Genomic DNA, 68,316 nt, shown 5'->3' on the forward strand with positions numbered 1-68,316 from the left:
ATTTTTTATGCAGTGTTGACTGACGTGCACATGCTTGCAAGCAATTTATCCTAATATCATTCATTTTCACACATTATTTTCACTAGTATATTCATTTTTATGAACATCCCCCCCTAATATATCCATTTTTGTACATGATGATTTGTCAGAGAACTGCAATACAAAATCCAGATAAGTGCTAATTTAGATGAATAGCTGTCCTCATAATGTTTCAGAAAGTGCAACAACAACAACAACAACAACAACAACAATTTATTATTTATACCCCGCCCATCTGGCTGGGTTTCCCCAGCCACTCTGGGCGGCTTCTAACAGAAAAATGAAATAAAAGAATCTATTAAACATTAAAAGCCTCCCTAAACAGGGCTGCCTTCAGATGTCTTCTAAAAATCTGGTAGCTGTTTTCCTCTTTGACATCTGATGGGAGGGCGTTCCACAGGGCGGGCACCACCACCGAGAAGGCCCTCTGCCTGGTTCCCTGCAACTTGGCCTCTCACAGCGAGGAAACCGCCAGAAGGTCCTCGGTACTGGACCTCAGTGTCCGGGCAGAACGATGGGGGTGGAGACGCTCCTTCAGGTATACTGAAGGATACTGATGGATTTGACTTTAAATGGGAATTAATCCCCAATTCCTAATACTGACCAAGTCTTCTGAGGTTTGACATCTACTGTGATTGCAAGCGTAACGTGGATTGTGCTTCTAGGGACGCATATTGGGCAGGACAAACCATTAGGAGTGCACCAAGCATTCATTTCTTTCAGTGGAGGCAGTATTGAGAAAGGCAGCATTTGGTCAAAAAAACTTTCCCATCCCACCTCACTTCCTGGGAGTACAGCTTGTCTGAAGCTTTGTGTCCCTTTTTTCCCCTCAGCGGTGCTTGTTCAGACAAGACTTTAGGGCAGAATCCCAGAGCCCCACTCGGAAGAATGAGCAGGAATCTCCCGCCCCCAGTCCTGGTATAAACAGTGTGATTCTTTGCTTGAACCAAAGATGCAAATATTTTCCCCGCACATGATGTTTGATACCATCAAAGTACAAATGAGTCACTTCAGCAATCTATTCCTCCAGATTTCTGCAGGGCATTGAAATTGTCTGCAGACCAAAAATGTAACCAAACCGCTTGGTGAAGTATGAAGAAGAAGAAGAAGAAGAAGAAGAAGAAGAAGAAGAAGAAGAAGAAGAAGAAGAAGAAGAAGAAGAAGAAGAACAACAACAACAACAACAACAACAACAACAACAACAACAACAACACAGATGGAGAGCCTGCGGTGAACTTGGAACGACCATTTCTTGACCATTAAGGGAGGGCTGTTCTCCACTAGTGAGTTGCTGGAAGAACCTTATGTATAGTTCACCAGGGTTATAGCAGGCGGCACCGGAAGCATTGTAGAATCAGAGAGTTGGAAGGTACCTCAAATATCATCTCATCCACCCTCTGCTGATGTAGGAAACCCATGGCTGCAACATGCCTGATAATCATAGCTGCCAAGTCTCCCATATTCCCCGGGAAACCCCCGTTTTTCCAGCTGTTCCCAGCTGAAAAAACGGATTCTTTTGTTTCCCCCCGGTTTATTCTGGGGTGGCGGCCATTTTGGAACTGGGCGGAGCATGCTCAGAAGCGACTTTTGATGCAGCTCTGCCCAGTTCCAAAATGGCTGCAGTGCGACTTCTGGCGCGGCGGCCATTTTGGAACTGGGCAAAGCAGCATCAAAAGTCGCTTCTGAGCATGCTCTGCCCAGTTCCAAAATGGCGGCAGCGCTACTTCCGGCCTGCTACTTCCGGTCCGGTCCCTTATTTCTCCCACAGGAACTTGGCAGGTATGCTGATAATTGGCTGCCCAATGGTCATGAGCGGAGATGGCTGAAGAGCTGTAATGAGCTTAGGAGAGATGTGACTTCCAGGTCAGCTGCTTCCCTTAGTAAAAACACACATTTATCATTTATTTATCAACAGAGACTTCATTTCCTTAGGGTCTTGCGAAAGAACAAGGTTGGACAGCAACTGATGATTTCCTTCTATCAGTCCACAATAGAAAGTGTTCTCTCATACTGCTTTACGGTGTGGTATGCTAGTTTGACAGCCATGGACAGAGAGTCCCTATGGAGGGTGGTGAAGAAAGCACACATTATCGTGGGCTGTCCCCTGAGTCCGCTAGATGTCATTGTGGGAGACCGTTGCCTCAGAAGAGCGAGGAACATTCTCAGGGATGACTCACACCCTGGCCAGCACCTTTTTAAACTCCTGCCCTCGGGCAGGAGATATAGAAGCATGGTAAGCCACACCAACAGGTTAAAGAACAGTTTCTACCCATGGACCGTGAGGCTGCTGAATGGAAGACAGCAACATTGCAGCTGATGTTCGGGGTTGGCGGTCGTACGACAGCACACAGAGTGTAACAAGGACTGAGAGATTGTGGGGAGAGGGGGGCTCGTTTAATCTCACTGTAAACATGTGGTACAGTGACAATAAAGTATTTCTATTTCTGCTATTTCTCTTTATAAAAACATTTATATCTCAATTTTCTCAAAGTGCCCCGAGAATCTCCCCTTCTTTAGATTAGAACTTAAAATAGCAATGAGTTGCCATGGTGTTTCCATACCTGCCAAGTCTCCCGCTAAAATGCAGGATCAGCAGCGACGCGGCACCGGAAGTTGCGTAGAAGTAACTTCTGGGGCCGCTCTTCCCATGTGTGGGCACCGGAAATCGGGCAGCGCAGCACTGGAAGTCGCTTCCATGCATACCTGGTGGCCATCTTGGTGGTGGCGGCATGGCGGCGGCCGCTGGGCATGCGTATAAGCGACTTATGGTGCCGCTCTGCCCGATTTCCAGTGCCCACAGATGGGAAGAGCAGCACCCGAAATGGAGGCCCCCTGGCAGGTAGGAAATCCGGGGGGTTTCCGGGAATTTCTCCATTCGGGAGAACAGAGGGAAACGGATTAAAATCCGGGGGTTTCCTGCGACAAACGGGATACTTGACAGCTAAGGGTGTTTCACTGGCTCTGCTGCTGCATCCGCACTGCACCAACCACCCTGTCCCATCCCCATGTTCCTCTTGGTTACTGGCAGCAGCCTCTGTGTTGGGAAGCCAGCTGAGTGATGCAATTCCACCCCACTCTGCTCCACTAGCTGCTGCTGGAGAGCAGAAGACTAAATCGGTCCGCTTGCACTAGTTTTCCATTTCGAATGGCTCTCGCCTGTTGTGTTTATTTTGGAGCCCTGCATGTGTCCTGATGAATGAGCCTGGTAATGGTGACTGGCGAGAAGCCGTCTGATGACTGGATCTTCCTTTTCATCGGGTGGTGATTGGAAGGTTTAAGATTCCCATGTGTGGTGAAAAGGGACTAGTGAACCCATTTAAGAGAAAGAGGATTAGAAAAGAACACCTTCCTGGATAGCATGTGCACAAAAGAAAACCATCACAAAGTATTGAAGTGTATTGCTTTTCCAACTGAAATTTCTACGTTTCTGTCATACAGTATACGATCCAATACACCATTATATTTTTCCTTTAATTTTTGTTGACTCCCCACCCCATTTTCCATGGAGTTGTTGTTTCTCCTCTTCTTCCGCACCCTGTAAAAGACTATCTGTTAAATCATAGCCACACTTCTACCATCTAGTTCAGTGTTTCTCAACCTTTTTTGGGCCACGGCACACTTGTTCCGTGAAAAAAATCACGAGGCACACCACCATTAAAAAAGTTAAAAAATTTAACTCTGTGCCGCCCTATATTATAATTATGACTGTAAGAAACACTTGCCAAATATTGCTTTCCGGCGGGTCAGTGTTGTGTATTGACGGCCGCCAGGCTCGTTTGCACTGAGCTTTGGGAAAGAGGAGGAGAAATATTGCTTTCCGGTGGGTTAGCGTTGTGCATTGGCGGCCGCCAGGCACGTGACAATGCAAATCGCCCTTCTCGTCGCCGCACGTCGCGGCACACCAGCCAGCGTCTCGCGGCACACTAGTGTGCTGCGGAACAGCGGTTGAGAAACGCTGATCTAGTTACTTCTGTTGCTCACAGTTCAAATCCTGCTCGCAAATTCATCATAACTATAGTATTTCTTAAAGTAGCAGTTTTGAAGTGTATGGCTGGCTGGGCATTGATGAGTATCTGACAAAAAGTCTGTCAATTAGCTACAAGGTGAAGTTTAAGGTGCTGGTATCAGTGTACAAAGCCCTTGAAAGCTCAAAGATCACCTCATCCACATCATCTTCTTTTTATATGCAAATGTTCAAACTGTTTTTAATATGTGGAAGTGTTTTATATATCTATCTGTGTTACTTAATTCACAAAATGTACACACCACTTGACTGTTAAATCCTCAAAGCAGTTTCCAAAAGATAAAACAGGAAAATAAGCAAAAATTCACAACCATCCTTTAAAATGTTACATAAGTTAAAATATTAAAAGAAAAGAAAATTCAACGTTCAAAGCATCTGGGGAGAATTGTTTTTAGCAGGCAGCAAAAATATATGTCATTATATTGTAAATCACTTCCAGGTGGCTTCATGAAATGAAATGAAATAAATAAAATTATTATTGTTGTTGTTAGCCAAGTGTAGGTACTTCGTAATGCATACTTTGTATGCACAATGGGGCAGAGAATACCATGTATTCCCAACAGCAAATATTTTAGCATGGGAAATGTCCATATGAAGCCTTAGAATCACATTCAGAAACGAAAAATCTGCTTTTTCCTGGTGATCCCATCTTGCTGATTCAGCTTAGGCACTTGAGTTAAGTCCTTGGTTATGTTTTGCAACTTGGTTATGTTATGCAACTTGTGAAAACAAGCAACTGATATTTAACAGAACGTAACAGAAGTTGTGGGTCGCTTGTTTAAAGCACTATAGAAAAAGTGCCCTGTAAAATAACTATAATTTGGTTTTGTTTATTTGGAACAAACTTTTGACTAAGTGCTAAAGTCCACTGTAACAACAAAGTTCATGAGGTGAAGGCCTACCTTCTGTGATCGTTGCTTACAGGAAAATGGCAGGAGCAGAGAGAATGAAAACATTTCCGTTGTCTCTCAGATATGGTACCCTTCAGTCAGCTCTTCAAAAGCCATGTGAATCCAAACAAAATCTATGCGACCATCAGCTTACTATTACAGAAATATGTGTTCTCAGTTGCCTGCATTTGCTTGGCAGCATAGATTTCAGAAGTGGAAAGGGGGAAAAACCAACAGCACCCCACCCCTAAGCCTTGGTGCAATATGTCTCTGTGAGGACTGAACATGCTCACTGAATACAGAATGCCGTTTCTTTATTGCCAGGGGGACATAAATGGAGGCAACACTCCACTCTGCACCAGTGTGGATAATTCAAGGAATACAGAGCAACAGCATTGACAAGGCAACAACAACAACAACAATTTATACCACGCCCATCCGGCTGGGTTTCCCCAGCCACTCTGGACAGCTCCCAACAGAATATTAAAACACAATAAAACATCAAACATTTAAAAAGTCCCTAAACAGGGCTGCCTTCAGATGTCTTCTAAAAGTCAGGTGGTGGTTTATTTCCTTGGGCATTTCACAGGACAGGTGCCACTACCAAGAAGGCCCTCTGCCTGGTTCCCTGTAACTTCACTTCTCGCAGTGAGGGAACCGCCAGAAGGCCCTCAGCACTGGACCTCAGTGTCCGGGCTGAATGATGAGGGTGGAGACACTCCTTCAGGTATACTGGGCCGAGGCCGTTTAGGGCTTTAAAGTTCAGCACCAACACTTTGAATTGTGCCCGGAAATGTACTGGGAGCCAATTTAGGTCTTTCAAGACCGGTGTTATATGGTCTTGGCTGCCACTCCCAGCCACCAATCTAGCTGCCACATTCTGGATTAGTTGTAGTTTCTGGGTCACCTTCAAAGGTAGCCCCACATAGAGTGCATTGCAGTAGTCCACGCAGGAGATAACTAGAGCACGCACCACTCTGGCGAGACAGTCCGCAGGCAGGTAGGGTCTCAGCCTGCGTACCAGATGGAGCTGATAGACAGCCACCCTGGACACAGAATTATAAGGATCAAACTACAGCAGGAGCTGGCAACATGGTGCACCCCAGCTGCTATTGGACTCCAACTCCCATCAGCCCCAGAGAGGATGGCCAGTGGGCAGGGAGGGTGGGAGCTGGAGTCCAACAGTGTCAGGCTAGCACTACGTTGGTTACCCCTCTACGTTGGTTACCCCTGAACTACACATGATTGCTTGCACATGCATATACACAAACAGTGCTTGCCAAATAGCATGAGTATCAGGAAGAATCGGTGGGAGGGCTGATCTGTTCCTTCCATGCCCCCCAACTGTATCCAGAGGTGTACCTAGGCACCTTTGCATGCTTCGCAAGGAGATGTATTGGTGCCCCACCCCCATTATCTTCCTTGGCAAGGAGCTGTATTGGTGCCTCCAAATCCGGAAGAGACCATGGGCCAGAAACTCAAAATAGTGCCGGCAGTAACTGGGGAGGGCCATCCACAGGGCTGTTGTAACAGCCCATGCCAGTGACCAGATTCCTGTTCGCCTCGCCCAGCTGCCCAGGGCAGCAGAGGAGCAGCCCAGGGAGCACACGGATAGGCTGTTAGACCCCCTGAGTCCAAGTGGAGAGGCATGATTTTGTGCATCCCTGAGCCTGCACCTGTCTATTTCCCCTTCCCTACCAGGACCCAGGTGGCACTGTGGGTTAAACCACAGAGTCTAGGGCTTGCTGATCAGAAGGTCAGCGGTTCGAATCCCTGCAACGGGGTGAGCTCCCGTTGCTCGGTCCCAGCTCCTGCCCACCTAGCAGTTCAAAAGCACATCAAGGTGCAAGTAGATAAATAGGGACCGCTCCGGCGGGAAGGTAAACGGTGTTTCTGTGTGCTGCTCTGGTTCGCCAGAAGCAGCTTTGTCATGCTGGCCACATGACCCGGAAGCTGTCTGTGGACAAACGCCGGCTCCCTCGGCCTATAGAGCGAGATGTGCGCCGCAAGCCCAGAGTCGGACACGACTGGACCTGATGGTCAGGGGCCCCTTTACCTTTACCTTTATCCGCCCTCCAGCACAGTCATGTTTTCCTTGCATCCAATTTCAGAGTTTGCCTGCAGGAAAATGGCAGGCCTTTCAGGGGGTGGTCAGCAGAGAGGGGAAGATTTAAGCACATCCCACCCAGCCAAGTAAAGGTGAGCTCCTTTACTTCAGCCCTCCACATCCTGGTGCGTTCCAAATGTTTTGGACTGCAACTCTCACCAGCCCCAGCCATCATGACCAACAGCCAGGGATGGTGGGATTTACATCCCAAAACATGTGGAGGACGCCAAAGTAATGAAAGGTGCCTTACAGGGGAAATACAGGATTGAGAAACTCTTGTTTGCATCATAAAATACTGTATATATAGTGCCACCCTGTATTAACTGGGGGATTTCTTTTTGAATAAATGACTGGTGATCGTCTCTGCCAAATCTAAACAAATGCACAGTGACAGGGTGTTGTGCTTTTAGTGAACTTCTGACGCATGAAGGAAGGCTGGAAATTCCATGACTAGACGCCAGGGCTTCCACTGTCAGGATTCTACCCTTTCCTTTAAAGCCCTCTAGTGCCTGGCATCTTGTGCCTTCCAGTCCCTTACCCTATTTCTTTCTAAGGTTGGGAGAGATACTTGATTCAGTTCATATTTCAACGTGAATCTGCCAAATCCTTACTTTCTGAAGCAATACTGTATGTGAATTGAAAAAGCCACCCTTTGAAATGTGTACTTCTCCGAATATATTGCACTGCTACAAAAGTTGCACTTTTCCGTGTGTATGTGTGTGTGTGTGTGTGTGTAAAAATAACATACAAAAATCCATTCTATTGGGGAACTTGCTTTGCAAAAATGTGTGTATTAGGAAACCCACATTAAAATGCTGACAAATTTTCACAAGATTGCAAAATAATAAATAAATTGCATACTAATATGGAAATGTGAAGAACTGAACTGATCCCTAATCGCTTTGGGGATGAGACCAATGCTTAATTATGCTCTCTAAAACCCCAATTAAACCTACAGTCAGGATGAGAAAGATGGAGAGCAGGAGGGTTATAGCACCGTGGTAAAGCATCTACCTTTTGCGCCGGTAGTCTTGGGTTCAATCCTGGCATCTGTATGTGGGGCTGGGAGAGACCCCCTGCCTGAAATCCCGGAGAGCCACTGCCAGTCAGTGTAGTCAATATTGATGTAAGTGGCCTGATTCAGTGTAAGAGAGCTTCCTTTATTCCCAATCCCACTCAAAAACAGCAACAGCCAGGAAGCATCCTAATTCATCAGAATTTCATTTCATGAAGCCTAAATCCAGGACAGCACTACATTCCATGTGGCTGTGGGAAGCACCAATGCTTTCTCGAGTTGACAGCTGCCGTTCTTTGTATTTAGGTGGTCAGTTGAATACAGGGGAGCTGGGATATACTGTACACCATCCTCTTTTCAAAAGGTTGTAACAGATTAGCCCTAGTATGGAAGATTTATTACACCCTGGATTGTTGTTTAGTCATTTAGTCATGTCCGACTCTTTGTGACCCCATGGACCAGAGCACGCCAGGCACTCCTGTCTTGCACTGCCTCCCGCAGTCTGGTCAAACTCATATTCGAAGCTTTGAGAACACCCTGGATTAGAAAGAGTTAATCCATCTCCAATTTAACGGACAGCGCATCTTTTGGAGACGGGACGGTTCCCGGTTCAAAAGAGGAGGGGATAGCCATTTGGAGAGGGAGAGGGGAGTGTGGGGACATAGGAGGGAAGGAGAAGCGTGTGAAGTGAGGTTAGTGGTGGTTTAGGCTAGGCTTAGGTTAACTTGGAGTTAAAGTTTGACAGTTAGTGTACAACTGTAACTAAGTTTGTAACCTAATGAATCGTTAAGAAAAGAAAGAAAATAAATTTCATCTTTGTTGTGCCAAGGAGAATCGTCTCAGTTGTTCCTGCAGTGTATCAAAACTCACAGAGGTGGAGACTCAGAAGAGGGCAAAACTTACCTCAGGGAAAAGGGGGATAGTTTGTGACCTAGAGTCACACAAAAGGGGCAATAGGGTGAAAACCTAGAGTGCCACAAATTTGCCAAGGTGAAAAGGCAAACTGATACAGTGGGGATCCTAGCTGAGTGGGGGGACCCTTTACTGTAAGCAAGAGGTTGTTAAGTAGCCCTGAGTTTTTATGAGATCAGGCCACGAAAGCTGGAATTAGACTCTCATTACTAAGAAGCCCAGAAGTAGTGAGGGGTTTATTTTAAGGTGAAAGGAGTTGAGTGGGGGATTGCTCCACCCCCTGGACCCCTTCGTCTCATAATTTATTGAGAGCATCGGAGTTTTGTTGCAAAGGTCATCTCAACTGCTGGGTGGGATCACCTAGAGTTCTGGAGTGTGTTGCCAGCGATATGCTGATGATTCACAGCTCTGCTTCTCCTTTACATCTGCAGGTGTGGCAGTGGATGTGCTAGACCAAAGTCCTGCCTCAGTTATGGACTGGATTACAGTCATTCAACTGAAGCTTATTCTAGATAAGACTGAGGTGCTTCCCTTGGCTGGCTGGCTGGCTGGCTGGTGCATAGCCTGCCTCGAACGGGGTACCCCTCCCTCTGAAGGAGCAGGTGCCAATGTACCTCTGAATCCATTCCTATCGCTGGATATCCAAGCTGCTTCAGTCGCAAAGTGCCTTCCATCAGCTTCAGCTGGTGGTGCAGCTACTTCCCTATCTGGCCAGGGATAGCCTAACTTCTGTTGTCTGCGCCCTGACAGGATAGATGACTGCAGTGCATAATACAGGGCAGTCTCGAGCAGGTCGGGCGCCCTGGCGCTGAGGGGCGGAGATCGCTCCGGCGCCCCCGCCCTCGCAGGGAGCAGCATGGTTTCAGCGCGGCTTTGCCACGCAGCGCCCTGCCTACCAGCCCGGTGCCCTGGCGCACCGCGCCACCGGGAGTCTACCTAGAGCCGGCCCTGGCATTATATATGGGATTGCCTTCAAAGATAGTTCAGAAACTGCAGTTGGTGCAAAATTTGACAGTCAGGCTCATGAACAGGGCAAAACAGTCCAAGCATAGAAAACCAATTCTGGCACAACGGCACCCAATTCAAAGTGCTGGTTTGGACTTCTTCTTCTTTAGTTCTTTTCATCTGTTTGTTTGTTTATAAATTTTATTTTCTGTTTTTTCATTTTACAATTTGCATAGTCATGACTGTTTTTGTCTTACACAATCTAATGAAAGGGAAAAGAAGAGAAAAAGAACCCCTCCCACCTCGACTTCCCCTCCATTCTCTGGTTCCATGTAATATACCGTGTTTCTCATATTATAAGACATGTCTTATATTTATTTTTTCCTCAAAAAAACACACTATGGCTTATTTTCAAGGGATGTCTTATTTTTTCCCTCCTCCTCCTGCCGCGGCCGGCATTGCTGCTGCGCCTATCACTATGTCTTATTTTCGGGGTATGGCTTATATTCCTCGAATGCTTAAAAATCCTGCTATGGCTTATTTTATGGGTATGTCTTAAAATATGAGAAACAGGGTATCTTATTCCTACTGAACCTCCAAGTTTCCCCTATTTATCATTTATTATTTTAATTTTATATAAAAAAATAATTCACTGCGAATGTTTGCGTCAGTCCTGCTAATGTTTTTAGTTGTGTACAATAGATTTTCAAATGTTCAATAAAGGATTTCCATTCCAAATCAAAATGTCTCTTTTCTTGATTTCTTAACCTTCTGGTAAGTTTTGCCATTTCTGAATATTCCAATAGTGCTGTTGCCAGTCTTCTTTTGTTGGGTCTGTTTCTTCTTTCCATTTCTGGGCAAACACCATTTGAGGAGCCGTGGCCGCGTACATAAATAAAAGCTTTATTTATTTATTTATTCATTTATTTATTTATTTATTTTGCCATCTCTGTTCCTATTATTCCTAAAAGGAAAGCTTCTGGCTTCTTTACAAAAGTTATTTTAAACATTTTTTCAATGTATTATACAGTGGAACCTCGGTTTATGAACACCTCGGTTTATGAATTTTCGGTTTATGAACGCCGCGGACCCATCTGGAACGGATTAATTCATTTTCCATTACTTTCAATGGGAAAGTTCGCTTCAGTTTATGAACACTTCAGTTTATGAACAGACTTCCGGAACCAATTACACCCATGCTTCAGTTTATGAACGCTTCAGTTTATGTACTCCGCAGACCCATCTGGAACGGATTAATCCACTTTCCATTAATTTCAATGGGAAAGTTCGCTTCAGTTTATGAACGCTTCAGTTTAAGTACCCCGCGGACCATCTGGAACGGATTAATCCACTTTCCATTACTTTCAATGGGAAATTTCGCTTCAGTTTATGAACGCTTCAGTTTATGAACAGACTTCCGGAACCAATTGTGTTCATAAACCGAGGTACCACTGTAAACCATTTCCCAGAATGCTTTCTCCCTCTTACATAAGAATAAAGGTATCTTCTTTCTCCTTAAATTCCCAAAAAGTATCTGATTGTGATTTATAGATTTTTGCTAGCTTACTAGATATCAGGTGCCATCTATACATCATCTTCATATAATTTTCCTTTATTCCATAACACACTGTAAATTTTAAGTCTACATTCCACAATCACTCCTTTGCTGACAATTCTATATTGTGTCCTATATCCATTGCCCATTGTATCATTGTTGACTTTTGTTTGCCATTCTAACAGCATTTTATACATTTTTGACATTACCTTCTTACCATTATCTAGTAGATCTTTCTCTCTCTGTGTGTTTTTTGACTTATAAAGCCTCCCCCCATTTTCCCCCCTTTTTTAACTGGTGGCACTGGTGTTATGGAATTCACTCCCAGCTGGAATATGAGATAACCCATCTGTACTGGCATTCTGCCAGCTTTTAAGGGCACACCTTAAATGCACAAGTATTCCCTCAACCACTCAAGTTGAGTCTCCTGTTTTAATTGTTCTGCTGTTTTAATGGGATTGTTTTATTGCATCTTTTACTTCTAGAGCTTTATATTTTAAGATTTTTATGGGACAGTTTTATTGTGCATTCTAATTATGGATGTTTATAATTTAATGCTTGTCTGATTGATTTTTTACACATTTAAGCTCTCTCTCTCTCTCTCTCTCTGTCAGGATGCTGTCAGCGGCTCCCAGCTGGTTGCCCAGGAAAGTATAAAGACAAGGAAAAGTTTCTTACTGTCCTTTTTAATCCAATAATTACAGAGAGAGGCTATAGAACCCAGCCTCTTGGACAATGGCGTTGTCCTGAGTGAATCTCCAGCCGCCCATCTCTCCCACTTCCTTATTCACCAATCTCAATCTCTCTCCTATGGGTGCTACTATGTGCCCTCTGCCTTTGAGCTCTTTGCTCTCCTACTTTTAAGGCTCGCCAGGTTCTGGGAGATGGACGGTCTGGAAAGCTTTCTAAAGACACTGTGTCAGTCAGCTGCCGTTCCGGTCCTGCCTCCTCTTCTACCATTATTTCCCAACTTCCCCCCTCATCTGCCTCTGAGCTGTGACCTCCCTCAAACCCCTGTTGTAAATCTATACTGTCTTCCTCCTCTCTGGAAGGGTCAGGATGGGGAGGGGGTCTCCACCATTCCTTCTCTGCCCAGTCCCTGACAATATATATAATTTATTATATGGGGTTCTGGTTTGAATGGAGTGCACCTCTTAACCCAGCTTAACCAGGAATTGAACAGTAGTTCCTTCTAGGCACAGTTGGAATTTCATTGTAAATCTCCCCACCCTGTTCTTCTTTCTCTTGACTGGCCTTATTAGCATCTTCGCTGTGCCAATACATTTCTTGTCACTAAACCCATCATAGTTACTTATTCAACTCTCTTGGAAAAAACAACACATCCTGTTTTTTCTTGTGAGAATCTCTCGTGATTTCGCACCGTGACACCCCCCTCCCCCAGAAAAAGTGATTTTTTTCGGGATTGCAATCTTGTGTAACACCCCAAAATGTGCATTTTAAGGCACTGTGGCACAAAACCTTGAGGGTGAGGGGAATCACGATGTGAAATTACATGATATTATGGCACCCCAAATGGCTGCTTTTACCTCGTGAAGAAAAAATGGGAAAACATTGTTCCAAAAGATGGCGTCCTGATTTTTCCCTTCGACATGTTAGAGGATATATTCTAAGTTTCACACCTGCCTCAGCCCCATCCTTTTGATTTTGCTGCCCTTTTCCTCTGGGGCTTACTGTTTCCCAGCATCCATACCTCTGTTTCCTGGCACTTGCCTAAACTGGCCAATACTTCTTCAATTTAATCTAATAACTACGCAGATGTTACCTGTTGATGCATGTAAATATGCTGATGATGGAGATGTTTCAAAGCTTTGGATATTTGGTTTAAATCATCTATTGTTATCTGCTAATCCACCTTGGGCACTGTGACCAAAACTTGAGCATGAGTTGAATTGAATGAATTAATTAATGGAACCAAACAAAACACACCACGGTACCTGAGACACATGGGTATTTCCAAGCACAGTGTTATTTTAATGAATGAATGTTCCTGGGCCTTTTCTGGCATTTCCCAAACCCAGCATCATAGATCAGATGTCTAGTATGGAAAGGATTTTGGCAGAAAAGACCTCGCCTGGCAACCATTCTGAAACTTAACATGTTACTCAAATTCTGATGACGGAGGCCGGTTCTCATTAATAACGGCTCACTGGATCTCTAAAATTCTGTTGATTACTAAGTTGTCTGGATTTTTTATTCTGCAGCAATGACACAAATCGTGTCTCCTTCACCTGGGTCCTAGGGAATATATTTTTCCTTTTCTCAGCTGGTAGAGCATGAGACTCTTAATCTCAGGGTTGTGGGTTCAAACCCCAAATTGGACAAAAAGATTCCTGCATCCATTGAAGGGGCAGTTGAACTACATGACTCTTGTGGTCTCTTCCAACTCTATGACTCTTTGAAATAGAGTCGCCATCCAACTCAGAGCCGGTGAAGCTGAATGCTGAAAGACCTAGGACTGGCAAGAGAAAGTACTTACTTGAACAGTGCATAAACAAGGGGTAGGGCTGATGGGCAACAGTTTGGAGGGCTTTAAAAGAAGATTAGAAAATTCATGGATGTGAAAGCTATCAATAGCCACGAGCCACAATGGCCTATATTCTATCTCCATTGCTTGAAGCAATATGATTCTAAATACCAGTCACTGGAAACTGCAGGAGGGGAGGCTGGTGTTGCATTCGGATCCTGTTGCGAGAAAGGTCCCCATTTCCCACAAACCTGGCAGGGCTGGTCGCCAACAGCTGTGGTATGGGCAGAGGCACCAACTCTCTGTCGGGTAGGGCAGAGTTTAGGCTGAAAGCAAGGGCTTCATGCCTGCTTCTTTGGAGCCCAGACCCTGAAGGGGGATAGAGTTGGTCTTAAAAAAGTGTCCCCACAAAGTTAAAAGTTATAGAATTACAGAATCATAGAATTGTAGAGTTGGAAGGTACCCCAAGGGTCATACAGTCCAAACCCCTGAAATGCAGGAGTCTCAGCTAAAGCTTCCATGACAGATGGCCATCCAACCTCTGTTAAAAACCTCAAAAGAAGGAGAGCCCACAACCTCCTGAGGGAGACCATTCCGCTGTCAAACGGTTCTTACTGTCAAATCATTATTCCTGATGTGGACCAGCAAAATATTTTCAGCAAAATATTATAAAGTGTTAAATGGGCAATTGATACCAGTTTTAGCTGAAGTGATGAATAACATACTTGCAGGAGGAAGGATCCCAAATACCTGGAAAGAAGCATACATAACATTGATTCTGAAACCAGGCTCAGATGGATTAGATGTGAAAAATTATAGACCAATCTCATTATTGAACAATGATTATAAGCTTTTTGCAGATATAATGGCAAGGAGATTGAAAGAGATTCTAAATGAAATAATACATAAGGATCAAGCAGGATTTCTCCCTGGTCGACAGCTAAAAGACAATGTTAGACATATTATAGATATAATAGAATATCTGGAGACCAGGATAGATAAACCTGCAGTATTAATGTTTATAGATGCAGAAAAAGCTTTTGATAATATTTCTTGGCAGTTTATGAAGAAGAACCTGGAATCGATGGGAGTGGGAGGATCCTTCCTGAATGGAATTGAAGTGATATATTCTGAGCAAAGAGTGAAATTGATAATAAATAATGTCTTAACAGAATATTTTGAAATCACGAAAGGTACTAGACAAGGATGCCCATTATCACCATTACTGTTCATCACGGTCCTGGAGGTATTATTGAACAGATTAAGAGAAGTCTCAACGATTAAAGGAGTTAAAGTAGGTGCAAAAGAGTTTAAATTGAAGGCCTTTGTGGACGATTTAGTTTTAACTTTGGAAAATCCCAATGAAAGTATTGCAGAAGCTATAGAAGAGATGGAGAAATTTGGACAGTTGGCGGGATTCAAGTTAAATAAACAAAAAACGAAAATGGTGGTTAAGAATATGAAGATGGAGGAACAGGAGGAATTACAACAGAAGCATGGAATCGTAGTGGCGAAAAAGTACAATATTTGGGAATATGGATGACAGCAAAAAACATCAATCTATTTAATGACAATTATGAACTAGTTTGGAAGGATTTAGAAATATGGAATAGAATGAAGTTGTCGTTCCTTGGAAGAATAGCAGCAATTAAGATGAATGTACTACCCAAGATGTTATTCCTATTTCAACCGATACCTATAATAAAGGGAACAGGACAATTCAGAGAATGGCAAAAAGTTTTGCTTAGATTTGTCTGGCAGGGGAAGAAACCAAGAATAAAATATTTGGTGGATAGAAAAGAAAGAGGTGGATTCTCCATACCAGACCTAAGGATATATTATGAGGCGTCCTGTCTCTGTTGGTTAAGAGAATGGATAACACTGGGAAATACAGATTTATTAGATCTGGAAGGCTACGACAACAGATTCGGATGGCATGCATATCTTTGGTATGATTTTAAAAAAGAGTTCATAAAGGTTTTACAAATCATGTGATAAGAAGGTCTTTATATGAGGTGTGGGAAAGAAACAAGTCGCTGTTAGAAACAAAGACCCCATGGTGGATTTCACCAGTGGAGGTGCTGACGGTCAAAAAAATAAATATGGAGGGGAGGAGGGCCACTTACGAGGAGATATTGATGAAATCAGAAAAGGGATGGAAGTTGAAACCTTACGACGAAATTAAAGAAGTTCTGACTGGATGGTTGCAATATCACCAAGTAAATGATGTGTTTATAAATGATTAAAAAATAGGTTTTGAAGATAAAAGGTCCAAATTTCAAATAGAATTGTTGGAAGGCAGAATAAAATTGTTGTCAAAAATGTATGATTTGTTGTTAGAATGGTATACGAAAGATGAATTGACAAAAGATGTGATGATAAAATGGGCAAAAGATTTTGGGTATAATATTGAATATGATGCGTGGTTGAAATTGTGGAACCAAACATTGAAGTTTACTGCATGTACTGCCCTGAAAGAGAATGTTTTGAAGATGATGTATAGATGGTATTTAACACCAGTAAAATTTGCTAAGATGTATAGAATGAGTAGTAAATCATGCTGGAAATGTAAAGAGAAGGATGGTGAATTTTATCATATGTGGTGGACATGCGAAAAAATTAAAAGATTTTGGGAAATGAAATATAATGAACTGAAAAAGATTTCTAAATACACCTTTCCCAAAAAAACGGAGGCTTTTTTATTAGGACTTATAGAAGAGGAGATTGTAAAAGGAGACAAAGTACTATTTATGTATGCGACAACCACGGCTAGGACTTTGTTAGCCCAAAAATGGAAAACTCAGGAGTTACTGACGATTGAAGAGTGGCAGACGAAAATGATGGACTATGGGGAACTAGCAAGGCTGACTAGCAGGATCCGAAACCAGGGAGAGGCAAGGTTCCAAAAGGACTGGAGTAAATTTGATAAATCCTACGAAATGATTTTAAGTAGATGGAGTAAAGGAACTGCGAGACAGGAGTGGATAAGAAAACCGAATGAGGGGAGGGAGGGAAGTCAAAGCTCGGCAGAGCACAGGGAATTTGAGATAGCTGAATAGATGTTAAAAGGAGAAAATTTTGTGTTTATTATGTGTTGTTGTTGAATGTTTTGTTACTGTTTAATGTGTTTATTTGAAAATTTAATAAATTGTCCTTTTTTTTAAAAAAAGAACATTATTCCTGATGTTAAGTCCGCATCTTCTTTCTTGTAACTTGAAGCCATTGGTTCGAGTCCTACCCTCCAGAGCAGGAGAAAACAAGCTTGCTTTCTCTTCCGTGTGACAGCCCTTGAGATATTTGAAGATGGCTATCGGGGTGCCAACTTGAATAAAATATTGGTGGGGGGGAAGGACAGGTAAGTCCCACCCCACATAATCAATCACATGATATACAGTGCATGCACACCATTTGAATGGCAATGCCCTGGCCTCCTCAATTTGTTTATTGGTGGGGCAAAGAAAGACCCCTTCGCCCCTAGGAATTGTCTCCTATGATGGCTATCAAAGTCTTCTCTTTTGCAGACTAAACATACCCAGCTCATTCCACTGTTCCTCAAGTCTTTAGGGGGGAGAAATAGACTTGAATTTCTTTAGTTACTTTAAGGATTTTCAGGGAGCAGCACCCATCTTCCAAGGCGCTGTTGAACGTGGTGAGATACTGTGCTTCAGTACTTATTCCCGTTGTCTTAGTAAGGTACCTCTCTCTGTACCTTTCTTTACATGACTACCGGCAGATTAAGATTGCCAGCTTCTGAAGGGGTGTGTGTGAGCAAGAGTCAAGGCTGTGTTTTCCAGTCCTCCACACCTTGCAAACTGCCTCACCTGCTCCTTCGCCGACTCCCTCCTTGACACCACAGGTGTGCCAGGAAGAGGCGTGAGGGGATTTTTGGCCCTATCCGAGCCTCCTGAGCAGTCAGAACGGGGTTCCTCTGAGTCAGTTCCTTACTGCATGAAGAGGCCTGTGTTTACACGCTACCATCTGTGAAATCCTGCAGACGGCCACAACTATGCTGACTGTAAACTGCGAGGCTCCCTGTGTGTATTTGTGTGTGCCTCTTAATGAGTATGTTGTCATCTTTAGGTGATCTTTTCATGTACGAAATGGATGTGTAGAGTGTGGCCACGCACTCCCGGTGTCCTGTTGGAGTGATGCTTGAAAGGCTTGCCAATTGTTCCTTTTCTGTTGGGGAGTAAATTACATTTGATAAGCTTCAGCTTGTACCCTTCCAGACAAAAACAAAGGGCGAGATCCAGGGCTTTTTTTTTCAGCCGGAACTCAGTTCTGGCACCTCTCAAGTGGGCACCATTGCTATCCTAAAAGAACAAGGTGAGTTCCAGCAACTCTTTTTCTAGGAAAATAGCACCGGCGAGATCCAATGTCAAGCGAGTGCCTAAATCAAGAGAGTTGGCATTGCTGTGCAAACTACTTTCATTGCGCCAGCAGTGGCACAAGAGGAAGTAGCGGAAGAGTACAAAACAGTACAGATGTTTTCACTGGTCCAAGCTGTCCAATGGATTTGGCTGTTGCGCCACACTAGGAGCAGGACTCCAGCTAGTATGATGGCTGTTGCATTAGTGGACTGTCCCAATTGGTTCTCAATTATTTCACAAGGTAAAAGCACACAGAGAGACACAGACACACCTCACAAGGGGGCCTAATTTGACCCAAGGCTCAGCTCTAGAATGCAGGAAGTATTTTTGTTTTTAAGTCTTCATCTGAACATGTGCAGAGCGCATGCCCTTCCCCATTTTCTCATCTTCATGAATTTGGCATTAAGGGGCTTCTAGCTGGATCCGAGTCCTTAAACTTTTCTTTTTACCGATTCATCTTTGCTACACAATCTTTCTACAGTGATGTGTGGAAGGACATGAGTAGGGAGACTAGCTGGGAATCACGGACTGCTGCTATGCTCGTGTCCTGCTTGTCGGCTTCCCACAGGCATCTGGTTAGCCACTGTGAGAACAAGATGCTGGACTAGAGGGAGGTTTGACCTGATTCAGCTCAGCTCTTTCATGGGTTCTTATCTCCTAGTCGGAAGTTTCTATACTGCCTGTGTCTGGAATTAGTCAGATCCTCTCCTGACACTCTTTACAAAGTGCAACCGTGGGTGTTGCCAAAGCCTTTTCAACCTTGGGATGGGCACATTCAGGTTACTGGATTGCTGGACATGAGGCTCTCCTTGAAAGTTCTCCAGAAACAGTCTGAGGGCAAAGTACACCATAACATATTCCACAGAATGAGTTCATGGAAAGCAGCCAAAATGATCAACGGGTTGGAGCAGCACTCTTATCAGGAAATATTTGTGGCTTTTTAGTTTAGAGAAAAAGTAAGTAATGGGGGACATGGTATGGGTGAATAAAATTATGCAAAAGATTAAAGTGTGTGTGTGCAGGACCGGCGCGTCCATTAAGGCGAACTAGGCAGTTGCCTAGGGTGCCAAAATGGAGGGGGTGCTGGCCAGCCTGCCGGGGGGGGGGGGAGGAAGCCTGCTCTTGCAAGAGGCGGTGGTGGGATGAGTGCCCCGAAAGGAGCGCTTTCGGGGCGCTGATCCTGTCGCGACCTCTCGCAGGGGCGGGCGAATGTGTCTCCCTTCTCCCTGGCTCACTGTGAGGCGGTGGGAGGGAAAGCGGCCCAGACGGAGCCCTCCCTTGCCGCTCGCCCCAAAGCAATATAATTATAATGGGATATAATTGTAACAACATCAATAAGTCAATTGGAATTCAGTCCCATTGAAACCCATGTGAAAAGTGAGTCATGATGTATGCTGAGGTCCATTAATTTCAATGGGAAAAAGATATTTACAGCTTCCACATAATGCAACTGATTTAGCCTGACCTCTCCCCACCAACCTACTCTGTTACTTACTGGTAAAAGGGGGGGGGGTTGAAGGAGGAATTGGCTCATTTACAAAGCATGCCTAAAGTTTTTTGCCTTCTTCAGGTCAACCAGGTGTCTTATAGTGGTAAACGGCAAATGCTGTTCTTTTACCGGAAAATGGTAAACAAAGCCACATATTTGGCCTTCAGATCCATGGGCCAGTGTCAAAATTACTCTAACCATCTCTGCTTGTTTCCTAAGAAGATTGTCTAAAATTTCCAAAACCTGCTGCAACGGAAAGGCCTGTGTTATTTATTTCAGCATATCTTATATTTACAAATTAATGTTTTATTCAATTATTCATACAATTGCTCTAATGATTTCTAATTTATATACAGTGGTACCTCAGGTTACAGACGCTTCAGGTTACAGACTATTCCCCTTCCTTTTGGTGAAAAAGTCCCACTTGACGAATCTCACCCACCTTCATAGTAATTGCCAAATCAGGGTTTTCACACTTGGCAGCTCCTGCTGTGTGTCACACTGCTAAAAGGAGCATTTTCTGTGTTTGGCTAGTCAACGGATGTTATAATGTTGTGAGTCATGCTTCTGTTGATTTTATAGAGCAAACACGAAGTATATATAGAGGTCAATTGGAAGCACACAGGCAGATCCATTGACAGAGAGACCGAAGTGTTCTAAGGCTGGGACTCCAAGTCTGGGACGCAGAAGCAAAAGAGACAATGAAGAGCTTCCTACTGGCGATTGCGCTCTATGGAGCACTTTCCTGTGCTTTGCCCTTAACCCAGGAAGCTGATCAAGTTGCAGAAGCGGACCTGAATTTTGCCAAGGTAACGGTAACAGATGAGAAACAGAATTCTGCTGGTAGATTGACTAGCAAAAAAGTAGACAGTTACTAAATGCCTTGTGCAAAGTGGTATTCAATGTGATGCTTATAGTCTGGGGAAATGTAGATTCAGTCCTCTCCTCCTTCTCAGGGCTGCTGGATGGGTTAATTCTTCATGCAGTCCTACATAAAAACACCTTGGAGCAACTCCCATTCTGCTGAGGATGCATGCAATAGGTGAATGACCTCCTTCGTTGCGAACGAAGGCAGAAAGTATGAATGGCTAATTTTAAAATGCGAATGAATATGTGTGAAAATAATTCTATAAGCCATCAAATATATCTTTTCTTCCAATCAGAAATACATAGAAAACTACTATCCTGATTCCACATCGACGCCTGTCATAAGAAGCAAAGGAAGTGACGATATTCCTGCTGACAAAATACGGCTAATGCAGGAACGCTTTGGGCTGAAAGTGACAGGCAGGTTGGATTCAAACACTTTGGCTTTAATGAGGAAGCCCAGGTGTGGGGTTCCTGATGTAGCAGAATACAGCACCTTTCCCGGAGATCCAACATGGAAGAAAAGAAAACTGACATATAGGTAAGGCTTCAGTACACTTAATTGATTTTAAGATGCCATTGGAAGATGCTAGGAATGTTGGCATTCCTCAGTAAGAACAGAAATGGTCTTTCCTTAAAGTTGTATAGTAATAATAATAATAATAATAATAATTTATTATTTATACCCCGCCCATCTGGCCGGGTTCCCCCAGCCACCATGATTGATCTTCCTGCATAATTAAGAGTTAAAGGTAAAGGGACCCATAGCTGCCAAGTTATCCCTTTTTTTAAGGGATTTTCCCTTATGCTGAATAGGCTTCCTCGCGAGAAAAGGGAAAACTTGGCAGCTATGAAGGGACCCCTGACCATTAGGTCCAGTCGTGACCGACTCTGGGGTTGCGGTACTCATCTCGCATTATTGGCCAAGGGAGCCAGCGTATAGCTTCCGGGTCATGTGGCCAGCATGACAAAGCCGCTTATGGTGAACCAGAGCAGCGCACGGAAATGCCGTTTACTTTCCCGCCGGAGCAGCACCTATTTATCTACTTGCACTTTGACGTGCTTTCGAACTGCTAGGTTGGCAGGAGCTGGGACTGAGCAACGGAAGCTCACCCTGTCGCGGGGATTCAAACTGCCGACCTTCTGATTGGCAAGCCCTAGGCTCTGTGGTTTAATTAAGAGTCAGGGCACAATTAATTACAGTTGTTCCTTGGTTCTCAAACACCTTGGTACTCAAATGCCTTGGTTCTCAAATGCCAAAAACCTGGAAGTAAGTGTTCCGGTTTTCAAACACTTTTCGGAAGTTGAATGTCCGATGCGGCTTTCGGCTATTTTTTCTGGGGCACCTGCTCCAATCAGAAGCTGTGCCTTGGTTTTCGAACATTTTGGAAGTCAAATGGACTTCCAGAATGGATTACATTTGGCGCTTTTGTTTTTGCTACTTACTTTGCATTTTTATTTTTGAGGCTTTTTCGGTTAATTTGTTTTTGTGGAACCTAGTTCAGCTACAGATTGATTGATTGTGTGACTGTGGAAATAGATAAAATCCCCCCATCCAAACAATGACTATCCTCAGTGCAGGTAAGAATTTTTTTTTTTTTATTTTAATCATCTACAATACTGTCTTGTTTATTTTATAGTACAGTACATTGATTATTGCTTTCATTTTATGGATCAATGGTCTCACTAGATAGTAAAATTCATGTTAAATTGCTGTTTTAGGGGTTGTTTTTAAAAGTCTGGAACGGATTAATCCGTTTTGCATTACTTTCCATGGGGAAGCGAGCCTTGGTTTTGGAACGCTGTGGTTTTGGAATGGACTTCCAGAACGGATTAAGTTTGAGAACCAAGGTACCACTGTAATTCATCGTTTGCAAGAAGCCTAAAAGCCTGCTCATCATTGCATCGCTTTGATGCACCTAGAAATACAAGGAGCATGGATTTTGTGTCAGATGTGCTGAGATGTAGAAAGATGTCTCTTTTTCACCAGGGACTTCGAAAGCTGTGTGGTGCCATTTCTTTCATAACGTACATTTTCTTTACAATGTTTCACAGTGTTCTGAATTACACGCCAGACATGGACCGCGCTGATGTGGATGTTGCAATCGAGAGAGCTTGGAAAGTGTGGAGCGATGTGACCCCCCTGACCTTCACCAGGGTTTATGGGGAACCTGCAGATATTGAGATCTCTTTTGCTGCTAGATGTAAGTAAATCACACACAAATAGATATAGGTAGTTTACCCAGGTTCCTGGCCAGGCGATTTATATACATCAGGCACGTCCAACAGGTAGATCGTGATCTACCGGTAGATCACTGGATGTCTGCAGTAGATCACTGGTAGATCATTGGCTCCCCCCAAAGAAGGTGAACAACTGCGGCTCCCCTAAAAAAGCTCAACATTTTACCTCCTCCCTGAAAAAACTCAACAACTTTGAGCCGAACCCCAAAAAAGGGGGTAGATCACTGCCAGTTTTTAACAGTGAGTAGATTGCAGTTTCTTGGGAGTTGGCCACCCCTGCTATAAAGCAGGCATGTCCAACAGGTAGATCATGATCTACTAATAGATCACTGGACGTCTGTGGTAGATCACTGGCTCCCCCCCAAAGAAGCTCAGCAACTTTGGCTCCCCTAAAAAAAGCTCTACATCTTTGCCCTGAAGCCCCCCAAACAGGGCTTTCCTTCCTTAAAAAAAAAAGCTCAACTTTGACCTGAACCCCCTAAATCATGGATGGCTTTCCTTCCTAAAAAAAGCTCAACAACCTCGACCAATTTTTACATGAACCCCCCCCCCCCCAAATACAGGGCTTTCTTTCCTAAAAAAAAAAAAGCTCAACAACTTTGACCTGAACCCCCCAAAAGGGGGTAGATCACTGCCAGTTTTTAACTCTGTGAGTAGATCGCAGTCTCTTCAGAGTTGGCCACCCCTGATATACATGTTCTTTGATTTATCTATTTTTAAAGCTCATGGTGACTATATCCCATTCGATGGACCAGGTGGGCAATTGGCTCATGCATTTTCACCTGCTTTCGGTGGAAATGCCCATTTCGATGAGGATGAATCCTGGGTGCGGGATTTAACAGGTGAGTTATTTACTTTTGTCTTAATATTTTCAGCTGTACACTTGCTTGCAATGTGTGACTCTTAGTTACATATGCTGCAAAGTAGTGAGACACGGATACCATTCTAATCCTGGGGTATAAAAATGCTTACCATTATTTTTCCGTGTATAAGATGCCCCCATGTATAAGACAACCCCTATTTTTTAAACCCAAAATTAAGAAATTAAGTTGCTTAGCTTTGGGGGGGGGGAGCTCACTTCCGCCAATCGCTCACCCGCCTGCCCCCCACTGCCGATCGCTTGCCACAGCCACTGCCAATCTCACACTTTGCCACAGCCACCAATTGTCTGCCTGCTCACCGCCACCAACAGCCCACCCACCCACTTGCCACAGTCGCCAATCGCCTGGTCACCTCGCCAGAGCAGCCAATCACCTGCCCAATTGCCGCAGCCAATCAGCTTGTTGCTGCCATTAATCGCATGTTCCCCCTCTGCATTCACTATCTGTGTATAAGACGACACCCAATTTTTGCCTAGTTTATTTTATTTTATTTTTAGCAAACAGCATTGTCTCATACACGGAAAAATACGGTATGTTTTTAGGGGCCTTCCTCTATGTTTCTGACACACAAAAGCAACCTGTCTTCAGACGGCCAAACTATGGAGTTCACTGCTACAAAATGCCGCAATGACCCCCAGTGTGGGTGGCTTTAAAGGGGATTAGACAAATTCATGGGAGATAAGCCTATCAGATGGAAGGAGCATCTCCACCCCCATCATTCTGCCCGGACACTGAGGTCCAGCATCGAGGGCCTTCTGGCAGTTCCCTCATTGCGAGAAGCCAAGTTGCAGGGAACCAGGCAGAGGGCCTTCTCGGTAGTGGCGCCCGCCCTGTGGAACGCCCTCCCATCAGATGTCAAAGAGAAAAACAGCTACCAGATTTTTAGAAGACATCTGAAGGAAGCCCTGTTTAGGGAGGCTTTTAATCTTTAATCAATTATTTTATTCTTCTGTTGGAAGCCGCCCAGAGTGGCTAGGGAAACCCAGCCAGATGGACGGGGTATAAATAAAAAAAAAATATTATTATTATTATTTATTATTATTATTATTAATCAGTGGCTTCTAGTGCATCCCAACTTCATGACTCTAATAGCAGTTGCTAGGAACTGCAAGTGGAAAAGGCATTGTTTCTCTCAGATCATGTCTGTGGGCTTCCCAGAGGCTTCTGGAGGCTAGTTCATTAGGATAAATGGAGTGCTGCCTCCTTTGGGGCCAACATTCCTTCCTTTTGACTTGCAACCATTTGACAGGTGGCCCTGCCTTTCAGCTTCCCGCTCCTTAATCTCAGTGTCCTTGCAGAACTCAGCAGGGAGGTGGATGGGACAACCCTGGAATTAGTGAGCTCTGACTGTCATTGGCTCTGGCTGCGTCTGCTATTTGCAGGGCCGTCTTAAGCCCATCCAGTGCCCTGGCACTAGGTCCCTCCAGCGCCCCCCTCCAGAGCCTCTCCAAGGGCCCGGGAGTGCCAAGCGGACCGTGGCAGCAGTGGGAGGTCACCTCCGAGGACTCCGCGCTGCGCCTCCTTCTCGTTTCCCCAGCGCTGGGTTCCGTTCAGTTGAGCTTCGCCACCAGTGCGTGCACCGCGGGACCAGCAAGAGCTGCTTGGGTGCTGTGCGCACGCTGGTGACGAAGCTCGACTGAGCGGAACCCAGCGCTGGGGAAACGGGAAGGAGGCACAGCACGGAGTCCTTGGAGAAGGAGCGCAGTCCTGGCCAGATCGCCGGAACCCTGCGCTCACTTGGCGCCCTTCCAGTGCCCTCCAGCGCCCGGCGCCATGGTTCTCCGCACTACTAGCCTCTATGGCTAGGACGGGCCTGGCTATTTGCCCTTCTGACTCCCACTTCACCAGTCCCAATGAGTGACAGTCACCACTGCCACTGTGAGCACAGCATGTGACTTGAGATGGGTCTTGGGTAGGGCTCTTCTCATGTTCATGGCATTTATTCCTTCGAAAACCATGTCTGATAGGAGCTTTTGCTTCAGTAGCCTGATCTGTAAGGATGGAGAAATGTATTCTGGTCCATGTCACTTAAAGATTTGTTCACTCATGGGGCTGTTCTATCCAATATTTCTATTCTTCTTTAAAAAAAATTAAAGCTACCAAAAAATTTCAATTTATATATACAGTTAAATGCATACTTTTGAATAGATTCCCCCCTAAATATATGTTGTGGAACATATTACCTCTCAATAAAACACAATTTAAAATGCAAAAAGGCATCACATTAGAAACACAAAATCTGCTGGCTAGATACATTCTGCCGGAAGGGGTTGAACTGGGTCATTGCCTAGTGGAATTTGCCAAAATCAAATCCCTAAAGTCCCCCGGGTGATATATGATTTTTCACTTTCTTATACCCAGCTGAGCTTCACAAGCACTCACAATCTTCCTGTTTTCTTTTAGGAGTCAACCTTTTCCTTGTTGCTGCTCATGAGTTTGGCCACTCACTGGGTCTCAGGCATTCTGGGGTTTGGGGGGCTCTGATGTTTCCAACTTATCAAGCTATGGACCCGCAAAACTTCAGGCTTCACCCAGATGACATTGAAGGCATCCAGTCCCTCTATGGTAAGTACAGACTCCCAGATGATTGTGTGGGTTTATTCCATGCAAGAAGAGTCCTGGCCTGGACCCTTAGCTTAAGGACATTCCCAGAAGGGATATTGCCCATCACTTCCTCCTGCCTGCTGTTCCAGCAAAAGAAACTCTGGAGAGTGGCCTTCTGAACAGTATGGTGTGGAGAGACTGTGGAAGACAGTGGCAGGAAACTTGACTTCCATGAAGTTCCTTAAAGTAACTTAGAGCCTGAAGGCAATTCCTCTTCCTTCCCCCCCGCCCCCCCCAGCAACCCCTACATGCTTTTTCTCATTATTGTTATTTTTTAGGAAAGCCCTTTAAACCTCAAGAGAGGCTTTTCAGGGGCACCGGTGGCTGGACAAGAGAAGGGATTGGGAACTTTCCTTCTGTGAATTTCCTTAGTTTAGGATTTGAAATATACTCAGAGTCCTGTAGTGACTTCATGCTCTTTATTGCAGCTTGTAAAACAGTGAATGAAATGCCCCCCAACCCCAGGCTTTTATATACATTATTTACACAATGAGTCCCATCTGATTGGCTGATTCTGCTTCTCTCCTGGGGCCTGATTGGTCTTTTCCTGCAGGCCAATCAGTTGTTGCATTCTACGATCCTACCAGCCTAATAGGCTGTTTGACTTCTTCCTGGAGCCTGATTGGTCTTCTCCTGCAAGCCAATCAGTTGTTGCATTCTATGATCCTACTTGCCTATTGTTCTAGGATCCAAGCTTAGTATATACAGTGGTACCTCTACTTACGAATAACTCTACTTATGAATTTTTCTACTTACGAATGGAGCTCCGTCTGCCATCTTGGATGCGGTTTAGATAGGATTTTTTATACTTACGAAGTTTTAGATAGGGTTGCTTCTACTTATGAATTTTTTCTCCCAATGCATTCCTGTGGGATTCGACTTACAATTTTTTTTCGACTTACAAATGTGTGTTCGGAACCCATTTAATTCGTAAGTAGAGGTACCACTGTAACAGGATTCTAGTTCAGCTCACTTCTTGATGTGAATTGGCAGAGCCAACCTGTTATTTCATCCGTTATTGGGTTTGACCATCATCCAATGAAGCCCCTTGCTCTGAGCTGCAGCTTGCAAATCTTGCTTGTCCTTCAGTTCTTCTCTTTAACCCCTTTTCAAGGACCCCCTGAAGGTGGTGATGGTGATGACAGTTCGTCAGGAAACCCAGAGGCACCAACAGAGGCACCATCCACAGACTTGTGTGACCCTCGCCTGGCTTTTGATGCTGTTTGCTCTCTCCGAGGGGAAACCATGTTCTTTAAAGACAAGTAAGTTACATCCAAAGCACTAACAAGTTTCATTTCTAAGTCAAAGTCATGCCCAACCCCTCCAGCTGCATTTCAACCCAAAGCACTGGAAGGTGATATCTGGGTGTTCCCTTTCATTTTGTTGGACTTTATTGCTGCTTCAGATGGGTTTAATTGTTGACCTCTCAGCTTGGTTTGCCATTCCTCTCTGGAAGGGACCTTGCCTTCTTTCCATCTCCGGTCTACTAGCATCCGGGCGGCTGTTGTTCTGTACATAAAAAGTCTATGCCGAAATGGCAAAACGGACTGGAAAACTCAGAAACCAAGAGGATAAAAACTTTATGAAAGAATGGGGGTGGGGGAATTATAAGTTATCTAGGAGACCACTCTAAGAAGATGGAAACAATGGCAGGATTATTATTATTTTCACTTGTAGTGTAACAATTACAATGGATAATATGGATTGATATAACACTTAGAGTTTGCAAGAATATGCAGTTTAAAATGTTTAACATGGGACCCCCATGGGGGGCGGGGTTCTGCGATTCGGAATAATCTCTGTTTATGGATATATATTTGAATTTTTTTAAATATATAACTTTGTATTTGTAAAATCAAATAAGAATAATTTCAAAAAATGATAAAATAAAATAAAAAAATTGTTGACCTGTCAGTAGCCCAGTGAATTTTACATATTTGTAGAGCTTGCTACAAATATGTGTAATAAGCAGAGAAAACCACCTTATACAGAGACAGACCATTGGGTGACCTAGTTCAGTATTGTCTACACTGCTGAGTAAAACCTTTCCTGGGTTTGAGACTAGGCACCTCTCCCAGACCTACCTGGTGATGGGCAGGGATTGGATCTGGGAACTCCTGCATGCTAAACTGGTGATCTACCACTGAGGTTCCTGAGGGGGTTGGACTAGATGACCCTCGGGATCCCTTCCAACGCTGCAATTCTATGATTCTGTGTTTCTAAAGATTCACATTGTCTCCCCCAGCTTTTTCTGGAGAAAGAATCCCCAGAGAAGAGATGTTGAAAAAGTTCCTATTTCTGCCTTCTGGACAGCTTTGAGCAAGGGCATAGACGCTGCGTATGAAGTTAAGGCTGATGACACAGTGTTTCTCTTCAAAGGTAAATGTTCCGAGTCCCTTGTGAGTGTGGCTGAATGGCAAGTAAAGAAGCTAAGAAGGAGTTGAGTGGAGGGTGTCATGTTGTTAAGCAGAAATACTGTAGCTGTGTTAGAGGCTACAGAAAGTTAGTTACCAAATCCTAAGCTACAAAGTGTGGCTGTTAGAATGCCGTACAGTCATACCTCTGTTTAAGTACGCCTCGGTTTGAGTATTTTCAGTTTAAGTACTCTGCAGACCCATCTGGAATGGATTAATCCACTTTCCATTACTTTCAATGGGAAAGTTCGCTTCAGGTTAAGGACGATTCAGGTTAAGTACAGACTTCCGGAACCAATTACGCTCATACTTCGGGTTAAGTATGCTTCAGTTTGAGTACTCCGTGGACCCGTCTGGAACAGATTAATCCACTTTCCATTACTTTCAATGGGAAAGTTCGCTTCAGGTTAAGGACGATTCAGGTTAAGTACAGACTTCCGGAACCAATTACGCTCATACTTCGGGTTAAGTATGCTTCAGTTTGAGTACTCCGTGGACCCGTCTGGAACAGATTAATCCACTTTCCATTACTTTCAATGGGAAAGTTCGCTTCAGGTTAAGTACGCTTCAGTTTAAGTACTCCACAGACCGTCTGGAACGGATTAAGCCACTTTCCATTACTTTCAATGAGAAAGTTCGCTTCAGGTTAAGTACGCTTCAGGTTAAGTACAGACCTCTGGGACCAATTATGTTTGTAAACTGAGGTACCACTGTATTAAGACCTTGGGAGGCTGGGTTTGAAGTCCTAACTCAGTCCTAACCTATCTTACAGGACTGCTGTCAAGTTTTAAAACTCTTTGAAGGAAAAAGTGGGATATAAACACAATAATATATAAATAAAATAAATTCTGGGCTGCTGTTAGTGGAACTACTATGCGTATCTTAGGATATCAGTCTAATAATAATAATAATAATAATAATAATTTTATTTTTTGTACTGCACCCATCTGACTGGGTCTCCTCAGCCACTTTATTTGTTTACTCAAAACCATGTCAATGCCATTTTTGACATACCCATCATGAGGTTTTAAAGCAACGTTACCTCAATATGACCTCAATATGTAACTTGCAAAATAAATAGATGAGCAGCCAGCATTAGGCAAAAAGAGACGTATTATTATACTCAAGTGGTATCAATATCCTGGAAAGGCCTAAGGAAATCAATACGTTTCTACCAAGGTACACAAGTACCACCTGTATTGGTGCCTGCCTTGATTCAGAGGGAGGCTCTTTCTCATGTAAGCCAAGAAAGGCTAGTAGAATGCTCCGTCCCATGAGCCTAGGGCCCTACAGGATTTAACCTCCTTCCGCCGGGCCTGTAAGACAGAGCTATTCTGCCTGGCCTTTAATTTGAACTCAGCCTGATCTTTTCTTTCCCTTCTCTTCCCCCCCTCCCCGCTTTTATGAAGATTACCCGCTCTGGGACCCCACAGCTAATTCTCCCCTGGCCTCCTTGCTGGCCCAAGTAGGTCTAATTTAGCCAGCTAGCCCTGGTGACTATCTAATGTTTATTGGATGGATTTTCCCCAAATTGATTCTTGAACTTGAATTTTATTGTTATTCATGCTTTTATACTGTATTTTATGCTGCTTTTATGTTGTTTTACATTAAGTGTTTTAAATTTGTTGTTAGTCGCCCTGATCCCAGTTTTTTGACCCGGGAAGGGCGGGGTATAAATAAAAATTTAGTATTATTATTTATTACAGATCGCAGGGTGCTCCACAACATACGGGAATCCTGGGCTCTCTCATTCAGATTTGTTCCATCTTCATGCAAAGTTCTCTCAATCATTTTCTTTCTTTCTGTCTTTTGCTTAACAGGACACAAGTATTGGGCCACCAAGGGAAATATTATACAGGGAGGCTTCCCCAAGAATATTCACAGCCTGGGCCTCCCGAAAAGTGTTAAGAGCATTGATGCAGCTGCTCATGACAGCATCTCAAAGAAGACCTATTTCTTCTCTGGAAACAGTTACTGGAGGTAAGGGGAACTTACCTAGCTCACATGGAGCAATCCAGAAAGTTCATTGAGAAGCAATTTAATTCAGAAACGAGGAACTGGTAGTCCTCAAGATGCCATTGGACTCCAAAACCCATCAACTCCAGCAAAAATTGCTAATGGGCAGGGATTGTTGAGAGCTGTAGTCTCGGTGACATCTGGAGGACCAACCCTCCTTTGCAACTGAAATGCAAATAATGTATCTCATGGTTTTTGCTGCTTTGCCACCCATCCCAGAACCAATGGAAGACACCATTGTTTAAAAAACACCAGTGAAGGAAAGTCCTTTCATAATGCTCCCCACGTTACATATGTAGGTTCACATATAAGGAGTTTTCAATGTAGCTGTTTCTGCTGGTGCAAAGAGCAATGAATTCTCAACCCATTCATTTCTTTAGATATGATGAAGCCCAGAAGTCCATGGAAAAAGGCTACCCAAGAAAGATATCAGCTGACTTCCATCAGGTTGGCTCCAAAGTGGATGCTGCTTTTCTGAATCATGGTGAGCAGATGACCATCATCATGGCGCTAGCCTATTAAACAATATTTTCTTCAGTGTAATGGTGAGATGATAGGAGGACTTGACCACATCTGTGAACTTGGCAAGTTGCTCAATGACCTGAGCATCTCAGGACTGCTCCCTTGGCCATGGTCCATGTCAGGATCTAAAAAGCAGGTCTTAGCTCAGAGCCAGGTTGGTAGCTGAGTAGCAAAGTTCCCAGGTTCAATCCCTAGTGTCTCCTATTCGGCCTGGAAAAACCTCCTGTCTGAGACTGTTTTCTTGCCCACAAAGATAATTTTCAAAGTAACAAGAAAGAAATAGAAGGGGGGGAAACATTCTTTTTTTGAGACCAGTTCACAGACCCCCCTGAAGCCCATCCGTTGCCCCCCTTGGGGTCCACAATGCACAGGTTGAGAACCCCTGTCATAGAGGACTCTGTGCAGACTACAGCATTTGCTTCGCAGGAATGCTAGTGCAACTGAGTGTGAAAGTTCCCCAGAGGCAGAAAGTTTCCCCAGAGGCAGTACATTTCCGAGCACAATTCAAAGGGTTGGTGCTGACCTTTAAAGGCCTCGGCCCAGTATACCTGAAGGAGTGTCTCTACTCCCATCATTCTGCCCAGACACTGAGGTCCAGCTCCGAGGGCCTTCTGACGGTTCCCTTACTGTGAGAAGTGAAGCTACAGGGAACCAGGCAGAGGGCCTTATCGGTAGTGGCGCCTGTCCTGTGGAACGCCCTCCCGTCAGATGTCAAGGAAATAAACAACTATCTGACTTTTAGAAGACATCTGAAGGCAGCCCTGTTTAGGGAAGTTTTTAATGACTGATATTTTAATGTATTTTTTAATCTTTTATTGGAAGCCGCCCATGGGGAAACCCAGCCGGATGGGTGGGGTATAAATAATAAATTATTATAAAATTATTATTATTATTATTATTATTATTTTGAAAAACAACTGATCAGGCACTGACTCCACGCAGCAGATCTGGACCCTCTTGGTCCTACAATTGGAAGCTTTGTTGTTGTTTAGCTGTTTAGTCGTGTCCGACTCTTCGTCACCCCATGGACCAGAGCACGCCAGGCACTCCTGTCTTCCACTGCCTCCCGCAGTTTGGTCAAACTCATGTTCGTAGCTTTGAGAACACTGTCCAACCATCTCGTCCTCTGTCGTCCCCTTCTCCTTGTGCCCTCCATCTTTCCCAACACCAGGCTCTTTTCCAGGGAGTCTTCTCTTCTCATGAGGTGGCCAAAGTATTCGAGCCTCAGCTTCAGGATCTGTCCTTCCATTGAGCACTCAGGGCTGATTTCCTTAAGAATGAACAGGTTTGATCTTCTTGCAGTCCATGGGACTCTCAAGAGTCTCCTCCAGCACCATAATTCAAAAGCATCAATTCTTCGGCGATCAGCCTTCTTTATGGTCCAGCTCTCACTTCCATACATCACTACTGGGAAAACCATAGCTTTAACTATACGGACCTTTGTCGGCAATTGGAAGCTACTTTCCTGTTTATTTCTTCGTCAATGGATACCCACATAACCAACAGCAGAAAGCCACTGAGAATATTGCTGCTGAGTATGGTCCCAAAGGGAGGTATTTTCAAGCTTAGGGGAATCTCAAGGTTTGTAGAAGTACAAAGGAATTGTTGGAGGAGGATGCAGAACAGCCCAAGACTGACATAGGAAAGAAGGAGAAAAGTCAATTGTCAGAGGGAGGTTGGGTCGGAATGGAGCGTTGTGGTGGAGGAGAGCGGTCGGGAAGCATGTCTTACTGGGAAAGTGTGTAGGCTCATTCTACACTGATGTGTTTTGTAGGACTTTGAGAATTTCCATCATCCATTAGATCCACAGGTTTTACTCTCCCTCATTTTTCTTTTCAGGACATTTCTATTTATTCATTGGCTCAGAGCAATATGAGTTTGACAGCAGAACCAAAAGATTTATCGGCATCAAGAAGAGCAACAGCTGGTTTGGGTGCCAATGACACGGGACAAAGAGTGATGCAACCTAGAAGAAGGGAATCTCTTGACATTGTGTTTGTTGGCTTGTCCTGTGGTTCCATGAGCCACGGAACAAGCAGCATTTTGAATAAGGAGCTTCTAAAATGGAATTCCCCTCTGTTTTTAACTTACAATAGATCTTTTTTTAAAAAAAGAATATTCCTGTTTCTATCTTTGTCTTTTATTTCAAAGTTCATTTTACTGTTCGTAAACTGTTTTTATTTAAAATCAAGCAGTATATAACTTTTGTTACATAAATTAATAAAAATTTATTATAAATTATTGCAGCAAACAATATGTATGTTGTATGCTACTTTGTAATAAAGTGAATTTTTTATTATTATTGTTGTTGTTGCTATATGATTATTATTGTTATCGTTTATCGTGGTTCATCACGAGGTCTTAGGGCAAATTAGGTAAAGGTAAAGGTAAAGGGACCCCTGACCATTAGGTCCAGTCGTGAGCGACTCTGGGGTTGCGCGCTCATCTTGCATTATTGGCCGAGGGAGCCGGCGTATAGCTTCCAGGTCATGTGGCCAGCATGACAAAGCCAATTCTGGCGAACCAGAGCAGCACACGGAAACGCTGTTTACCTTCCCGCTGTAGCGGTTCCTATTTATCTACTTGCATTTTGACGTGCTTTCGAACTGCTAGGTTGGCAGGAGCTGGGACCGAGCAACGGGAGCTCACCCCGTCACAGGGATTCGAACCGCTGACCTTCTGATCAGCAAGCCCTAGGCTCTGTGGTTTAACCCACAGCACCACCTGGGTCCCTTTAGAGCAACTTACAATTATTTAAAAATACAATTTGAAAATCAGTTAAAATGATTTCATTTGTGAGAATAGGGTGGATTCTAAAATATGTGTCCCAGGTGTAAAAGGTCAGGGGAAGGTGGGTCTTCAGCATATGACAAAACTACATAATGAAGGTCCTCATATTAGCTTGACTGCGTGACTTCTCCTTCCCTGTAGGGTCATGGATGAGCTTTTCCTGAATCATCACTATATTTTTGCTAAAAGAGGAAACTTTCTTTTTAAGAAAAAAAAGAAAATGTCTTTAACTTAAAGAAGTAACCCATGAGACCATACCATTTATGGATGTATGAAATATATTACACAGAACAGCCCATAGACTGTACAAACAGCTACCAGTTACACATATTTTTTACATTGGAGAAAAGGTGTTTTTCAGAATAAAATTTCATTAATTTCATTTCAAGCATATGCTCTACCACTGAGCTATAAGAAACTAGAAAGAATGAATTAAAACTACGTCAACTTTCTAAGCAGCTCGTTAGGCTTGTTTAGAGAATAATATTTTAGCAAGGGCCAACAAGAGGTGCTTGCTTGATCTCACTAGGCAAGGAGTTTCAAGGTGTAGTCACTGCAACACTAAAAAATAAAGCTCTAACAATGCAGAAGAGGTATTATTTTGCACCTGTATTTTACTTTGCATCAAACATTGGTCATTTTGTCCGTCCACAAAAAGCTAAAATTTACAGTGGAAAATATTCTTTTGAACTATATACCTATTGTACGGAAGTTAACAACAGGACAATGAAAATGGATTCTACACATTCTAATGGTAGACAGGATACTGATATTGATGAATTGGAAGAATAAAGATATGATCCCCATTAATAAATGGATTGACCATATGATAACATGCACACCTTATGAATGGACAGCTTACAGAAATAGACTTTGCTTGGATAAATATGACAAAATTTCAAATGAGTTTATAAAAAATGCAGCAGGCTATCAATATTTACAAGTGTATTAGTATAATAATATGAAATTTATATGAGAATGAATGGGTTTAGGGTATTTTTTTGTATTTTGTACATCGTTTCTTTCTGCACATTTTGTGCCTTTTAATTGTTCTTTTCTTTCTTTGCATGACTTCATTTCTTTAGAATCAAAACCTTTTGAATAAAATACAAATGGCAAAACAAGAACATTGGTCATTGGGTTGCCTCAAGGCATAACCGAGTTCCCTGAGTTCTCCTGAACTACAGGAAGCTGCATTGTACATTAGAGTGCATTGACGTGCTAGCTTAATGGATATGTTAAAAACAAGTTATGTAAATATATATAATGATTATTTTTTTTGCTGTGTTTACTGTATAAAGATTTAGAAGTGCACCTAGTCCTTCACAGCAGTGGAAAACTGAGGAGACATCTTTCTAAAGCTGTTTGGTACTTGGCAACTATGGGATTGGTTATTGGTGTGAGGGCAGGGGCTTAATCCTTCAAATTTGGTTCCCCGATAAGCTGTTTGGTAAGCTGTAGTGCCTTCCACACTAAACATGCTTTTTATTGGTCTTAATTTTATTGGTCCTGTTCATACCCACACCTGCATTAGGGTTACAGGAGGTAGACCCTTTTCTGTCATGACAGGGACTCACCTGTGCTGAGGGCCTGAAGAGCCTTGCCTGCTTCCTTCCATCTGGGCTGAGAGGACTCCGTTTTTGTTTTTTAAATTGCTTTTATTTTTTTATCTATCATTTTAAATTGCAATTGATATTAATGCTGTATTCTTAGTTTCAGATATTATGATTTATGTGAATGTTTGTTTTCCATTTGGTTGTGAACTTTTTGGTGTGTTTTATTTATTGCTTATGACTTTTGTTAACGTTGGTAATTATGTAAATCTTGTCATGTTGTACTGTAAGCCACCTTGAGCATTGTTTTAACTATGGAAAGGCAGCATACAAATAAAATGATGGTGATGATGGTGATTACAGGATCAACACTTGACTAAAAGCCAATGCAGAATTTAAAATATAAGTCACTTTGAGATATTTTGCAGTAAGTGCCAAATAAATGCTAATGTTAATAATAATAATAATAATAATAATAATAATAATAATAATAATAATGTTTTGACCAGGCATAGGCAAACTCGGCCCTCCAGATGTTTTGGGACTACAACTCCCATCATCCCTAGCTAACAGGACCAGTGGTCAGGGATGTTGGAAATTGTAGTCTCAAAACATTTGGAGGGCCGAGTTTGCCTATGCCTGGTTTTGACATTAGGGCAAGGATGTAAAATCACTGGAAGACCCAGATGTCTGAGCTATGGCTCCTTTGTTATCACATTGACCTATAATTGTTATTGTGACATCACCAATTAGAGATGACCACGTGGATGGAAAATTCACCCCTTTGTGGGGTGTGATTGGGCTAGATGGAGCATGAGACCTCACACCATTTCCTACAGGCTAAAACCTGTTCCTTGAGGACGGCAAGTCATGTTCACAGAGGGGTCACATGCCCCTTCTTCAGAGAGGCCACAATATCCACCCACATGACCGCGTCTGGTTGGAAAAGGGACTCACAGAGCCAATCCCAGGTTGGCAGAGGAATTCTGACTCTGGCACATGGGTTCAGGGGTTCAGGGGTGGGCTTTCTGGTGTCACAAGGGCCATGAATCACCCTTTAAGGTTGATGTTCCAGCAGTTGGACATAAATTATCCCATCTCTGCTATTCAGGTTCTATCTCTTCTTCATCTTCTTCTGTGCAAATATTATTTATATGCTATACACAATCTCTTGTCATTTCTTCCCCTCACCTTTTTTGTTGTTGTTGTTGTTGGCAAAATTAAATTACAAATAAATTCCAGTGGTGCAAGTCATTAACACCTTGTTGGATGATATTCCTGTTTTAAATGAGAAAAATGGCTGTTCCATGTCTTGAACCATAAACCTTCCGTCTTTATCCCAAGATCAGTTACTTAGTCATAGAAGATATAGGTATACATCCTAAGGGCAATTGTATTGCAAAATACAAGGAACCAGGTATGAAGCCAATGGTCTCCAGCCCTGCAGTTTATCTTCGCGTTAATTAAATCTGATATCCTTGACACACTTTAAAAAATCAAACCGATGAGTCATGTGCTAACATTTCAGTCTGTTGTGGTGGCGTACTTGAGTACTTGAGACTTCGAAGGAATAATTTGTAATCAAAAGCTGCCTCCCGGAAAAGTCTGCTGAAAACCATAGTGAAATAGCCTTTTGTAAACCACAAATTTCCTCTTTGTCTCATGAGAAATGATGGGAACATACCAATGGGGAGATAATCCGATTCAATTTGTTTCTGACACTTGGAAGAAACAATTTTGTCACCAAGAGCAAAACACTTTCTAAATAAAATCTCTTACTTTATTTAAATAGTTATATGACACCGTTTTCCAACAAGGTCAAGACGGGGGTAACAGCATATAGTGAAAATGAAATAGTAAAAGAAGAAGAAGAAGAAGAAGAAGAAGAAGAAGAAGAAGAAGAAGAAGAAGAAGAAGAAGAAGAAGAAGAAGAAGAAGAAGAGTTTGGATTTGATATCCCACATTATCACTACCCGAAGGAGGTGAGTGGGGCTGAGAGACTTCAGAGAAGTGTGACTAGCCCAAGGTCACCCAGCAGCTGCATGTGGAGGAGCGGAGACACGAACCCGGTTCCCCAGATTAGGAGTCTACCGCTCTTAACCACTACACCACACTGGCAGAAACCATTTTTTAAAAGTAACCTTAGCAGTTAAAGCATATTCAAAAAGAGAGCAAACATTTAGGACTTGAAAGGGTTCCTAACATGGAAGCTTGTTGCCATCTTCTGGAAGGCCATTTGAGAAATCCAGTGAATATACCCTCTTCCTAGTACTAAATAGCCATATTTCTTAGGACATTGGGACCCAGAAAACATAGCTGCCAAGTTCTCCCTTTTTTTAAGGGAAATTCCCTTATGCTGAATAGGATTCCTCGTGAGAAAAGGGAAAACTTGGCAGCTATTCCAGAAAAGGATCTCAGTAGGACAGGTGCATTCAGAAAAAGGTGATGTCCTTGTGATATCCTATTAAAATGGGTTTGAGGGTCTTTACCAGCCCCTTGAATTGAGCCTGGAAACAAAAACGAGTTTAATGGTGTAGAATCATAAAGCAAGTTCTTCATAGGTATGTTGTGTGTGTGTGTGTGTGTGTGTGTGTGTGTGTTTCTTTGTGTGCGTTGGGCAGTGCAGTCCTGTGCATGTTTACCTGCCGGATCAACCCAAAGGTCCTGTGTGAGTGCCTGGAGGCGGTTGGAGGATGGATGGCGGCTAACAGATTGAGCTTGAATCCTGACAAGACAGAAGTACTGTTCGTGGGGGACAGGAGGCAGGCAGGGTGGAGGATTCCCTGGTTCTGAATGTGGTAACTGTGCCCCTGAAGGACCAGGTGCACAGCCTGGGAGTCATTTTGGACTCACAGCTGTCCATGGAGGCACAGGTCAATTCTGTGTCCAGGGCAGCTGTCTATCAGCTCCATCTGGTACGCAGGCTGAGACCCTACCTGCCTGCAGACTGTTTAGCAAGAGTGGTGCATGCTCCAGTTATCACCCGCTTGGACTACTGCAATGCGCTCTACGTGGGGCTACCCTTGAAGGTGACTCGGAAACTACAACTAATCCAGAATGCGGCAGCTGGACTGGTGACTGGGAGCGGCCGCCGAGACCACATAACACCGGTCTTGAAAGATCTACATTGGCTCCCAGTACGTTTCCGAGCACAATTCAAAGTGTTGGTGCTGACCTTTAAAGCCCTAAATGGCCTCGGTCCAGTATACCTGAAGGAGCATCTCCACCTCCATCATTCTGCCCGGACACTGAGGTCCAGCACCGAGGGCCTTCTGGCGGTTCCCTTGTTGCGAGAAGCCAAGTTGCAGAGAACTAGGCAGAGGGCCTTCTCGGTAGTGGCGCCTGCCCTGTGGAACGCCCTCCCAACAGATGTCAAAGAGGAAAACAACTACCAGACTTTTAGAAGACATCTGAAGGCCGCCCTGTTCAGGGAGGCTTTTAGTGTTTAATAGATTATTGTGTTTTATTTTTCTGTTGGAAGCCGCCCAGAGTGGCTGGGGAAACCCAGCCAGATGGGCGGGGTATAAATAATATATTATTATTATTATTATTATTATTATTATTATTATTATTATTATTATCATCATCATCATCTCATGTAACCTTGTTTTCCACAGTGGTCAACCAGCTGCTTCCCAACCCACATAAAGGAAAGAGCCTTCTTCTCTTGCCATTCCATAGACAATGGTGACGAGAAAGAAGGCCTTCTTGGTGGTGTCCCACCCCCAAACCTTTGGAATACTTTGGAAGCTTCTCTAGCTGTAACAATGGGCAAATTTTGTCAATATCCATTTCTCTCTCTCTCATTCTTCCCGCATCTTCAGTTCAACACAGCAAATGGTGCTTTTAAAAAAGTTTTTTAACTTTTTAGGTTTTAAGTTTGAATTTCAGTTCAATACAGTATAGGAACATAAGAAGAGCCTACTGGATCAGGCCAATGGGCTTTTTAGTCCAGCATCCTATTCTCACAGTGGCCAACCAGATGCCCGTGGCAATGTCATCCTTTAAAGGCGCAACACAAACGCTTCCATATTTTTTTTAAAAAAAGAAACAGTTTAAAAATATTTCCAGTATAGGTGCAGACTGGGATAAAGATCTCCACTTAAAGGTCTTGGTGACTCCAGCGGGCGCCAACAAGGAACAGAGACAGTACCTGTAAATATTGATCCTGCAAATATGTGGATTTTTTTTTAAAAAAACTGTAGTGATTGCAAGCTGCTTTGTGGAGGGATTTTCAATAAAATAAAATCAACAAAGGCAAGGATGAGGGAAAACAATTTACGTCAAGTTCACTGTAAATACACCAGGTATTATTAATGGTGCAAAGCAGAGTATGGAGGAGGGGAGAGGTGGGGAGCAGATATCAGAGAATTTCCCAAACAGATTGAAGAAAAAAATTAAACAGGGTTGCCTTGCAAGCAATAAAGAAAACATACAGAAACTTGGTACAGTGTTGTGTTGTGGTTACAGTGTCAGACTTGGAGCTGGAAGACCAGGGTTCAAATCCCCACTCAGACATGAAGCTCGCTGGGTGACACTGGGCCAGTCGCTGCCTCTCAGCCTAAACTACCTCACAGGGTTGTGGGGATTAAATGAGGAGGAGGAGAATCACGTAGGCCACCTTGAGTTCCTTGGAGAAAAAGATAGGATATAAATGGATTAAGTAAAAAAAATAAGCAATTAACTTGGAGGGAAAAACAAACCCATGGCACATTTTGTATGGTACATTTATATCCCACTGGTCTTCCATGACTGGAAGTCTCCTTCTTTGGAGGTCTTTAAGCAGAGGCTTGACAGCCATATGTCAGGAATGCTTTGATAGTGTTTCCTGCTTGGCAGGGGGTTGGACCGAATGGCCCTTGTGGTCTCTTCCAACTCTATGATTCTATGATTCTATGACTGAGTCCCAGTTGGGCTCTTATACAGGCACTGAGCAAACCCAAGCCAGCTTGGCTTGTGCAAGCAACACGAGCACTTCTGCCATGCTCCAGAGGGTAGTATTCAAGTTACCAGAAAGGAGATTCTGACTAAACATCAGGAAGTAAGAGCTGTTTGACATTGGAGGTTTTTGAAGCAGAGGTGGGGTGGTCTTCTGTCCTGGATGCTTTAGTTCAGATTCCTGCATTGCAGGGGGTTGGACTAGAGGACCCTCAGGGTCCCTAGCTTCTGCCAACTTAGCAGTTCGAAAGCAGGAGTGCAAGTAGATAAACAGGTACCACTGCAGCGGGAGGGTAAACGGCATTTCCGTGCGCTCTGACACTCAGTATGGCTAACCTGATCGAAAACACCCACCCACCCCACTCAAACATGAAAACAAAGATCACCACAGCCATTCATAAAACAAACAACCACAGCCTAGGCCAACCCCAACCTCTCTCACCACCAAAGGAACACAAGTGAATAGCAGAGAACCTGCGCAAGCGACCCTGACACAAAACCCCCACACATATTAAGTAAAATGGAAACATCGCCACCCGACACCACCCCCGCTCACCTTTCCCCCCCCTCCGCCTCTTTCCCCCTTTTCTTCCTAAAGTCTCAAAAAATGAAACTGACCTGTAAAAAAAATGTTACTTGGAAAAAAAGAGAGACATTGCACATACTTTTGTAAACCAAGATAATCTTTAATAAAAATACATTTTTTAAAAAACCAAAAACACGGAGCCAGTAGTAGCTTAGTCATTCTGGCCACATGACCCGGAAAGCTGTCTGTGGACAAACGGCAGCTCCCTTGGCCTGAAAAGTGAGATGAGCGCTGCACCCCATAGTCACCTTTGACTGGACTTAACCGCCCAGATTCTTTTGAATTATGGTGCTGGAGGAGACTCTTGAGAGTCCCATGGACTGCAAGAAGATCAAACCTATCCATTCTGAAGGAAATCAGCCCTGAGTGCTCCCTGGAAGGACAGATCGTGAAGCTGAGGCTCCAATACTTTGGCCACCTCATGAGAAGAGAAGACTCCCTGGAAAAGACCCTGATGTTGGGAAAGATTGAGGGCACAAGGAGAAGGGGACGACAGAGGACGAGATGGTTGGACAGTGACAGTGTTCTCGAAGCTACAAACATGAGTCTGACCAAACTGCGGGAGGCAGCGGAAGACAGGAGTGCCTGGCATGCTCTGGTCCATGGGGTCACGAAGAGTCGGACACAACTAAACGACTAAACAACAACAGCAACAACCGCCCAGGGGTCCTTCACCTTTACCTTTTTACCAGGGTCCCTTCCAAGTCTACAATTCTATGATTCCACATCATTGACAAAGCACACAGTATGCCTTTACTGTGGAGGCTGGCTCATTCAAGAGAACAGGACACAGCCGCCACCAACCTCGATTTGCCCACAGCAAGTCCCCAACTACTTATCTTCTTACTTGCATCCAGCAAGTGGTGACTCTGCCTGTCATTGGCTCTGGCTCCACCTGCTGCCGCCTTCTCTGCTTTACATCCTATCCGTCCCAATGGGTACCAGCCATAGCTATATGCTAAAACTAATACTGTAATAATAAACATTTAAAAATCCAACCGGTGCCATCAAAGTTCTGAACACATATTTAATTTTTACTGCAGCAGTTTGACAGATGTTGCTTGATGTTGCTCATCCAAACTCATTATCTGGAAGAACAGCTTGTGCCAGTCGAATCAATGTTTAATTTATTGTTGGGTAGGTGGGTTGAATCAGAGAACATCAAAAGGTGTTATAGGAAGCTCGTGCCATGGAACAGGTCCCTGCTTGCTAGTAACTGTTAGGCATACCCTGTTGTATAAGTAAGCCACAAGTTCTTCGCTCTGTTGCAATTTTAGTAAGCATTAAAAAAAAAAATTGGCACAAACGTCCCATGTGAATGAATAACAGATTTACTTGGAATGTTCACAACGCAATATGTCTATTTTGGGGACATAGATGGGAACATCATCAAACTATGTTATGTTGGTTATTTCCAGCCTCTGTCATGTAGGGGGTCCACATTGCTTGGAAATTCAGGAATGATCAAGTTACTAATTTTCATGATTGAAAGGACAAATTCTATAATGAGTCACCAGAAGCCCCTCTTAGCTATGATTGTGCTGTGAATCATGGCCATCGATGATGCTTCTAATGGATCAATGAGTCTCAGCAACAGCTTCCCAGTTCTTTTAAGTGGTAAGGAGAAATCGAAATGAGCAAGCAAGCAAAAACAAAAACAAACCAAAAACCAAAACAAAGCCCAAAACATCTGAAGATGGCAAATACATTTATAAGGAAACATTCCCTGAAGATTCATGTTCTATCACATTCATTCTGCATCTATTCATCACATGATGAAGTGTCCTGGATGGATATGGTCAGTACTTTTTTTCTGGAAAAAGTGTGGGGGGGAGCTCACCATGAAGTTTGTTTGTTTGTTTGTTTGTTTGTTTGTTTGTTGCAGGCCCAGTTGCAGTGCCACACCCACACACCCTGGGCAGTGCCCAAATGTAATATGTGATTAATAAACTCAAGCAGACGATGATCTGGATTAGAAATGGCCACAACTTTATTGATTACAGGTATAGGTGGATTTTTGGGTCCGGCATTGGGTATATAGCCATTGCAGCCCGCCCACTCCCCAGCAGACAAATAAGAATAATAATTTCATTTTTAAAAGGTTTAAAAACCCTGGAGGTTGTGAATGGATCAGATGTTTACCCACCTCATATTTAGCCATTCCATAGCTGCCAAGTCTCCCGTATTCCCGGGAAACCCCTGTTTTTCCAGCTGCCCCCAGCCGAAAAAACGGATTTTTTGTTTTTCCCCGGTTTATTCTGGTGCGGCGGCCATTTTGGAACTGGGCGGAGCATGCTCAGAAGCGACTTTTGATGCAGCTTTGCCCAGTTCCAAAATGGCTGCAGCGTGACTTCTGGTGCGGTGGCCATTTTGGAACAGGGCAGAGCAGCATCAAAAGTCGCTTCTGAGCATGCTCCGCCCAGTTCCAAAATGGCGGCAGCGCTACTTCCGGTCTGCTACTTCTGGTCCAGTCCCTTATTCCTCAGGCCGGAACTTGGCAGGTATGCCATTCAACAGAGAACTGTAGTCTCCAAAGAAGGTCAGAGGACTTAACGTAAGATGTCCTTGTAGCTATTAAGTTATATAAACAGAGCATGGTGCAGTGGTGTCAGACTAAGAGCCAGGAGACCAGGGTTCAAATCCCTGCTCACATACCCTCCAACATTTCTCTGATGAAAATAGGGATGTCCCATTCCATAATGATAAGTTTACTATTTATACCCCACAACATCTTACTGGGTTGCCCCAGTGCTCTGGGCAGCTTTCAACATAGACAAAAACATTAAACATTTTTAAAACTTCCCTAGACAGGCATAGCAAGGCCAAAGAACAGCCCTAAATATAGGGTGGGAGGGCGGGTGATCTGATGCACGTCGCAGGAAAGAGAAAGCTCCCAGCAATGTGCAGCAGCTTAAATAGCCCCTCGGTAGCCAATAGATGACCCAACAGGCCAAATTTATGCCCCAGCAACCAAGGGGCAACCAATGGGGTGTTGTGGCTATCCGAACGGTCCCGCCCCACAACAGGGAGGCAGTTTAGGTGATCTCACCGCAACACATGCCCTCCACGATGGAGGACACGATTAAGGCAGAACCACTATGCCCCAATGACAAACTTAGTTGGTCTCTAAGGTGCTACTGGAAGGAATTTTTTTTATTTTGTTTCTCATTTCTGAATTCACCGTATTTTGGTGTCATTTTGACAGTCCTTTTGAGCTGGAAATGCATTTGTTCCAGCAGTCTGGATTCATCTGATTATGTGTCATTTTAAAACAGCCAGTCGTTTCAAGCTAGGAATTGGACCGAAAAGAATAGAATCAAATAAATTTGTATGCCTATTTCTGCATTATAAACAAGAGCCACCTTGTCTGTGCCCCATGAAATAAAATTAATCAAGTCACGGATAAAAAATGAAGAAAGATTCGTCAACCCTGAAGCACGCTGTCAGCATCCTTGCGGCTAATTGACGGACAAACGTAGGCAACCGTTTCCTAAAACAAAATGATTTAAGATTGCAACATCTGCCAAGGTGAAGAGTGAAGCAACTATCTCCAGGCCAAAACATACTCTCTCTTTTTCCATGCCCTCTCCTGCATGATTGGGTAATATTCTTAACTGAGTCAGAACGCAGCTTATTTTACGAAGCCCCCAAAGTGCTATATAAGCAGGGACGGGTAGTAAACAGGAGCAAAGACCGAGCTTTGGAAACTGAAACGTGCGTAAAGGAGCAACTGGGTTCAGAATGAAAACCATCTGCTTTATGCTGCTCTGCCTGGCCGTGGCATATGCAGCGCCACTCAGTTCACAAGGAAGAGAACAAGAAAACTTGCGGTTCGTTCAGGTAATGGTGGTTACGTGATGGGATAGAAACAGTGCTTTTTTTCTGGGGGGGGACGCAGAGGGATGCATACCTCTAAACATTTTGTGAATCTTTGTACTTTTGTCCATTTACTGTATTTATTTTTTCCCTATTTGAACTATAAAATGGTGATTTTGTTGAGTTAAAATGAGAGTACAGTGATCCGTGCAGGAGGCACATTTGCAACCTGCAGCATTCGCAACTCGCATTTGCGCGTCTGCGCATGCGCGGGTCGCGATTCGCCGCTTCTGCGCATGTGCAAAGCACGATTTAGTGCATCTGCGCATGCGCGCACACCGAAACCCGGAAGTAACCCGTTCGGCTACTTCCGGGTTCAGCACGGGGCGCAAGCTGAAAAGATGCAACCTGAAGTGTCTTCAACCCAAGATATGACTGTGCCCCTAAACATTTTTTTTAAAAGAAAAAAAGCACTAGGTAGAAATCATTTGTCCATGAATAACAAGGAGGCTCGAATGAAAAGGGATCACTGGTTCTTCAGCTTATTGATTTAGTCTGCATGATTTTGAGAAAAGTGGGTCTCCCCAGAATCCTATGCATTGTGCGCTCTGTTGAACTTAGGGGTGGTCTTTAACCAAGTTTTATTCCGAGCAAACGCACTGAAATTAATGAACATGGCTCCATTAATTTTAATATGTCTACTCTAAGTAAAACTTTGTTGTTTATTGTTTATTGTTATGGATTTACTTTACAATCAACAACAAACAACAAACTTTATTATGGTTGCAGATCAGCATAAGGTACTTTAGAATCTAGACTGCAGAATTATAAGGAATTTTCTGCATTCCTGATTTCTTTTTAGGTACACTGGCACTGAGAATTTAACCTGATATCACTGCATAGAATTGCTGTGTTGCAAAAACGATATGGACCGTGCTTGCAGTAAGGTCAGGCAACGGCATGTGCCTTAAGGGGTGGTGAGCTTGGAACAAACATATGGATGGAGATAATTCAAAGGCTGTTTTAACAATCTACGTGATTGAGCCAGGAAGAAAATAGCATGTAAAACCTAGCGATGGAGAAATCTGTCAATTTCAGATTTCTCTCAATGCATTTCTTTCTTTCTTTTTTTTTCCAGTCTTAAACTCCCCTTCTCCACATTTTTGCAACAATCTATGACATTTTTTTATTTAAAAAATCATCAAAATTTAACATTTCAGTGTGAATTTCACATACTAAGGGAAAATCAAGCCTTGGTTGTCGAACGTAATCTGTTCCGGAAGACCGTTTGACTTCCGAAACGTTCGATAACCAACCAAAAAAAGGGGGGGGGACTCCTCGGAAGCGGTTCAGCTTCCGAAAATCATTTTTAAAAGCGGAGCAGTTACTGCTGGGTTTTCGGCATTCGGGAGCCAAAACGTTCCAAAACGGAGGTGTTTGGGAGCTGTGGTTTGACTGTATACACATCTTTGTATGCAGTTTTCAAAAATATGCACATCGATCAATTAGCAGCCAAAATTAGAAAGTCACCCGGCATCATGTATTGAACACCAATTTTATATCTGCAGAAGCTGTTTGTTCCTATCATTTCTTGAAATTGTTTTTATTGTTTCTGTGTTTCATTCTGTGTGTCTTGTACACACCACACCAGTGGCCTTATGCTATGAAGCAGAATATACATTTGTTAATTGGAAATAATTAAATATATAAATATATGTGCTCTTTCTTTATCAGAAGTACTTGGAAAAATATTACAACTTCACATCAGATGGGCAACCAGTTTTTAGACAGGCCAACAGCCCTTTGGTTAAAAAAATCAAAGAAATGCAAAAATTCATGGGGCTCCAGGTGACGGGCAACCTGGATTCTAATACGCTGGAGGCGATTCAGAAACCCAGGTGTGGAAACCCAGATGTTGGGGATTTTGGCTTCTTTCCGGGACAACCCAAATGGGAGAAGAAAGACCTGACCTACAGGTAATCTTTCAGCATCAGTTCTTAAGGGTGAAATCGACACATTTTATAGTGATTAACCACAGCCTGGAATAATAGCCTGCTTCTGTTTTGATTTGTGCTGCCTTCTTTTTCGAAGGATTGTGAACCATACGCCAGATATGGACTCAAGTGATGTGCACGAAGAGATTGCGAAAGCGTTTAAAGTGTGGAGCCGAGTTACACCCTGGACATTCGAACCCATTCAAGTCGGTGATGCAGATATTATGATCACTTTTGCTGAAAGAGGTAAAAAAAAAGAGGGCGAGCAGCTTGAACCATATTAAGGGCAACCTAGAAACGCTGGGTGCATATGACATTATTTATTTATTTATTTATTTATTTATTTATTTATTTATTTATTTATTTATTATTATTTATACACTGCCAATCTGGGCAGCTCTCAACAAAATATTAAAAACACGATAAAACAACAAACATTAAAAACTTCCCTAAACAGGGCTGCCTTCAGGTGTCTTCTGAAAGTCAGATAGTTGTTTATTTCCTTGACCATCTGATAGGAGGGCGTTCCACAGGACGGGCGCCACTACCGAGAAGGCCCTCTGGCTGGTTCCCTGTAACCTCACTTCTTGCAGTGAGGGAACCACCAGAAGGCCCTCGGCGCTGGACCTCAGTGTCCGGGCTGAACGATGGGGGTGGAGATGCTCCTTCAGGTATACTGGACCGAGGCCGTTTAGAAAGGAAGCTGCCATATACTGAGTCTAACCATTGGTCCATCTAGCTCAATGCTGTCTACATGAACTGGCAGCCGCTCTCCAGGTTTCAGGAGGGAGTTTTTCCCAACCCTACCTGGAGCTGTCAGAGATCGATCCTGGGAGCTTATGCATGCAATCCAGCTGCTCTATTGCCGAGCTATGGCCCTTCCTCCTAAACCAATTGCTTGAACAACTTGTGATGCCCCAAACTGAAGAATCTTCCAGTGTAGCTTTTCTAGCAATTGGACATAAAGTGCAACACCTTGTTTTTGCAGTGGGGGGCAGGAAGAAGGCGGGAAAAACTGGAGATGCCTGGTGCTCCATGTTGCATTAGTGTTATGCGCTATCTGGTTTCATGGGTTACATGTTGGTCTTTTTATGTATAATTTTTATTAAATTTTCTGTTTTACCATTTAGAATATTCATTTAAACAACTTTAAAACATCAGCGACTTCCCTTCTTCTCTTTCCATCGTTTATTTTGCATAACATAAATCCCTCCATATTTTATATAAACTAAATCAGTCATTCCATTACATCCATCAAAACTTATTTACACTGGTGAATTTACCTTAATGCTGCCACAACCCCCCCCCAATATATTCAATAAACATTTTCCATTCTTCTTTAAACGTATGTTCTTCTTGTTCTCTTATTCTATAAGTTAGGTCCACAAGCTGTGCATATTCCATCAGTTTAAGTTGTCATTAGTTGGGACCTCGCTCGTTTTCCATTTTGGGGCTAACAAAACACAGGCCACAGTACAGTGGACTCTGAGGTTGCGAACGTGATCCGTGCGGGAGGCACGTTCGCAACCCACAGTGTTCGCAACCCGCAGTGCCGCATCTGAGGGTTGCGATTCGTCACTTCTGCGCATGCGCAAAGCACGATTTATTGTTTATGCGCATGCACAAGCACCCAAACCCAGAAGTAACCTGTTCGGGTACTTCCGGGTTCGGCGCAGGACGCAACCTGAAAAGACTTAACCTGAAGCATCTGCAACCCGAGGTATGGCTGTAGTGGCATGCATAAATAACCTTTTCTGACATGTTTACTAGTTACAGCATCTTCCACACATTCTTGTTTTGTAAAAACTTGCTTCGTGTTTTGTGAAGCTTCAGCGGAATTTTATGAAGGGTGGGGGAAGCAGGGCTAGGTGTTATCAGTGTGTTGATGGTGTTGCAACTGGAAACTCTGGGATGAAGGCACAATTGCTGAGTAATAACTGTAAGTGCAGCTCAGCAACTGGGGCCGGCAAATGGGCAACCAACGTTTTTTTCTTGTGTAATTAGAGCATGGCGATTTCAATCCCTTTGATGGTCCTGGCGGGACTGTTGCCCACGCCTATGCTCCCGGCAGAGGTATTGGAGGAGATGCTCATTTTGACGAGGACGAAAAGTGGACCAACGGCTTGGAAGGTAATTTTAAAGAATGGAAAACTTTTTAAAAACAACAACAACACAGATTTGCCATGTCATATCGGAGATCTACTGTGATATCCCTATCTCCGGTTGCAAACACAAAAGTATGCATATACTTCTAGAGGGGGAATTACGTGGTTTCAGCTGACTCAGACATGTTCATTTGCTCCTAAGTAAGTTCATAAAGGAGAGAGAGTCCGCATTCTTGCATTTTTGAAATCTCTGTGCACCAAACAAGGTCCAGAAGGCAGGCAATTAGTCAGCCTCTATACATTACAGTGTGCTCATAGATAAATCTGTGGTTTGCATGGGGATGGGGGATTTTTTATCACATTTTACTTTTGCCGACTGCTTGCAGAAATGTGGAGTTATTATAGTGGTCAATATTTGAATCTGTATTTCCCTGAGAGCTCTCAGCTGTTATAAGATACCTTCTGAGCAACACTGGGAGACAGAGTGTGCTTAGACAGATTATAACTGTTAGAGGGCTTTTTTTCTAAGCAAAACAAAACAAAACAAAAACTGTGTTTACTATTTCAACATTTTGATCTACAAAGGAGTGTTGATTGCTGCAGTAGGTGCTGTTGCTACCAGATCCTGCTTGCATGCTTCCCGTAGGAACCTGATTGGCTACTGTGAGAAAAGGATGCTGGGCTATAATGGGCCTTTGGCCTGATGGATCAGGACTTTCCTTATGTTAAACCTTGTAGATGCAAATCCGTGACGTGCTGCGTTTCTCTTCTGCCTTCCAGGTGCCAACCTGTTTTTTGTTGCTGCTCATGAATTTGGCCACTCGCTTGGGCTCTACCATTCCCAGGACCCCCAAGCCGTGATGTTCCCAGTGTATAGCTACACCCAGCTCACTCAAGACGTTCTCTCCCAGGATGATATCCAAGGCATTCAATTCCTCTACGGTAATTTATGTTCAGTTTATTAACTTCGAAAGGCCCCAGGGTGATTGACAACGTAATAACTTTTTTAAAACACACACACACACACACACACACACACACACACACACACACACACAAACTTCAAACAATTATTTCAGTACAACTCCTAGTAAAAGCATCACCATCAAACTATTCATAAATTACAAATCACAGTTCGCTTCACTGAGCCTCCTGGAAAAGTTGCGTCTTTTCCTAACAGAAAACAATTATATGACTAGGTGTACCTCATTGGGGTACAAGCACCACACACACACACACACACACACACACACGGCTATGCCATGCTCACTTAATGCATGAACCCCATATATCTCCTTCCCCACCCTTTACACCTCACCAACTCCACCATCATAACCCTATGGTTTGTATGGATCACCCACCTGCTTGTATCTCCATCCTCTGGTCCCCTCCTTCTCACCTTGCCTGAGCCTGCTGGTCCATCTTCTAGAACTCTCCTCCCCTTCTCTATTTGGCTAGGCTGCCTGCCCACCCACTGGCTCAGCAGCACAACATGCTGTAGTTCTCGGTGCCACCTGTCTGTGGCTAAGCAAACTGCAATATGACAGCATCCTTACAATTTCATATATGAGAGAGAGAGAGAGAGAGAGAGAGAATCTAAAATAGTGTATTCTCTAATAACTTGTGGGAAATGAAAGTTGACTGATGTTTATGTTAAAGGTAAAGGTAAAGGTACCCCTGACCATTAGGACCAGTTGCAGATGACTCTGGGGTTTCGGCGCTCATCTCGCTCTATAGCCCGAGGGAGCCGGCGTTTGTCTGCAGACAGTTTTTCCGGCTCATGTGGCCAGCATGACTAAGCCGCTTCTGGCAAAACCAGAGCAGCGCATGGAAATGTCGTTTACCTTCCCGCCGGAGCGGTACCTATTTATCTACTTGTACTTTGACGTGCTTTCGAACTGCTAGGTTGGCAGGAGCTGGGATCGAACAAGGGGAGCTCACCCCATCACGGGGATTCGAACCGCTGACCTTTTGATCAGCAAGCCCTAGGCTCTGTGGTTTAGACCACAGCGGCACCCGGTACAAAGAAATACATTCTTCTTGGTCCTGCTAGCTAAAAACTTTTACACATGCTCTGTGTAAATATAATTAAGGAAGTGTTCTTTGTGCAAATGTTTGAGTATTCTTATATTCAGACAAAGAAGGCTGTGCTCTACTAATTTCAGACTATTCAATATCTTTAAGGATCAACACCTAACCCACCTGAGGAGGACCCAGTGGAAGACGACATACCAAGAGCACCCGCCAGGCCATCCCAACCTGCAATACCAACTGCCTGTGATCCTCATTTGACATTTGATGCTGTCTCTAACTTTCGGGGAGAAATATTGTTTTTTAAAGACAAGTAAGACAGTAATCTTTAAGCCCCCTACCATCCAAAGAACGTAAGCTGTGCCCAAGTCCCATAGAAATGAATGGGGCGTGGGGCGGCCATAATGAACTTGGCCCATTAATTACAATCAGATCTAAACACAGGTTTGTTGAGTTGGAAGGGTCATCTAGTCCAACCCCCTGCAATGCAGGAACATGGTTCATGGTTCAATCCTAGCCATGTTTCTCAGAAGTAAGTCAATGTAGCTCCCTCCCAGATTAGTGTTGTTAGGAGTGCAGCCTAACAGTACAATCTTATACATGTCTACTCAGAAGTCATTTCAATGGGACTTACTCCCTGGCAACTTGGTTCTTCTATCACACACACAAGCCCCTTTCCTTTCCCTTTCCTCTCTTTAAGCCCCTCTCCTCACTTATCGGGAAAAAGTTGCCATCATCATCATGCTGTCTAGATGGTACAAGTACAAAAATAGCATGTCCCCAGGCACATTATATAAAATAAATGTATATGTTTCTTACAGGTATTTCTGGCGAAAGCACCCCCGTTACGCAGAGCTTGACTTTAGTTTAATTTCCGCATTCTGGCCATTTTTAACATCCAGCGTTGATGCCGTTTCTGAAAATAGTGATAAAGATGTGGTGTTTCTTTTTAAAGGTAAGGTGTGCAAAAAAAATAACGAGGATGTTGTTACACATTTACTATTTAGAGCTTTCAGCCCAGACCACAGTAAGCAGATGAAAACATCAGCAGGATTTTAATTGCCCTTGTAATGTAAAAAAAATATGATGGATAATATGGATAGATATAAAACATAACCCAGGGGACCCAGGTGGTGCTGTGGGTTAAACCACTGAGCCTAGGGCTTGCTGATCATAAGGTCAGCGGTTCGAATCCCTGCGACGGGGTGGGCTCCCGTTGCTCGGTCCCAGCAGTTCGAAAGCACGTCAAAATGCAAGTAGATAAATAGGAACCGCTACAGCGGGAAGGTAAACGGCGTTTCCGTGTGCTGCTCTGGTTCGCCAGAAGTGGCTTTGTCATGCTGGCCACATGACCTGGAAGCTATACGCTGGCTCCCTCGGCCAATAATGCGAGATGAGCGCCACAACCCCAGAGTCGGTCACAACTGGACCTAATGGTCAGGGGTCCCTTTACCTTTATGATATTATACACAGTTGAAAACGTTGACATTAGGACCCCCTGAGGGGGTGGATCGCGAGATTCAGAGAAATCTCTGTATATGTCCATGTATTTGGTTTTGTTATAAAGCGATATTTGAAAAATCAAATAAAAATTATTATAGAGCTTTCAGCCCACTCCATCTTGACGATTGAAGATAATAGCAAAACGAGGATTGGCACGCATGTGGCGCTGCATTGATGGCCTGTGCTTGCTGTAGCGAGAGGGTTAGCGTGCCTGTTCCCCCCCTCGATCTGGTGGACGGGTGCAAAAAAGAGGACAGTGTTTAATTCCCTTTAAAAGTTGTAGCTGGAACAAGAAGGGTCATAGCTCAATGGTAGAGTATTTGCTTTGGACGCAGAAGATCCCGGGTTGGACCCCTCAGATGGGCTGGGGAAAAACCCTGTCGCAACTCCTGGGCAGACAGGAGCCAGGCCATGGAGACAACTCTGAGGTCTACAGCCCAAGTCTGACTCAGAATCTCCCTCTGGTCCTAATTCAGGGCCGGATTTAGGTTTGATGAGGCCCTAAGCTACTGAAGGTAATGGGGCCCTTTATATGTCCAGCTGTCCTTTGTCAACAACAAATGGTCGCTGGTTTTTTTTATGTTGAATATATGATATATGGTAATTTATGGACCTAATAGGCACCCTATATATAGAAATGAGCAAACCAGTGATATTTTAGGGAGCAGGCTAGCAGGCGGGGGTCTATTATTTACATCATAGGAGCCTATACAACACAAAACACTGTTGTTGTATGTAGGTTTTATTTTATTTGTTTTTTTATCTTATATTTTGGAAATGTACATCCAGGTTTTTTTTCCTTTAATTTTTTTTTTTTGGGGGGGAGAGAGTGGAGCCCTAAGCTATAGCTTGTATAGACCAAGTCTGACTCAGAATCTCCCTCTGGTCCTAATTACTTTTTCTACACAACTACTAAAGGTATGGGAGCCTTGTCTCCTTTGGCATCCGACTCCCCTATTTCTTCCACATACAGTAAGCGGTATGAGCAATATCAGTGGGGTGCAGGGCTGGGTGCTAATGCAGTCCCCCCCCAATCTGCCCACCCTTTTGTTGAACCCCTGCAGTTATTGGAAGGGAAGGCACATCTCACTCACATCTGTCCCCCCACCCTAAAAATCACTTTGCACCTCCTGTTGGCTAAAATATGTTCCCCCACCTGCTTCATCTCAGGCAACCAATTTTGGGCCGTGAAAGGAGACTCCAGGCTTCCTGGCTACCCCAAGCGCATCCATACCTTGGGCTTCCCGAAAGACGTCAAGAAAATCGATGCAGCATTTTACAATAGCAATGAAAAAACGACATACTATTTTTCATCTGACAGGTACTGGAGGTAAGAAATCGTATCAAATGTGATTGGTAAATACTCAACGCTGGTTTGAAAAGAGCTTCAGAAGAACCACGTAATCAAGCATGTTAGATGAAAGATGATTGATGGTAGGTAGGTAGGTAGGTAGGTAGGTAGGTAGGTAGATAGATAGATAGATATAGAGTAGATAGATGTTAGATAGATGATAGATAGATAGATAGATGATAGATAGATAGATAGAGTAGAATCATAGAATCATAGAGTTGGAAGAGACCACAAGGGCCATCCAGTCCAACCCCCTGCCAAGCAGGAAACACTAGCAAAGCATTCTTGACATATGGCTGTCAAGCCTCTGCTTAAAGACCTCCAAAGAAGGAAACTCCACCACACTCCTTGGCAGCAAATTCCACTGCCGAACAGCTCTTACTGTCAGGAAGTTCTTCCTAATGTTTAGGTGGAATCTTCTTTCTTGAAGTTTTAATCCATTGCTCCCGTGTCCGCTTCTCTGGAGCAACAGAAAACAATCCTTCTCCCTCCTCCATATGACATCCTTTCATATATTTGAACATGGCTATCATATCACCCCTTATCCTTCTTGAACTGTGGTGCCCAGAAGATAGATGATAGATAGATAGATGATAGATAGATAGATAGATAGATAGATAGATAGATAGATGATAGATAGATAGATGATAGATAGATAGATAGATAGATAGATAGATAGATAGATAGATAGATAGATAGATGATAGATAGATGATAGATAGATGATAGATAGATGATAGAGATACATGGATGGATGGATGATAGATTCAAATATATGGCTCTGTTTTATTGTTCAAGTCCCATTTGTTTTGGGAAGACTGACAGAATTGAATGTTCCCTATGGACTGTCCCCAGGATTAAGTTCCACACATTTACCGTGTTTCTCATATTTTAAGGCATCCCTACAAAATAAGGCATGGCACGATTTTCTGAAGCCTAAAAAATATAAGGCATCCCCCAAAAATAAGACATGCTGGACCCGGCATGAACCAGCAAAGGCAGCAGCCCGCTGGGCTGGGGTTTGCCTTCCTTGTGAGTCTGTTCTTTTACCTCTTGGCGTCGCTATCACTCACTCACGTCAGTCTCTCTTTCTCCTCCTCTCCTCCGCTTTGCGTCGGAGATCTAGGCTTCAGGGGCTTCTCCTCCAGCCGCGCTGCAGGCTATTGTTTCGCCCTGGTTCACCCCAGGGCTTTTAGGGGGTCGCTTAGCCTCGCATTGCCCCTAGACCCCTTAGGCAGCAGCTTCATGCACGGAGCTTTTCTCAGAGCTCCCGCAGAGCGCGTCCGATGCGAGCGCGAGGAAACCGGAAGTCGGCTCCCGCGCGCTTTGCCGAGCTCCAACGGAGCGGGAACCAGCGAAGGCAGCAGCCCGCTGCCGGCTTGGAGCTCGGCAAAGCACGCGCTGCTGCCTTTGCCGGCTCGAGCTCCAAGCCGGCGGCGGGCTGCTGCCTTTGCTGGTTCCCGCTCAGTCCTGCTCTGTCGGGGTTCAGCAAAGGCAGCAGCACACGCTTTGCTGAGCCCCGACTTAGCGGGAACCAGCAAAAGCACAGTTCTTTAAGAATGCAGCCAGCTTGTTAAAATGGAGTCGAGAAAATAGACTGCGATCATATTCCACCCCATGTGACAAGTTTTGACCTTGACAGGACTGAACTATGTCAACAAAAAGGTACCCGCCTGAGTTTCAGCGGACTGTTTTGACCTTAATGTGGGAAACAAGAATAGAACTATGTCAAGAGGAGACACAACGGCTAGTGTTACAGCAACAATTCCAGATTGTGATGACAGAATATGATTTCCTAGAAGATGAAGCTTTTGAAACTGAAGAAGATGAATGTGAGAATGACAATGATGACGACTGTGATGATTTAACACAAAATGAAGCCCATCACGAAAAAAATGATGATTTTACTCTACAAAAAGTTGGATGGAGTGCCTCCCCTTCGAGGGGGGCACGATTGGATTTACTGGAACTCCAGAATGACCACAGGGAAGAAGGAAAAATTAAGCAGAGAAGAGAAGAAGCTCAGGGGTCTGATATGGAGGCCTGGATGGCAAAAGACTGCAAACAGGGGGTGGGGTGAAGGGAAAGTGAAGTGGTGATTGTAAGGATGGGTTAATAGGACTATAACTGGACTGCTGACTATGGAACTTGCTGGATTGGTGGGGTGGAGCAGGTACTCGGGGGGAGTAAGGTTAGTTTGGGAATAGTTATAGGTTTATAAAGTGAATTGATTCTGGAAAAAGGTGAAAATATGGAGGCCTATAGAGGGGTAAAAATTAGGCACGGGAAGAAAAAATGGGAGTTTGATTTCTCAGTGATTGGACAATAGGCGAAAATGATAATAGTTTAAAAGTGGTATAAGATATAAAGGTGTATGTTATAAAATATGAACTATGAAACTGTTGAAGATGATAAATAAGGGAGGAAAACCGGGGAAGGGTGGGAGGGTGGGGAAGCCCACAAAATATGGTTTAACAATTATGAATTTAACAATTATGATGAATTTTTTTTTTGTCTTTTTTCCTTTTTGTCTTTTTTTTCCTCTTCTCTTTTTTCTCTTTTTCTCTTTTTGTATTTTCTTTTTTTTTTTGGTATGACAATAGATGGTTGGATGGATGAACTCCTGCGTACTGCCCTGGTTCACTGGAGCTCCCTGGTGGCAGGGGGGGGCTTGGGGGGCAGGGGAGGGGGAGGAGGACAGAAACCCAATCATAAAATGGACCACTTCTGACTGATCACCTGCGTGGGATACTTCTGTGGCAGGGGAGGACCCATGGAGGGGGGTGGGAAGAAGGTGGAAAAGGTGTTTATGTATGTACCATCTTTTGTAATTTGTAAAAACCAATAAAAATTATGTTAAAAAAAAAAAAAAGAGAGACTGACGTGAGTGAGTGATAGCGACGCCAAGAGGTAAAAGAACAGACTCACAAGGAAGGCAAACCCCAGCCCAGCGGGCTGCTGCCTTTGCTGGTTCCCGCTCAGTCGGGGCTCGGCAAAAAATAAGGCACCCCCGAAAATAAGCCATAGGCTTATTTTCTTGAGTTAAAATTAATATAAGACATGTCTTAAAATATGAGAAACACGGTATTTGAGCTGTTTGAGACCCTTGGGTGCCTTTGTGAGGTATGGCCTACCGGGGGAAGTAGCATTGAATAAGACCCACCCACAAATACAGCCAGTGCTTTCTAGCAGTGATTTGCATGGCTTCTTCTGACATAGCTGTAGGAAGTAGCAGTTCTAAGATGGGTGATGCTCAGGGATTCACAAAGACCTCCACTCCCTCAAAAAAAAGAAAAGAAAAAAGAATAGTAGATGGTGGGCAAAAAGCATTGCTATCTCGAATAGTGCTTTGTTCATGTACAAATGCCTTCCTTGTTTTATTTTATTTTCACTCAGATATGATGAAGCTAGCCAAACCATAGACAAGAAACCCATGAGAATAAGTGATGGCTTCCCAGGTGTTAACGGGAAGGTTGATGCTGCCTTTCAACATAATGGTAAGTAGCTTCTGTCATGAAGACATATGAAGTGATTCCAGCCTGGTGTGAACCTTGTGATGTGTACAAACATGAAATTCCCATGGTCTGGGTCAAAGTGCCCGTATTTTATTATTCATTTTTTTAAAAGGGAGCAACTCCATCCGGTGATGTAGGAAGTTGATTCAGTGATGTACCCATTGCATCTGGGCAACCCAGTCAGATGGGTGGGGTACAAATAATAATAATAGTAATAGTAATAGTAATAATACATATTTATACCCAGCCACTCTGGGCGGCTTCCAACAGCATATTAAAAACACAGTAAAAGATCAAACATTAACAACTTCCCTAAACAGGGCTGCCTTCAGATGTCTTCTAAAAGTCAGATACAGTGGTACCTCTACTTACGAATTTAATGTGTTCCGAACGCACATTCGTAAGTAGAAAAAAAATTGTAAGTCAAATCCCATAGGGATGCATTGGGAGAAAAAATTCGTAAGTAGAAGCAACCCTATCAAAAAATTCGTAAGTAGAAAAAATCCTATCTAAACCACATCCAAGATGGCGGATGGAGCTCCATTCGTAAGTAGAGTTATTCGTAAGTAGAGGTGCCACTGTAGTTGTTTATTTCTTTGACATCTGTGATGGGTGCTGCACTCCCAAGAGATACTGCAACATAAAACACGATTAAAACGCTTTTTGGAAACATTCCTGATGGCCAGTCAAACTTCCCATAACTCAGAAGTGGAGTATCTGTCTTGCATGCAAAAGGTCCCAGGTTCAGAGGTTCATTCCCCAGCATAGGATTGGGAAAGACTCCTACTGAGCTGGATGGACCAAAGTTCTGACTCAGTATAAAGCAACTTCCTCTGTTCCCAAACAAAATCTTAGGATAGGCCCATAGTTGCTAATCAAGACAGTCCAATTCACAGATCTAAAGGGCACCATAATAATGAGTATCTCCCAAGGGTGGATCTTCAAAATACATGTATGATAATACTTAATACTTATCTGGATCATGATACAAAGTTTGCTGTGCATATAAGTTGCAGCTCTAATTATGCCACAGCGGGTGGCACTGTGGGTTAAACCACAGAGCCTAGGGCTTGCCAATCAGAAGGTCGGCGGTTCGAATCCCCGCAACGGGGTGAGCTCCCATTGCTGGGTCCCAGCTCCTGCCAACCTAGCAGTTCCAAAGCACGTCAAAGTGCAAGTAGATAAATAAGTACCACTACAGCAGGAAGGTAAACGGCGTTTCTGTGCGCTGCTCTGGTTCACCAGAAGCAGCTTTGTCATGGAAGCTGAACACCAGCTCCCTCAGCCAATAACGCGATACGAGCGCCACAACCCCAGAGTTGGTCACGACTGGACCTAATGGTCAGGGGTCCCTTTACCTTTACCTTTATCCCCTTTCTAGAAGGGGATCTAGAAATGATGTGCCTATAAGATAGTGCTTATCGATGACCATTGTCTTCCAGGAGGCTCCTCTGAGCTGTCACCCAGTGCTATGCAGATGTAGCAATTAGTTTGACAGCAAACAGGGTCAATAGCAGGAAATTATCCCTTTCCTGCCCATCATCTCTCCACCCCCTGGAGGACTTTTATGCCCCATGAAGACAATATCCCAGCCATTGCATTTTGCACTAGCCAGAGTTTCCCAATACCTCAGCATGTTTTTCTTTTAATATTTTCTTGCTGCTTGTAACTTACAATAACTTGACTTTGTTTTGTTTTATAGGATTCTTTTACTTCTTCAGTGGAACAAGTCAACATGAGTTTGACCCCAATAGCAAGAGAGTTACTCGGATCACAAGGGCAAACAGCTGGTTTCCATGCAGAGGTTAAACCACTGAAGATATAGAAAACAGCTGTTCAGAAATCACCATATTAGCACTGGTCCACTGGTGCTGGTTATATATTTATAACGCACACAAATGGCAGCTACTTTGTATGACTACATGTGCAAGAGATCCAAACAGATGTCCTTGAAATTTCAAACTTGGAAGCTGGCATACCAGTTAGCTTGACCTCCGTTATCCATATTCTGGTCACTTCCAAGTGGTTTAGACTACTGCAAAGTGCTTTGTGTGGGGCTGCCTTTGAAGACTGTTTAGACACTGCAGTTAGTGCAGGACCCAGGTGCCATATTACTACGGTAACTCCAGAACGTGTGTTAAGGTGATGTTATACCTGTATTGGGCCAATTGCACTGGCTCCCCAACTCCCAGTACTGAAATGTATATCAGTACTGTCTTTTCTGTAGTTTTGTGATGACTAGTGTTTTTTAGCAGATAAACTTGACTGGCTGACTTTCACCTATGTTAAGTGCCACGTTTTTACGACTGCAGCATAAATGTTCAGTCTGTGAACTTTGTGCCTGACACTTGCATAATATTCTCATCTTCATTATTCCATATGTTGACTGCTGGCGTTCACATATAAAAACCTTCGCCAACTTGGTGCCATCCAGATGTTTTGGACCACGGCTCCCTTAAATGACAGCTGGCTGGGGCTGATGGGAGTTGTGGTCCAAAAAAATCTGGAGGGCACCAGGTTGATGATGGCTGATCTATACCAGGCCTAGGCAAACTTGGCACTCCAGATGTTTTGGGACTACAACTCCCATCATGCCTGAGCACTGGTCTTGTTATGATGGGAGTTGTAGTCCCAAAATATCTGGAGGGCCGAGTTTGCCTATGCCTGATCTATACTAATAGCAATTTTAATTCTCTCCATAGCTAGAACAGTAGCATCCATACAGCAGAATGGTGAGGTTTTAAACATATTAGAATTTATTCCCCACCCCCACCCCCCGTTAGCTACTTGGAGATCCTTGGATGGGGAGCACTCTGTACATTATTTGAGCTACTAAATAAAAGCAATAAACCCAAAGTTTTGCAAAAGGACAAAAAAGTTTTAAGGGGGGAAGTTGAAGGAGAGAGAAACCCCTAAACAAAGACTGAGCAAGTTCAGTAGCCACAAAATGGGGGAAATGGAAATCTGGGCTGAGCGGGGAAACAGTAGCCTGGAACCAAGAGCAATCCATACTGCAACATTTTGTTGCAGGCCCCATTTCTTTGTTTATCAGTGAGCATGTGGATTTAGCCCAGCTGTCTGTATGTACCTCTTTCTCATATGATGCTTGATAATTCATGAATAAAGTATTTTTTTTTGTTTCCACATATGCGGACTACATTTTTCTTGCTGTTATCTACGACATGGCCATTTTTGCATATATTTCAGAGTCAACCAAAACGACTAAATATGTTACCCTAAAGAGCTGGGGCCTCACAGGATGTTTAAACTTCCATCCACTCAAACCATTAAAAAGCATGAGTTATTTTCAGACACACAGATTATGAAAACCAGAAGGAACCACTAAGGCCAGCTGGTGTGATGTTCTTTTTAACATATTCATAAACATTTTGCCCACTGTTCCCTGCAGTGAATAGAGATTAGTGTTTTTCCCCCATATTCATAAACAAATTATTTCAGGCCCAATAAACCTGGGTGAAAAGCTAGGACATATAACGTAGAAAGGTGTCCTAACTTCAGCTGACAATTTCAAGTGAGATGAAATGGCCACTTCCGCAGTAGAAATACCGGTAATCCAGTAAATAATTCTTCTTCCTTAGTAAGCAATATTTAATACCAACAAACTGCCAGAGCCACAAAACATTATACCAAGCAGAACTTTCCATTCGTCAGTTGTTTTTGTTTGTGTAATTAAATGCATATGTTATTAGTGGCTTGTTTACCGTCTTAATCTCACTTACTGGGGAAATGAATATACCGTATAACAGTCATAAAGAATCCTGGTAACTGTAGTTTGTTAAGGGCACTGGGAATTGTAACTCTACACAGTCAGCACCCTTAATGAACTACAGCTCCCATGATTACTTGGGGGAATCCATGACTATGATAGCGGTCCAGGAGTGTTTTTAATGCACGGTGTCAGGAACAAATTGAATCATATTATCCTGTTTTCCCGAAAATAAGCCATACCCATAAAAAAAGCCGTAGCAGAATTTATAAGCATTTGCGCAATATAAGCCACACCCTGAAAATAAGACATAGTGATAGGCGTAGTTCTGGAGGGCGCCAAGGAAGAGGTGAGGCTGGACACGTAATAAAAATAAGACATCCCCTGAAAATAAGCCATAGTGTGTCTTCTTGAGGAAAAATAAATACAGTACAGTGGTACCTCTACTTATGAATTTAACGCACATTCGTAAGTCGAAAAAATTCGTAAGTCGAATCCCATAGGAATGCATTGGGATAAAAAATTCTTAAGTCAAAGCAACCCTATCTAAAAATTCATAAGTAGAAAAAATCCTGTCTAAACCGCATCCAAGATGGCGGACGGAGCTCCATTGGTAAGTAGAAACATTCGTAAGTAGAGTTATTTGTAAGTAGAGGTACCACTGTATAAGACAGTGTCTTATTTTCGGGGAAACACGGTATCTTCCCTGTTGCTACGTCCCATCATTTCTCATGAGAGAAAGAGGAAATTTGTGGTTTACGAAAAGCTATTTCACTATTTGTTTTGAGGAGACTCTTCCTGAAGGCAGCTTTTGATTACAAAATCATTTCTTCAAAGTCTCAGGCACCGACTGCATTCTGCCGTTTCTCTGATTCACATAGCTGTCACTTTTCTTAAAACATGAGTTGATTAGTTCATTTCTCACACTTGGGCCTTGGATGAGAAAGTCAAAGTGCAAAGGCAATCCACGCACCCAGGACCTCTGGGGACATTTCATTCTAAAATCATAGGATGTCCCTGTTTTCATGCAGAATGTTGGAGGGTAAACCCTAACCCTGCAGGGTTCCAATCACAGCGAGTGTCTATGTGCTTTCATCTCCTCTCGACACTTTTTGGTTTTTGGAATGAAAAGACGCAGCAGGCACTTCTGTTACTTTGACAGGATGGAAGCCACTGCAAAATGGCTTCTTGTGCAGAAAGAGATCAATAAAAGTACCATTTCATAGCTTACAAGGAGCTGGTTATTGGGAGTCAGAGACCTTTATTAACAGAATAGAATAGAATAGAATAGAATAGAATAGAATAGAATAGAATAGAATAGAATAGAATAGAATAGAATAGAATAATTTATTGGCCAAGTATCAACCACACTTGGAATTTTGCTTCAACTACATTGCAATGTAAAGAAAAAACATACCTCATACAAACACTATTCCCCTCACAATACAACAGCACAGCGGAAAGACCCCATACCACCAACTGGCCTCCCTTCTGCCCACAACTACAGATTCAACAATTTGATGGCACAAGGGAAAAAGCCACCATATTCCTGTGCCTAGGCGTTTTTGTATATAGAGTCCTGTACCGACATCCAAATGGGAGTAAATCAAACAAGTGATGACCAGGATGCGAAGGGTCTACAGCAATTCTCTCTGCTCTCTTCATGACTCGAGTGGCATAAAGTGTCTCTATTGGAGGCAAACTAACACCAATTACCCTCTCTGCAGTTCCTACTGCTCGTTGGAGCCTCTTCTTATCCAGCTTAGAGGCTGCACTGTACCAGACAGTAATGGAATTACAGAGAACAGTTTCAATAATACCTCTATAAAATTGGACCAGCGATTCTTGGGGCAGATTAAACTTCCTTAGTTGTCGCAAGAAATACAATCTCTGGTGTACCTTTTTAACAATAATATTGATGTTATCTGACCAATTCAATTTTTGAGAAATCATAGAGCCCAAGAACTTAAAGGACTCTACCACTACAACCATGTTACCAAGAATGGAGATTGGCAACAAGATGAGAGGATGCCTTCTAAAATCAATTATCATTTCCACTGTCTTTGGGCATTTAGCATCAATTGATATAGAATGATGCTGTTGGCCAAACAATCATTAAAAACAATTAAACATCAATAGAATTAAAACTGTATATAAATATGAAATATCTATGGCAGTGATGTCACCTCTTAGGCCAGTGCTGTCCAAACTTTTTTTCAAAGAGGGCCAGATTTGATGAAATGAAGGGCCGTGAGGGCCGACCAAAGTTGTTGAGTTTTTAAAAAGGATTTTACCCCAGGAAATAAACTGCCACAGGAACAGGAATGAACTGACCAGCGGGCCAGATTAGGCCCCTGGAAAGGACTTTGGACATGCCTGTTTTAGGCAATCAGATTGCATGGCAGATATGAGCTCATTCTGCATAGCCTCATTTGGTATTGAGGAGGAAACATGGACTGAGAGCATGTGGGAAAGAAGTGTTTAGAAGCCACCTACTGTCCATGCAACATTAAATTGCAGGCCTCACTTCTGTTTTTAAATGCCACAGAGGCTGGTGTTGCAGAAAAAAGCCATGGAGCCACTAATCACTGCAGCTTCCTTGGTTGGCGCCAGATTGTCCACAGAACCCGAAGCTTGCTATCCCCCTGCCTTGCCCCCAAGTAAACTGGGGTAATAATCCTGAATAACACCATGATTTAAGAGAATGGGAACAAAGCATAATAATTCCAATATATAAAAAGAGCTGCAAAAAAGTTTTTGTGTGTGTTTAAAAAAGATCAGTCAGTTTTCTTAGAAATAGCAACTAAACTTTATCCAGTTGGTTTCTGTTAGTTAGATTGGCTGAATATCAGATGAAGAAAAAGCTAGTTTCCAAAAAGGAAAAAATGCCAATTTTTCAATAAATGCCCTTTGATACACACACACACACACAATTAGCCAACTAGGTTTTGTGGCATTTATAGGCCTGACATCTCATTGCCTTTGCTCTCAAGTATAATTGTGGATTGTTTTATTTTTTTTGATGCAAATCTTGATAGGTAGCTTTTGTTCTTGGTTGACATCCTGTATGCCGGAGATAGGAATCTGTGGTCCACCAGACATTGCTGTCAGCCGTCAGCCCCCACAAGCATTGCCAGTGGTGGCTAGACCTGATGGGAGACCAGAGCATCTGGAGGGCAGCATGTTGGCTTCCCCTTGTTTTAATTTAAGGACTCTTCTCCTGTGTCTGCCCTGAAGAGCACCAGCTGCAACGCAGGCATGTGTCCACAAGCGAAGGTGGGAGGGAATTTCAATTCAGTTCTCATTTAAAAGAGCACTCATCCAGTGACCTGCGAAGTGGACCTTTTAACTAGAGTAGGCAAAAATATATGAAGAGTTACAGGAGGCCTTGCATAGCCATCTACTCCAGCCCCCTGAATGAAATCCAGATCTAGAGCATCTTCTAGTGCAGCCTCTCCTTGAAAACCCTTAATGAGGGACACGGGTTCGTGTCTCTGCTCCTCCACATGCAGCTGCTGGGTGACCTTGGGCTAGTCACACTTCTCTGAAGTCTCTCAGCCCCACTCACCTCACAGAGTGTTTGAGGGGGGGGGGAAGAGAATGTTAGCCGCTTTGAGACTCCTTCGGGTAGTGATAAAGCGGGATATCAAATCCAAACTCTTCTTCTTCTTCTTCTTCTTCTTCTTCTTCTTCTTCTTCTTCTTCTTCTTCTTCTTCTTCTTCTTCTTCTTCTTCTTCTTAGGGGTGGGGAAGAACTTCGATTCAGTTTGCATTTAAAGGCAAATCTATCAAATCTGCACTTTCCAAAACAACACACACAAACTGAAACACAGCCATCCTTTGGAATTTGCACTTATCTGAAGTTTGCAGTGTAGTTCTTCAGCCAAATAACATGTATAACTGTGCTAGGGTGCATAAAAATGAAGGTATTAGTGGAAATAACATCTAACATGCACTGTACTAGGTGAAATTGCTTGTGAAACTGTGTATATAATTTCCCCCCCAAAACTGTGTACAGTGGAACCTTGGTTTATGAACACCTCGGTTTACGAATTTTCAGTTTACGAACGCCACGGACCCATCTGGAACGGATTAATTCACTTTCCATTACTTTCAATGGGAAATAAAAAAATTCCTTCAGTAGCACCTTAAAGACCAACTAAGTTTTAATTTTGGTATGAGCTTTTGTGTGCATGCATACTTCTTCAGATACACTGAAGCAGAAGTCCCCAGGCGCTTATGTAGGGAAAGGGTGGGGGGGGGTATCACTCAGAAGGGTGGTGGAAATGGGTGATTGACTGACTGATAGCTAAATAAAAAAATTCCTTCAGTAGCACCTTAAAGACCAACTAAGTTTTTATTAATGGGAAAGTTTGCTTCAGTTTATGAACGCTTCAGTTTATGAACAGACTTCCGGAACCAATTACACCCATGCTTCGGGTTAAGTACGCTTCAGGTTGAGTACTCCCTGGACCTGTCTGGAATGGATTAATCCACTTTCCATTACTTTCAATGGGAAAGTTCACTTCAGTTTATGAACGCTTCAGTTTAAGCACTCCGCGGACCGCCTGGAACAGATTAATCCACTTTCCATTACTTTCAATGGGAAAGTTAGCTTCAGTTTATGAACGCTTCAGTTTATGAACAGACTTCCGGAACCAATTGTGTTCATAAACCGAGGTACCACTGTATAAATATGTGTTTATTACCCTGTTTCTCATATTTTAAGACATACCCATAAAATAAGCCATAGCAGGATTTTTAAGCATTCAAGGAATATAAGCCATACCCCGAAAATAAGACATAGTGATAGGCGCAGCAGCAATGCCGGCCGCGGCAGGAGGAGGAGGAAAAAAATAAGACATCCCTTGAAAATAAGCCATAGTGTGTTTTTTTTGAGGAAAAAATAAATATAAGACATGTCTTATAATATGAGAAACACGGTAGGTAAAATCCGTACTAAGATGCTGGTTGATTTTTAAAAGGGGTTTTGTTTAAAAGGCAGATTGCAGCTGTAATGAGGATAACTGAATTTAAGATTGGAAAAAATGAGAAGAAAACTGAGAGAACTGGAATTGACAGATCCTTCCATTCCTATCACCAATTCTTATTCTTTTACCAGTTAAAAATATGGAAATTATTGTAATACTGTTATTCCTTCCGTTTAAAAAGCCCCTCTGTGGAAGCAACTATCGCTGATAATTATACCGAGAGGCATGGTTGTTAGAGTATAATGAGACAGTTGAAATGTTGCTTGGTGCAGGAAATTAGACAGTTGGAAAACTAATGAAAGACAGATACTTTGGCAAAGACAGCTTTCAGGATTTGGGGAGCATTCAAGCAAAATTTGCCTTTTACAACATAGCACCATCTTTTTTGGGGGGGGAATCACACCCAGAAATTATATCCCCACAGATTGATGTCTCCTTTATTTAGAAAATTGTTTGCGTGGCTGCTTTTCCTGACAACTTTTTGCTCCGTTCCAAGAAGTAGAGTTTCTTTCGCGGAAGACATCCTTCCATGAGCCCAACTTTCCTCCAAGTTTGAGAATGAAAGGTTAGGCTCCAAACCCATGTGTCTGCAGTAACTCAAGGATAAAACAACATTTATTTGTGTGCAGCTAAAATATAATTGATCGCATCATCCAATATATTATTTCTGGCTTTTTCCTAGGCTAGCATGGCTTTTTTAAAAAAAGCTTTGATTTCTGCTATATGACTTGGAAAAGAAAACTAAAAAGTATGCAAATTTAATTGCTTTTCTATGTCATGAAGACCATTCAACATATGCCGATGTGGAGGTCTTCACTGATCTTCTACTGAAATTATAGTGTGGAAAAATGCAATTGGGGAAATGATCTCAGAAAACTTTGAGATTCCACTTTATGCTCTTGAGTACTTAGGTAAAGGTAAAAGGACTCCTGACCATTAGGTCCAGTCGTGACCGACTCTGGGGTTGTGGTGCTCATCTCACGTTATTGGCCGAGGGAGCCAGTGTACAGCTTCCAGGTCATGTGGCCAGCATGACAAAGCTGCTTCTGGTGAACCAGAGCAGCACATGGAAATGCCGTTTACCTTCCCGCTTGGAGCGGTACCTATTTATCTACTTGTACTTTGACGTGCTTTCGAACTGCTAGGTTGGCAGGAGCTGGGACCGAGCAACAGGAGCTCACCCCATCGCAAGGATTCGAACCGCCAACCTTCTGATCAGCAAGCCCTAGGTTCTGTGGTTTAACCCACAGCACCACCTCTAAATGATGTGAGCTATAACACTTAACATCCTTGACTTAGGAACTGACCTGGACCCTGCAATCATCATTTGAGGCCCTTCTTTGCATGTCTTCCTCCACAAAAGCTCTGGAGGTGGCAACGTGGGAATGGGCCTTTTCTGCAGTGGCTCCCTGTTTGTGGAATGCTCTCCCCCAGGGAAACTCGCCTGGCATGTTCATTACATATTCTTTGGCACTAGGCAAAAACATTCCTCTTCCCCCAGGCCTTTTTGCTGATTAAGCAATTTATGACTTTTTAAAGTTGCAGGGGGGCATTGTTTTGGTCTTATGTATTTTTGTGTTTTTATATTGTAAACTGCTCTGTGATCCTCAGGTGAAGGGTGGTAAAGAAATTGAATAAATAATAATTAATTACAATCACAGCTAAGGATAAGTCATGCCACGAGCAATCTCTCTCTCGTGACTCTTTCCTCCAAATGTTTTTCCAGAACTGATCTATGGCAAATAATGTACCTATATATTTTGGTATACTGCTTAGAAGTTGTTTGTTTGTTTTTTTTTAAAAAAAACATAATCAAGCGCTGTATGCGTTTTGTATAAATAAATATTCATATTTTAACTCTGCCTTTCTGCTAGTGAGTTCACGATCTGCCCTGCTTATCCTCAAAACCACCCTGTGGCGTACGTAGGTCAGGCTGAAAGATAGTGACAGGTCCCAAAACAGCAGTAAACTTTGGGTACATCTAAACTGTTGGTATTTTGCGGGATTCAGCAATGTACTAGGAAATTTTGGTTTGGATCAA

The 68,316-nt window shown here is 43.3% G+C and overlaps 2 protein-coding genes across 2 annotated transcripts; both read left to right on the top strand.

Moving 5' to 3' along the window:
* The first annotated feature begins 20,398 nt into the window (after positions 1-20,398).
* LOC118084935 (stromelysin-1) lies at positions 20,399-33,675 on the top strand. The gene is made up of 10 exons (XM_035115080.3): positions 20,399-20,640; positions 20,995-21,239; positions 22,754-22,902; positions 23,662-23,781; positions 26,224-26,385; positions 27,539-27,686; positions 28,670-28,803; positions 30,659-30,818; positions 31,235-31,338; positions 33,216-33,675. The coding sequence occupies exons 1-10, from the start codon at positions 20,533-20,535 to the stop codon at positions 33,317-33,319; spliced, it is 1,434 nt and encodes a 477-aa protein (XP_034970971.1). The 5' UTR covers positions 20,399-20,532; the 3' UTR covers positions 33,320-33,675.
* An 11,217-nt stretch (positions 33,676-44,892) lies between these two features.
* Positions 44,893-59,835, top strand: LOC118078970 (stromelysin-1). The gene is made up of 10 exons (XM_060273861.2): positions 44,893-45,083; positions 46,794-47,035; positions 47,151-47,299; positions 49,058-49,183; positions 49,939-50,100; positions 51,343-51,502; positions 52,011-52,144; positions 53,863-54,022; positions 57,439-57,539; positions 59,260-59,835. Exons 1-10 carry the CDS (start codon positions 44,985-44,987, stop codon positions 59,364-59,366), a joined length of 1,440 nt encoding a protein of 479 aa, XP_060129844.2. The 5' UTR covers positions 44,893-44,984; the 3' UTR covers positions 59,367-59,835.
* Positions 59,836-68,316: the final 8,481 nt, after the last annotated feature.

This window comes from Zootoca vivipara, chromosome 4 (genome assembly GCF_965207765.1).
Source record: "Zootoca vivipara chromosome 4, rZooViv2.hap1.1, whole genome shotgun sequence".
NCBI classification, from domain to species: domain Eukaryota; kingdom Metazoa; phylum Chordata; class Lepidosauria; order Squamata; family Lacertidae; genus Zootoca; species Zootoca vivipara.

Bases quoted from the DNA above. Each gene is read 5' to 3' on its own strand.
- LOC118084935 (XM_035115080.3), top strand. From the start codon at position 20,533: ATGAAGAGCTTCCTACTGGCGATTGCGCTCTATGGAGCACTTTCCTGT. The intron at 20,641-20,994 runs GTAACGGTAACA...TCTTCCAATCAG, and splicing joins CGGACCTGAATTTTGCCAAG to AAATACATAGAAAACTACTA. The intron at 21,240-22,753 runs GTAAGGCTTCAG...AATGTTTCACAG, and splicing joins AAAAGAAAACTGACATATAG to TGTTCTGAATTACACGCCAG.
- LOC118078970 (XM_060273861.2), top strand. From the start codon at position 44,985: ATGAAAACCATCTGCTTTATGCTGCTCTGCCTGGCCGTGGCATATGCA. The intron at 49,184-49,938 runs GTAATTTTAAAG...TCTGCCTTCCAG, and splicing joins GTGGACCAACGGCTTGGAAG to GTGCCAACCTGTTTTTTGTT. The intron at 54,023-57,438 runs GTAAGAAATCGT...ATTTTCACTCAG, and splicing joins TCATCTGACAGGTACTGGAG to ATATGATGAAGCTAGCCAAA.